The 72089-nt window shown below is 40.3% G+C and overlaps 3 protein-coding genes and 1 long non-coding RNA gene across 4 annotated transcripts; 1 reads left to right on the top strand and 3 right to left on the bottom strand.

Annotated features, from left to right (window-relative positions):
* Window positions 1–23779: 23779 nt before the first annotated feature.
* RRAGC (Ras related GTP binding C) lies at window positions 23780–39097 on the bottom strand. The gene is made up of 7 exons (XM_075047184.1): window positions 38812–39097; window positions 33110–33313; window positions 32180–32379; window positions 31188–31302; window positions 29512–29654; window positions 27974–28122; window positions 23780–26980 (listed from the first exon to the last, which is right to left on the bottom strand). Exons 1-7 carry the CDS (start codon window positions 39076–39078, stop codon window positions 26829–26831), a joined length of 1230 nt encoding a protein of 409 aa, XP_074903285.1. The 5' UTR covers window positions 39079–39097; the 3' UTR covers window positions 23780–26828.
* Window positions 39098–41222: 2125 nt separating this feature from the next.
* MYCBP (MYC binding protein) lies at window positions 41223–46780 on the bottom strand. The gene is made up of 5 exons (XM_075047185.1): window positions 46654–46780; window positions 46376–46448; window positions 44505–44553; window positions 43647–43776; window positions 41223–41316 (listed from the first exon to the last, which is right to left on the bottom strand). Exons 1-5 carry the CDS (start codon window positions 46666–46668, stop codon window positions 41272–41274), a joined length of 312 nt encoding a protein of 103 aa, XP_074903286.1. The 5' UTR covers window positions 46669–46780; the 3' UTR covers window positions 41223–41271.
* A 24-nt stretch (window positions 46781–46804) lies between these two features.
* On the top strand, window positions 46805–57390 carry LOC142040016 (uncharacterized). Its single transcript, XR_012653100.1, has 3 exons — window positions 46805–46941; window positions 54360–54499; window positions 57081–57390. It is a non-coding gene; the product is annotated as an uncharacterized LOC142040016 (long non-coding RNA).
* On the bottom strand, window positions 50078–51755 carry GJA9 (gap junction protein alpha 9). The gene has a single exon (XM_075047183.1). The coding sequence runs from the start codon at window positions 51753–51755 to the stop codon at window positions 50205–50207; it is 1551 nt and encodes a 516-aa protein (XP_074903284.1). The 3' UTR covers window positions 50078–50204.
* Window positions 57391–72089: the final 14699 nt, after the last annotated feature.

Genomic DNA, 72089 nt, shown 5'->3' with positions numbered 1-72089 from the left:
AAGCCAAACATCTAGACTAAGGAAGGAAAAAATGATCAAGTCAATTATAAACAAACCCAACTTGTTAACTATTTACCTGTGGAAGATGTGCCTGCTTAACATTCTGAAGACTTCATGTTACTGCATTACTCTAAAAACAAAAGCATTTGACTCTATCAGACATACCCAACAGGTTTAGATTTAGGTTGGAGCAGAGAAACAGCAAAGCAGCAAATCCCTTTGGGCTACAGACATAGTGCAAGAGTAAACACCTATGTGTCCTATAATTCTATATATTCCCAGCAAGCACCAAGATGAACATTTTGGACAATTTTACTCCAAATGATACCTAACTTTCCATTTTGTAAGTATGGCTTCCCTATTGCAACAGGTTAGAAAATTAAAAACCTAAATGATACTATTTTCAAAGATGGTGATAAATCTCACACAATTGTTAAAGTTAGTAAAAGAAAAAGATGGAACAAAATTTTTGAAAATAAATCAAAAATCAGATAAGAGGTAAACCAGAAGATTTTATTACAAAAAATTATAGAAGTCAGGCAAGTTATTTAGTTTGGCCTTTAATTCACTTGTATTTTAACTACAAAAGTAGTTTTGTTAGCTTTCTGTTGCCACAAACATAGCCCAAATAAGTATCATTGTATAAGAGATCACTTCCATAACTATGCACAAATGTCAAAGTTCGATTCTATCAAACCCTTTAATTTAAGCACATGGAACAATTCAAAAGTCATTTTAACTTGGCTTCTTTGAAAAATATACTTCAAAACCATGTCAAGCTAAGCTGCAACTTGACTGACTAACATTTGAACCCTCAAAAGCCTAACCTTACTTTTGAAGTGACAGAGTGCATGTCAAACATGAATTTCCTAAGTTTTAGCTTTAAAGAACCACTCAGTAAAAAGGTCAGTCCAGACTACAGTTCATTTTGTGAAGAGAAATCAGAACTGGAGAAACCAGTGATAGAAAACACTTTTTAGAGGGAAATTGCAACCAATAAAATCAGGTATAAGCAAAATGCCTTTTCTTGTTATAACTGGCATTTGACAATACAGTAACCATATTCAAACACATTAGTATCTCTACATGTATTTTGTTAGAAACTATTCTAAAATACAATTTGAAGATGCTTATATCTAGAGCAATCTAATATTCACCAAGGGAGAGCACAGTGATCTTGGAACCCTTTACCTTGAATTTTGCTGCATGGGGGCTCTTCTATATGGAACTGCTCCACCGAACCTTGTATGTATTTTTAGCACACGATGTACTTCCTTCCTGGCCTGACAGGAGCAGCACAGAGATTTTAGCACCACAATATAGCAAGAGAAGAGTAACAGAAAGATGGAAGCTAACCAGGCCTCTCTACAGACAAGCTTTCTATTATGACTGAATCCATTTAGATTTCTTCAGCTATCACAACACACAACCTGTGCATGAAGATTAGCTGATCGCTTAAAAACATCACACAAATTTATTAAATTAAAAAAAACCCAAACTCAAAATTTAAGCATTGTATCTACCACTACTGACCATAGTAAGGGTTATTATGAAAAGAAGCAAAGAGGAAGCCTCTTCCAGTATTTTGTTTGTTCTACATTTTATAGCTTTCTAGCTAACCAGGCAATCCAAAATGTACAGCTACAGAAAATTGTGAAGAGGGATTCAAAACGAGAAAGGAAACTGGAACAAAATTCAATGTAGATGTCCTCTACTTAGTATATAATATTTGATTAACAAGACAAGACCACACCTTAGAGCTTCACAAACCAGTGCAAAAACAACATCCTCGACGTAAGAGAAACATGCACCATAAAGAACTATTGGAACATCTGTGGGAATTTGTTGAGCAGGAACTCTATTCTTTTGTGGTCTCATATGCTAGAAGGAAGAAAGTAGGCAATTATGAATGGATCACAGAATTTATTTTTATATGTGTAGTAGGGTAAAACCAACTTCCTGATAAATGGAAACAGCTTGGTATCTAATGTTCAACAACTGCAATTTTATATAGGGTTTCGCTAAACATATTCTGGATATACTAATGTAACTTAAAGGAAAACAAAACAAAACAAACCTAAAAAGAATTATTATACTCTTAAATCTTCCCAAATATTGAAGACTGCTAGTATTATGCTAAGAAATGAGACCCACAAAAGTTTAATGCTGTTTGCACTTATTTCCATAGAACAAATAATCTATAATTAAAGTGATGAAATACATATGTTAAGCATGCTACAATACATTTTCTTACATGTTTCTACCTTACAGAATTCAGAGTAAATTTGAGTTGACTTTAGTGTTTAAGTACGTTTTTACATTACAAATCATAGTTATCAGTCTGCTGCGCGTGTTATTAAAATCTAGGAACTACAGATTATGATCTCTGTCAAAAACCACCTATATTTCTACTATAATACTGCAAATCTGAAAGGACAATACCACATGACTTAAGTTTAATTACAAAGTCTTTCCGAATATTTTTTCTGCATTTGGAAATACTAAAAATGTAATATTTTTTTACGTGAACATTCAAAATATCAATATACAGAGAAAGTAATGCAAGATTTCTTCTTTCCCAACAGACAGAAAGACAGATTAATTAGATACAGCTATGTCAGTATGCTGTTGTAGAGTATTTCATTCAGCCAAAGATAGCTGAAGTCATCTCACTGTATATGGATCTCTACACTACGACTGGAAAAAAAACCTGCAGTTAAGAAAACGGCTGGCTAGTAATATATTTAAAACCCCACCTGACATGATAAATGAAAGAGAATAAATGTATACAGCTAGTGAAACTTCCAGGGAACAGGGGGAGACTTCAACACTTTTGCTGACAGTGACTTTACTGTCAGTGGCCTGTCTCTCTCGGAGGCAGCTGTCAATCACAGACCATCTTTTTCTCCCAGAGGAGTTCATTGTGCCTGCAGACAGTTGTGGAATAACTGCTCCTAGGCGTCAGAGCGGCAGATGGAGTGTATCTGTCAATCATTGTCACTAATTATTAACTTCTGTCACTCAGAGCAAGGCAACATATCTCCGCCTGATCCTCTGTGATTTGATCTGCTACGCCACCTCAGAGACAGACAGTTCAACCTTTCATTATGTGTCACATACACAGCGCTCTGCTGGGTCAGCCCTCGTGACTCAGTGTTCCAGCAGAATTCTATTTTAGCCACTGAGCATTACAGGGAGAAGCTGGCACGAAGGACACGCTCTGCCTTCAAATGCAGCGGTCACTCATTTTCTGTAAACATTTTGAAGCTAGAGAAGCATGGAAATACCATTCTCCTAAGTTTTAAACGGGGGGTGGGGGGGGGGTGGGGGGGTGGGAGAATCTAAATATAAGCCAAGCAACTCAAATTTTCACATGATAAGCTACCCCTTGTAATTTACTAAGATGTTAATTATCTTATCTCAAAAGACTCACTCCGAAAAGAGGCAACTTCTAATGGCAATTACTTACAACAGTTAGTAAGGTTAAGGGGCACAGACTAGATAAGAAGGATCACCCCTTCCTTTTCCATTGGCCAGAAAAATGACTAGAAATTACCATCGGTGATTTCTGATTGATCTTATGTTTGCCTGCATTTTCTATCTTGGAATTATGGGTACTTCTATTAAAATTCCATGCAAAAACATTGGCCATGCTCACTAAAGGAAAAGGATCAATAACTGAAACATATTGCTGCAGGAAAAGCATATTCTCTCTCTATTTATATTTTCAAGTATACACTTGATATCCCTCTAGAAATTCCACTTAGCCAAACCCAATGCAGTATCCCAAGGTTGATCATTTATATACACAGTTTATGATATAAAAGAAATCATAATGCCTTCAGCACTTAAAATTCTATAAATCCAAGAGACTCCAGACACTTTTTATAAAACCAGAAAACGTCACAATTTTTCTTCAAGCATCTGTGCTTTGGGAGAAGTCTTATGCACAGACCTATTTAAACAAAAACACCCCTCTGCAGGCTTAAGTCCTCTCTCTCCTTCATTTTTAGTATTGGCAAATTCATTAACAATGATAAAGTTTGTTCAGGCTTAAAAAGCCGTGTGGATTTTTAACAAACTACTACCGCTACATTCTAATATATTGTATTCTACCATATTCTAACACAAGAAAATGCAAAATGTAGATATCAAAAAGGGATTCAAGCCACAGGTACAGATTAGGGGACAAGATCTTGGGAGAAGAAAGCTTCCAAGAAGGACTTAGGGAAGCACTCCAGTTTAAGCTTCCACTGTGGAGCTGTGGAAAAATGGATTAAAGCAGTAACTGGGTCCATGTAAGAGTAGAGAAGACAAGGGGAAGTTATTCCATTATTGCAGTATGCATCAATTAATCAAAGCAAGTGTAATGCAAGTTCTTCTGGTGTTCCCATTTAAAAGGGATAACAAAGACTTACAGAAAGAACCTCATCATTACAAGTGACCTGCAGAACTCAGTATTTTTTGTTTAAGAAAAGACTCTGAGAACTAACTTCATCATCATGTATAAGGATCATCATGGAAAGAAAATTATTAATATTTTGCAGGCTTTAGAATACTGGTCTGAAAAGAAAGAAAACAGAGCTAAACACATACAAATTAGACATTGGGGGAAAAAACCTTAACACCCCACATCACTTCTTAATAGTGGAGGTGATCCAGTTTAAATAGGGGATTGTCCATACTCTCTTGGTATTTTTGAACATTTTCCTCTCCAGACAACCCAATTTAGCTGAGTACAGTGCATTTTTAGAAAAGTTAATGGGTTCAGGAAGGCATTAATGGTTGAAATACAGTATTAGCCTGCCCCATTTCCATTGTTCTCCATCCTTAAGTTTCCTAAAAAGTTACTAAATTTCAAGTTTTTAAAATTTAAGCAGTTCAGAATTACTAAGACATTGTACTCATGTTACATTCTATTAACTCCTTTATCCAATACCACTTAGCCCTACTACAACATCTCAATAGCAAGCTACGCCACTTTATTTCCTTTGCTTCAATTAAAAAAAAAGTAACCTATAAGTTCAAACCATAAAGACTCATGCTAGACTTGAAAATTCTTATGAGTGCACTCATAAGTCTAAACAGCAGACTCTTCATTCATTATCTTCCCCTTTGAATACTAGATGACTTTTCCATACCAAAGCATACAGATCCCAACCTGGCCCAGGTTCAGTACTTCCCTCCCCCCAACAGAACAACAACAACTGGTAAACAACAAAAAATGAGATTTATTTAGGTATTTGTTTTTAAAAGCTCCTGACAATTTTGATAGGTCTATTCAAGATCCTTACCCACTTCTCTCTTTGAATACTTCCGACTCAAACACAAATCAAATTTCAAATTGATAAACAAAAGAAATAAAAGGAACACATAGCCAAAAAGAGGAAGCATCATTGGAAATTGCATAGCAAACTGATACTCCAAATCTTGGAAAATTTTCATTTATTTCCTCACACATGCTCATTTAAAAGAAGATACATTTCAGTGCCTCTAATTATAAGGACTTTTGTTAATGTACAGTTGTCTTTGGAAAACAGGAACAAAAAAAAGACCACGAGATTATTTCTATTTCCTCTGGTTTAGACCCTGACCATCTGCCATCATTACAGATCAAAGTACATTTAATTTTCTTTCATAACCTTTGGCAACAAGAATCACTAACAGTATTTTAGGTGAAGAAACTTTTATAAAATATTACAATCAAATCAATTGCATTAACACATTTGAACCTCTAAGTTCACCACAGTGGAAAACACAATACTTCTTTATTATATCAGCTGTCTGGTCATATATAAATCATCTATAACTAAAACCAAAAGTATTGAGAGTACTATTTATCCAGAGTTAGCAAAAGGAATTATCTGACAGCTGAAAATGAAAAACCACTAATGAGCATTACAGTGTATTGAAAAGTTTAAACAATGTGATTAAGGAAACTTTTGCAATAATAAGGAGTGTATATGATTCTATTTTACCTTGCTAACAAAATTCTTCTGGGATTTCTTATTCTGTTATACAATAACTAAACTGGAATATTATGTTAAACAAGTCTCACATTCTACCTGTATTCAGCATATATTTAAAATTAAGAGATAATGTTCTTTTCAGTGTATTGCACTCCACTAAAGCATTTGTATTTTCACTCCAATTATTTGCCCAAAGCAATAAAAAAAATAGAAGGAAAGTCAAAAACCCTAACTAATGCCTTGGCCATTTAGAGGCTTAAGAGATGCACTGTAAAGACATTTAAACCATCTTTCATAAAGTTTATTTTTAAGAGATGAAACAAGGAATTCTTTAGAAAGACTGAGTAGAAAACTCTGTGAAGGAGTACAGTGAAGAGATGGCAGAAAATAGTGCATTTACCATATCTCCTGCTGTAAGAAGCCAGTAACAAAGAAAAGCATGCAGTGTAATCCTTCAGGAAACAAACAACATTGAAAAGGAAAACTGCAGCACAGATAATAATTACGTTGCCTATACTGTTTGCTTAGTGATTACAGAATTAAAACCAAAACAAACAAACAAACAAAATCATTCAAGATGTGTCTGGAATAACGTGCAGATAAGAGTGAGCAGGATTTGTCACATATGTCATTTGCTGTGGTCAGCAGTGATTAGACCCTACCAAGTAACCAAAATATTATCAAGATACAAAAATTAGACCAGATGATTGTCACTGCAATGCAAGGTCTGACAGCAGCCCCACATATTTACCTAGAAAACACCACACTTAATAAATATCATATTCTCAAGTCATACAGAATTACAGTTTCTTTATATTTGCACTAAGCCTAGGTTTTAAACTTCACTTAAGTTCCTTATTTAATTTTACTTAGGGCACTATTTGCAAGTATTCAGTGATGAACAAAATGTTCCAATAACTGCCTTTGCCTGGTACTGCCAACATGCCTTTTGCACCATACCAACCAGCAGCTTCACTACATCTGAAGTAGAGACAATTACTTAATGTACTTAAAGCCAAAATCCTTGAATTTGAAGTTTTCCATAAATTTCTTCAGTATGTGTACAGCAATCTGCAAATCATTGGCAAGTATGCTGGCCATAGAGCTTGCAATTTACTATTTATCAGTCAATAAGCCCAGACATGCAAATACTTTCTAGCCGAGTATAATGCCCTGGTAAGCTACCATTCCAAAGCATGATGAAATTTTCAAACAAAACAAAGTACACACAGACAGAAATAGTATTTTCCAATCTCCAAACCATTAAAATTATTACCCAATACTACTTTAAATACTTAAGGTTCAGACTTGTATGCATCTGAATCGGTATATGCAGTCCATTTGCTTCCACAGAGTTATAATGCAATGACACAAATATATAAAAATGCATCCAAATCTAGGTCTTCATTTTGCTCAGATTTTAAACTGCATTTAGACCCAGCCACAAGGAGGGCAAATTCATAGTTCTGTATTAACTGCTGTTGATGTCAAGTAGGTTGTCACAGGAATGTATGAGGGTGTAAGTTTATCCTACATTTCAAATTCATTTCAGCTAGACAAGGCAAACTAAAGTCTCAGACACTCCCCCCTTTACACTATTTCTGGTTTAATCACATCTCGACCTACAGCGCTTTTCTTCAAACTATTCCTGGATTCAATACATTTCAAGTATAATCAATGGAGGAAATTAGATGAGAAAAGCATGTGTTGTGACCACTTGGTTTAGAAAACAATTTTCTGAATCTTGACAGTTCATGTTTCCAAGCAAGACAATTAAAAATCTCAAGAAGCCATAACTGTTGTTCCTAACATCATTGTGAGCACAACTAAGTTTTACTGGTTTGGTCATGTACATAGGCATAAAGAACCACACGTTCTCCACTTAGATGTTAAAAAAAAATGAACTATAAAACTCAGAAGAACCATTTAGCAATAAATTTACAAGTGGGACCTATGAGCTTAATTCCTAAATGCTCTACTTAGTTGCCAGTCAGCTCTGAAGGGTACCTGAATTCCCTGTGTATCTAAGTTTCCACAGGGCAAATTCCTAAGGCACTTGAATTCCAGCCTATCAATACTGCGTACAAGTGGACCTTCTCCTTGCTGTATTCTGTATGAAAAAAGACTAACCTGCCTTGGTTGTTTAACGAAGTCAGGCATCTGAATCCTTAACAAAGTGGAATCTTAAGCCCATTGTTTTCTTCGGCACTTTCTATTTGCTGGTTAAAGCAATTTGGTAAGCAGGCTACTGTGGATCCCAGTTTAGGGCACTGGGTATTTTTTCTATATGGTACAACGAAAATTGAGATGCTTAAGATTAGACTCCCCATGTCAAAATAAAGAAATGTGAGGTGACTGTTTCCAGCATCATCACTGGAAAAAGGACAGCATATTATGTTGTGCTTTAAGACGTAAGCGATGGGAACTATGATGCTGAAAGAACAGCCTACTGTGTAACCTAACCTAGCTCTTTTGACATCCTCAGGCTTTGGTCTTCCCTTCCCTGTAGGCCTCCCATGCTTCCGTTTAACATCAAATTTTGCTCTCTTTACGAACAGTTATAAATACAGGTATATAGCTAAGAACCCAAAACACGGTTAAGAACATAAAGAAACTTGAATGCTATTCAAACTTCAACAGGCTTTTAGATATTCTGATAAAAGAATCTGCAATGTTATGAGGTGACCAAGGATGAATAACTTTATCATTACAAAAGACGAGTTGTGTGGCAGTCACATTACGCAAAGACATTGAACCAATCAAGAATAGAAAATGAGCACAAGGTAGAAAATTTTTAGAATTAGGCTAATACTATAATTCCCGTGCTGTCACTATAATGATGGAGAGCAGCAGAAGAATATTCATTCTAGTAATGCCTTTCCTAGACTAATAGGAAAAAAAGTATTCTAATGTTGAAAATTAACATCCTGCCCTAGTGCAGTCAGAGAAATATTTTGCAAAACAAAATGTCAGAGTTGCAGCAGTTCCAGAAGGACATTTTCTTATTCCCCAGAGAATTGAGGCTGGTAATAATGATAATAATTTTTATTATCGTAACAACAACAACATTTCATACCGAATAAGCTGGGATGCTTTGTGCCCTCACAGAAACGCACGAAACCCCATAGTCTTAATGTTTGATTCTGAATATGTCTGTCAGGAAACAAGCGCAAGCCTTCAGCAGCCGCGGCTGCCTGATTAGTCTCACAGTCACTCCAAGGAGCTATCAGCTTCTCAGCGTGAAGTTCTCCTGCATCACTGCTCCAAGCCTTTAGGCAAAGGATTCTAATAATGAGTCACAGTGCCGTGACTGAGGCCACACTTCTGCTCTGGTGAGCTGCTTGCTGAGAGGGACTGCATGCTCCCTCATTATCATTTTACAGCTTTTTTTCTTTTTTTATTTGTTCTTTTGTATTCCTTTTCCTTCCTCCAAACGCTTGGTGCATTTCAGTGAGAGTACTTAGTGCTACCACCAGGACAGAAGCCATATGCTCATGTTTAATAACCTTCTGGTGTGAGGTAGTCATAAAACTTAAGATAAGGCAGAGTATTATGCAGAAGAGTAAGATAAGATACAGTCTTCTATCACATCCTAATAAACAGACGTAGACATCCTCTTTGCAACCAACAGAGGTTACAAAGGTAAAATATTTTACATATTTCTCTTTTATTAATGCTATTATGCAGAATTAAAAATAAACAAACAAAAAAGGTGACTCACTTATTTAGCTCCACCCTAGCAGCTAGGATAAAAAAAAGATTTTTTTTTATCCCCCTCCCTATATTCTTATGCACCATTGGGAAGGCCAATTCCTTTAGAATTTGATGAATGTTACTTAAGCCAAAATGTAGCTACATCAGTTACATCTTCCACACACACAAAGTGGTACTAATTTGCCATTTACTAATTGCCTGGCAACATCCAATTCAACAAACATACTGGATGAACTTGCCACCGGACTTAAAATTTTTCATGCTATTATGCCACTCCAATAAAATGCTCCACCATTTTGGGACATACCTAGATTACATGCAGTGCCACGTGGTGTTACTACAACTCTTTCTTGTTCATTCTTCGTGTAGCTACAAACTTTTTGTTATTTCAATGTTCTTTACATAAGGTGTAGATCTACCTGAGTGCTAGCAAACTTTATCATTACTTCTCTAGAGAGGAAGCATGATAGTAAAAAAAATGAAAGATTTCAAATATATGCACATACAGTTCTGCTCAACTGAATCCCCAAAAGACATAGGGAAATGTAGAAGTGACTCCAGAGCATATAGAAAACAGACAGCATGACTACTCTGTCATGTCAGGAATGCTGAAGTTGCCTTACAGATACTCTATCTATACGTTTAAAACTAAATGGAGAGAGGAGCTACAAACAACCCTCTACAGAGCTATGTACTTATATAAACACACACCTTATTATTACATTATGAGATACTAAAAAAGAAATCCAGTGAGAGTAAAAGATGGGAACTTCAATAAAATTGCGGTAATCATTTTCTATTTTATCAAGAGTTACATGCAGTAGCTTCTGTACAGGATTAGAATAACCTGAAAACCAAACTGACCGACTGACTGTATGCTCCGATCCGTTGCAGAGTCAAATATCCATGCAAAGTACACCACTAATCTGAAAAAAGGTCAGTGAAGCTCTCCAAGTTCACCTCCAGCTTTTACCTCATGACAAAATTTTCTGAAAACAATTTTTTTCAGAACCATACATGTGGAACTTTCACATACATGGTCTGTCTTTGATCATTCTTCTCTCTTTTTTGCATTTGTAATTTTTGGTGTCCTGGCAATGAGGCAAGAATAAGGCAAAAAACACTCAACTCCCTTACAATAATGGCAAAGGCTGCAAGTCTTTTCCTTGATTTGCCAGCTAAGCAGAAAAAAAAAAAAAAAATTAAAAGGAGGGCACACATTAGAATTTGCATATTTTCTCTTACATAGACCCTATCAGCACTGTTACTGGAAAGAATAAAAAAAAAAACAAAAACATGAGAGGAGAGTGTTAAAAATAAAAAAAGCTTAAGTTAGCGATGATCTCAAACGAGCAGTATTTTTGTGTAATCAAAGAACAGAAGCACTACAGAAACACTGAATATGACAGCACAACCTCACATCTCCCCTAATTTTACATGATTGGAAACCTCAGGTGTTTCAATCATGCATCTTTCCTTGGGACATAGATACCTTCAAATCAATCAAGCTTACTTAAGCTGACTTTTAACTGCATAGTTCGGATGGATCTTAGCATGTTCCAAATACATTAATATTTTCTCCACTTTTAACATACACTGTGACTCCACTCTGCTGTCACAATATTAGCAGCATCCCAGTGAACTAGTTTAAAGATAGCTCAGGTGTACCTACGTAAGCTGCAGTCACAGAAGCCATTAAACTGTAAATATGCTTGTACCCATGACATTTCCCTTTTTTCTTCACTTGGGTATCAAGCATACTTTCAAACTAGCAGCACATGGCAGTGGGCTAAAGGGAGTAAGCTTCACAGATAGAAAACATAAGAAAGCAAAATCAAATGCCTGTGGGGAAAAAGCCTTGAAACAATGAGGCTGTGAAAAAGTCAGTCAATGCCGAATGTGCCTGTGCTACACTGACAGTGCTACAACATTGGTATTTTCAGTATGACTTTTCTCACGTTATCTATATAGCATTAAAAGGAAGAAATATGGGGAAAATGTTAGCTGAAAAAGATGTGATGATCTTGGTAAGTCTTCCACCCCACATCCGTGAGAACATGTAGGTCTGCAAGGAGCACAGCTGGACCATGAAATTCAGAGCTTCATTTAAATTCACACTCTCTTTATGGTATTTTCAATTAAGTTTGAGAAAAGGATATGCTCTTACATGGCATTTTGACATTTCAAACAAGTATTATTTGAAAAAGCCACTATCAGAAAAATAGAAAGAATGCAACACAGAAGAAAAAAAGATTATCCAACTTTCTACTGAAGGACTCTGCTGCAGACATTGAAGTGAAACAATCACCTTTCTGTTGTCTTGAAAACAGGTTTTCCAAAGATAAGAACTCTCCCAACAACTCTTCCATTCATTTACTTTTCACAGATTTCAGGGATCCTCATCTCTCTTCAAACATGACTGCTTTCACTGTCACTACTCCTGGTGATGCATCATTCTCACATAAACATAGCTACACAGTAAATAAAGCTTAATCTTTCTCCTGCTCCTTGAGTTTTCTGATTTTTATTTTTTTTTTGTTAATAACAAATAGTTCAGGTGACAATGCATTTCTGAAAGTCAAAACAAATGCAGATTTTGAAGCTTTTTAAGAATGTTACCAAGCCATCTACTTGGTTGGAAATATATTCAAATTAGGTAGCATTGAAAATTCTATAAAAACAAGTAACTTAATAAAGTCAAATGTAAACCCTCATGATGGGTTTTTCTTAACCTCAAAAGACTCTTACTTGGTTTTTGATTTTTTTTTTAAGTGAACTGACCATTTATCCTCATCCTGAGAAGCTGTGTGACTTAATTGCAGTGGATTTCCTCTAAATTTATGTCCCTAAGAGAATTATGTGGTACAATTCTGTGTAAAATTACAGTTAACTTATTCACTAAAGGATTCTTGTATTCTTTAAGACTGATGTGCTGTGAGCCATTACAGGCTAAACTAAGTTGACAGACTCTATTAAAGCGCAGTACTGTCATGGAAATTGTGATCTTAACACAAGTGCATGTGACGGATACCAATTACTTTGCTCTTTTTCATAAAAAGTCTGCATGACATAGGAGTTATTATGAATGACTGATAAGATCACTGAATCCTTTACATCATGATTTTCAAACATGATTCATCCTTCATCACAGAGTAAGCACAACTTCTTATCTATCACATTATGACCTGTTGTATGCAGGAGAGGCAGATTAAGACAGTCATCTCCTAACCAAAGTTACTATGAGATTGTGCTAATTGTCACTTATGGAAACTGGCATCTTTCTTCATGACAGTAGAAGTATGCTTAATAATCTTAACATCTCCTGTTCAGAAGCATTAACTTATTAGATGAGAGTCTTTTCCAGAAAGCAATTATTTTAATCAATGCTAAATCATATAAGTTATCATCCCTTAATAATTGTCTTTAAAAGCAATTAACTAGACAGTTGTTTCTAAACACCCTAAGATCAGTGCTGCACTGAAAAGGAGGGTACTACTTGTTCAGTGTGCCACTTATTGAGAAAACTCCATTTTCAGTAGTTCAGAAGCAGGAAAAAATATATATGTAAACGCATTTAGAAACAAAGGAAACACTGTAAAAATTAAATGCCTTCATCACAATTCAGAAGACTGTAGAAGAGATTCTTCTGCTTCTCCGTACTTAAAACACAGCAAATACCAAGGTCATGTTCTAGGTTGATTTACTTACGAATAAAGATAAATGCCAACTGAATAGCAATCATGGGACTCACTCCTTCCTGAGTTAAGCAGCTGTTTAACTGTTGGCTGTTATCTAACAAAATAAATGAAGGACTTCAAGAAATTAAAATTTTAGTTTTGTTACCAATGAAGAACTGAAAACCTCAGGAAGTTTTCACTCCACGCTGCTGATGGGTGATTCCTGAAGATTTGGCTTCATTAAGCTGTTGTTTGGCAATTATTGTCTGATTTACAAGAAGTTATAAAGCCCAAAACATAGTTAAGTCTCTGACTTGTAAGGAATAACTTGGGTATTCAGAAAAATGCATTCGAGTAAGAATGCATAAGCTTGGTCATCCTCACAGCCCACAAAGTTAGATTCAGGAGTCACTATTTAGAATCTCGGCCATAAGCTACATCTGTAATTGCAAGAGGGCCCCAGCGCATACTTTAAAACGCATATGTGAAAAACCAAACAAATTGCAATTCTACCAAATTACATAAATTTACAATTATCCAATAAATCAAAGGTTTGAGCAATGAGAGTGGCATGGCACTCAACTATACGTATTGTCCTCCTATAAACACATATAAACGAAATGCTGACTCGAGTCATGAACATGCATTAATATCCATAAAGCACTTCTTATGTTTTAGAAATGATTAAACTAGCCAAAATGGTCATATGACATATGATCAGTGTTCATTTGAGGATTTTCAGGGGTTTCCTCTGGTGGGTTGTTTTTTGGGGTTTAGTTTAGGGTTTTCTGGGTTTTTTAAATGCTTACAAAATAAACAGATTTTTACATTGCTGGTTTTCCTTCACATATTACAAAACACTTATTAATCTTAAAAATGAATTCACAATAGTCCATTTAAAGATAATCCTCTACACAAGCTTCTTCTGAAGACTCAGTTCATCTAAATACAAATTTGCAAGATAAAGCCAGAAATCTTTTGAAAAAAAAAGAAAGAAAAAAAAAACAGAAAAAAACCCCACTCAGAAAACCTTCTTGTATGTCCTGTGCTCCAACGCGTTAGAAATACTGTAAGAACATTCCCTCAGTATCTTTACTGTGCTCCCCATGCACTTGTGGCTATAGTCAAAAGACTTAAAAGAAGTTTTTAAGAAAAACGAATTAACCAAATTTCCTATAGTATTAAGTAGATGGAAAAATAATACTACAGCTGTGCCTGTTAGAACCACAAGAGAATTTTTCTTCCCACGATAAATTAGCAGGTTTTTGGTACAATGAAAAATGTATTAGGAAATATTTTCAATTCTCTGAAACAAGTTAGTACTTACTCTCCTCCTGCCCAGTAGCAGAAAACGTATCAGCTCACAGTTGTTCACAGCAGGTTTTCAGTGGCACAGTCACATATCAACATTTTGCTCATAAACGCTTAAGTACATTGCAAATATGCAAACATTTAAAAACTGTGACTATTTAAATAAACTTTCTCCCTTGCAGGTCTACTAGACTCTCTGCGTGTAACAGATTCTTTAAAAGAGAACAAGACAGCCATCTAGAGGGCAAGAAGAATAAACGATCTTTAGATCACAAGGGAACACTAAATGACCAATTCACTCACTGTAAGCCAGAAAAAAACCCGGCCAAATAGATGTGAATCTAAGTAAAAAGGATCCACATTACTGTTACCCACCAGGGAGTTTATTTTTACTTGGTATTTCAACATAACTCACTTAATCAATAACCCTGAACCGCAACAGTGACAGTTTTCTCCTTTTAGGATGATAACTTATACAGAAAGTATGTATTTTTATACAAGCAAAATGTTTTTCACTGTATGGCACAGAAGTCTAAAAAATTAAAAGCACTGATCCATAATTAGGTGTAAGGATGTCAGTTATGTCTAGCTTCTTAACTACATTACTGTACTCATCATTTCCTTCTCCCATACTGACTGGCTCTGGTGTACAACACCACACAGCACAAAAAGGCAGGTAAACTAGCAGTGAGCCTCCTCACTACAGCATCATAAAACAGCATTTATGGCCATAACACCCATAGCAGTTCATAACTGATAAGTTGTAAACCTTCACAGTAAGGCATAGAAGCGGGAGTTCCAAATGGAGCATCTTTAGAAGTAGCTATTTCTTGGTACATCAGAGAATTGGATATATTTGGGAATTACAGTCCAGTAGGAAAGGATTCTGGCTAATTCTTACTGTTTACTCAGATCAATTCCTGGCAATGGGAAAGCTTAATGCAGTTCAATTAGTGTAGGTGTTTCAGAACAGATGTTACAGATGAAGAAAAATGTGCAGAAGAACTGAAGTATCATTTGAAGAAAGTACAGAGAAAAATCTAGTTTCTAGAGTTTTGATTCAGATTGGGCAGAGGGAAGATCGTGGGACAAAACAAATAATTAATCAGCAATGCTTTTTTCTCTCTCTGGACCGATCGATTTCCTTTTGGTAGTCTCATTTTCTACCCTACCAGAGATCTAACTGTTCTTAACGTAGCAAGTCCACTGTGACCACTGCAGGCCATCTCTTAAGCCTACTGTGGCTACCTGGCATATTTTTCATCGTATAGGGACAAATGCATACAAAATTCTCTCACATCTCTTGCCATTTCCACAATATGGAGTAAAGGTCTTGAGTTGTGAGTCAGGAATTGGGGGGTGCATGTGGTGTGGAGGAACATTTAATTCTACTGTATACTGATTTAGGAAAAAAGTCTACAGAATACTGGTCACACTGAAGTACCTCATCCCCTAGATTTCTGTATGACTCTGAGACATTTAACACCTTCCCTTTGTTTCATATCCGACATGAAGAGCAGATGGCCTGCTTACTGACACCAGCAAGATACAAACTTTTAACTAAATCCAAAAGTGTTCTTTAAAATATTCTTTACGCTGGTCTTCTAATGATGACCTCTTCCCTAGTTTTGCGATGGTTTCAACAGGATTTTCGATCACTGGTGTAGCTATAAAAAGCAAGACACCTCCTCCTAACCCCATTACGATGAAAGCTTTAAATTTTATTATTCATTTTTAATGGGAAGAAGTTAAACTCCCTCAGGAATCATAAAAGGTAGGTTTTTGATCTATCAGCTAATGGAAGGTTGCTACAGAGTCGTGCCTTCAGCAGACAGTCTGAAGAAGGGTATACCTTGTACTTGGATGACAAGAGAAAGACAGATGTTGCCCATTATTATTTTGAAAAAAATAAATTATTTCATTTTAAACAAGACTATTTTAGGGGTTCCTCTGTTGTTTGGTTTTTGGTGTTGGTTTGTTGGGTTTTTTTCTTAATATCTTCTCAGTCTTTAAATAGTATTTAAAAAATCATGTACCATCAACCAAAATTACAAGCTCAGACCAAGACACTGTCTTAAGATAATTGTCTGTTTAACATTTAGATCATCCCACACAAAGGTAACATTTCTGTTCATCACTCTGTAGTTAAAAATTGTAATATAACCCCTGCTCTACACAGTGTCATTTTCAAAAAGCCATTAACATCAGTATTTGCATCAAATACTATAAAGGTTATATAGATATATTAAAAAAAGGGGGAGGGAAGACTGCAAATCAGATCACCTTCCAGGTCAAAAAACTGTCTGGCCTAGCACCTGGTTGATCTTCAAATGAGATTTCAAAACCTGATGAGTGACTGCAACAGCTCAGAAGATGGCTCTGAACTATGAGTTCAGCCTAGGAGCATGTTTTTATCCCGGTGAGTTCCAGCTAACAGGTATGTGTTGGCGTGTGACAAAAGCTAGCCTTGAGACACTGGGGATTGGAAGTGTGACACATGGAGGCTCACAGAATTTTTGAAAAGTGAATGTGCTTACAGGGAAGTGAGATTTTTTTCAAAATTATCAGTCTCCCAAAACACAATTATATAGGCTTATAAATGCAAATATTTCCTTTTTGCTTTACTGTTACAGATTTCAGATAAAGAATAAGCAGCTGACAGCCTGAAAGACATTGGGGAGTGTGGGGGGTAGACACAACATCAACAATAAAAACTCTATTGCAAAAATCAAAGTGAGAAGCAAGATGTGGACAGACTGGAATAGTTTCACCTCTCAAGGTAGGAAAGAAAATGGAACATTAAAGAATCAACAGCTGTGAGACAGGGAGCCAAAGGAACCTTAGTAGATATAGAAGATATATGGATGTAGATAGGAACTGTTAATAATTATCTAGCTTATAATGAAGTTAAAGGAATTTCAATAGAGGTAGACATGGCCCAAGGAGATGAGAAGTGATGCTTAACATTTGCATTGTTGAGGCTGGCTGGGACAGGAGATAGTCCCTGATAAGAAGCAGCAGTCGACCCCAAGAACCAGCCAAGACTGGCCTTGTGATGTGGATAAATGCCAAGGAGCAACTGAGTCTGTGCAGTGACAGAAGGTTAAGAGTTCACCGTGAAGAAGACATACAGCCTTCATCTTCACAACCACCATAAGGACACACTGCACAAGCGCAGTTGAGAGGAGACTATGGAAATGGCTTCCTGGAGCTAATTTTAATCTGAAGCGGGGATAGGTAATGCCTATGTATAGGCGTATTGCGAAACTCTATGTATACGTGACATTTGACTGTATAAATTTAAAGCAAACTGCTGAGTCAGGCACGCACGACTTTGGTGGGACTATCCCCCGTGCTGCCCAGTGCTGAATGAACATACCTACTTTACAATCTCACTGATTGTGGAGTCTGTTTCCGCACGTCAGCTGCCTAATTTACAAATTTGCCACTTTTTAATCAAAGAAAGTCCTACCTTAGGATTGCAACAGACTTCAGAAGAAGAGTTAATTCACCTCCAGACAATTCCGTTATGAAAGTGAAGTGTGTAACTTCAGGTATTTGTACTTGCTAGAAATAAATATGAAAACCCTATTAAAAAGGGTGCATGAGTTCTAGGTCTATGTAAAAAAAAAAGTTTATCTCCTGAAGCTGAGCTCTGTTCCTGAACTTGGAATATTGTTTATTTTGCCATGAAAAGAAAACAGCTTCCAGAAAAGTCACAATTCAGATTCTTTAGTCTGGATCTTGCAAATACTTCACTCTTCAAAGGCCTCCGCTGTGCCTCCAGCATTTTCCTAACCTGCTGTTTAAACACAGATTTATTTTAATTGGTCCTTTACCTCCTGAATGGTCCCAGCTGCTTTTCTTCACTTGGCCTCACCAGGTGTCTGAGAGGTAAATAAGGGTAATTAGTTCTGAATTACCTAGCTGATTGCTGAAAAAAAGTGACATTATCTAAGGTAAAAAAGGAGGAAGGGAAGTTAGAATCTTCTAACATAACACACAAATAAAGGACAGAAAGGAAGAGGGCAGCTAGGACAGTCTTTTTTTCTTCATCAAGTCCACGAGGCTAGCAAATGTGGTCGTACTCCCTGCTACCAAGGACAAATTAGTTGCTCACAAACCTAGTTAGCAAGCCTAATTTTGTAACAATTAACTATCCAGTAGCACTCACTGACTGCAGCCTCAGTAATCTGAAGAACATAACCACCAGCAAAAGAGAGAAAGCAGCAAACTAGCCTTTAGGAGGTTTAATCAGCTCTGAACCTATTTTCTCTGTAACAAACTACAAAAACCTTTACAGATTTGGTCTGGCTTAGCTTGGACTGATTTATTAATGCTAGCTGTGAATGTACTTCTATAGAATTTTGTGTTTATGTTGTAAAAGTGTCTTAGCTAAGTAAATGGCAACAAAAAAAAGACAGAAAATGTATTCGCATACAGTCGGTACTGTTATAATCCAAGCTGGAACTTTTGAAGACCCAGTGTCACGTTTTGTATTTTATTGTATTTTGGTGGGTTTTATTGTTGCTGTGTGTATGTGTTGTATTTTCAACTACAACCCAGAACAAAGGTCTGTTTTAAAGAGTCTGCTTCTTATTTACTCAAATCAAATTTGTCATCCCAGAGCCCATGTGAACACATTTTCAGGATACCTCTTAGACTGGATGAAGAAATGATATACAATTAGTAACTGTAAGACAGTAACCAGGTTCTGAGGCTGCTGAGCAAATTGTTTTAAAGCCAAGTCTTTCTGTACTTGCACCAACCGTGATTACAGAGAAAGACTGCTGTGGCACAAGCCTAGTGACTATGCTACTTTTCCTAGTTGACATGAAGTATCCTACTCAGTAATTGCTTTTGATTGTATAGTATGTTACTCAATCATTCTGTGTATGTACAGACTGGGAATAATGAGCAATCTATTTGTCACCTGGGACAATACTGGGAAATTGTCAGCATTAATTACATTATCAAATTTAAAATGGTCTATTGTTTCAGTGACAAGTTCTATAAATAGAAATAGCATTTGTTTAAAGGGCATGGCTAGCAGCGTCAAACAGCAAGCACTCAATACTTTCTGTGTAGTTCAGTTCTGAAGAAACATACACCAGATAGACTATATTTCAGATTCTTTTCCTCCCCATCTGTTTTTTCCTCCATTCCATAGAACTTTTACAGTGGGAGTGGGGAGGAGGGACAAGTTAAGATCCTCAGCTGTGCTCAGTTAACACTGAAGACAAGTGAAAAATAACTACAAAAGGCTACACAAGTAATTCAATAACTGCAGAAGTAATCCCAATCCAGGCACACACAGTTTGGAATGCTGTCATAACACATGGAAGTCCTCCCCTAATACCTGGACCTAGGAACCGATCAAGATGGCATGTGTTCAAGAGTACCCAGAGGGAAATGTTTTCTAAATGATGCACAGAAATCTTTAGCCCAGTAAACAGTCAATATTCATGCCATGCAAAGGACTGAGGTGTTGTGGATATTTGTTCATTAAAGTGAAGGAAGTGCTTTGCAATTTGTATTATCACTAAATATTTAGCGTTTTGGTTGTGGGGGTTTGGGTGTTTGGGCTTTTTTCATTTGATACAGCTCAGATCTTCTTTCTGGGATCAATGCTGTCCCAGCAGCAATGAAAAATAAAACAGTAGTACCTTTATTTACATTTCTCAAATACCATGAAAACCGTTCCCAGGCAGGACCCAATCAATGTTAAAGACTCAAACTATGCCACTCTGCTTGAAGCTACAAAAGAATTTTTTTTAAGAAACCAAGAAATTAGTAGCGTAACAAAGTAGCTAAAAATGATGTTGCACCTTTTGATATATATGAATTGCATAGCTGTGGATGTACAGTAAGTGCCTAACATAATGACATAATGAGTCATGACTGGAGCTGGAAGGCTTATTTGCCCTTAAGTGACACAAAACCAGGGAATTAACATCAAAGTAGCTTACATCCAATATAAGATATCTTGCTTCACTTCACAGCAGGTTTTTAAACTCAACTGTTAAATGATGGAATATTGATCTATTCCTCTGTGAAATAATGAAACTTGAATTTTTCAAAAGCACATCTTATTTGCTGTTTCAGTGACATTTCTTTTCATGCTGAATATATTATATTGTTATAAATTCTTTAACTAATATTTCACCCCAAACACAACCATCTGGAAGGTGAATCACAGAAACAAAACATTAGCTGCTTATGCCCAGAAAAATTACAGTTCTCAAAACAAATATCAGAGCTGAGTGCAAAGGCGGAAAATATCCAAATTGCAAAGTAGCAACTTTGACTTCTATTTAGAACCACAAAAATGCTTGTATTTAAAAAAAACTCTTATACTCAAAAAACCAATCTACCTCCCAACTAAAATTGGAAAAAACTTACAAATTTAAACAAAATCATACCGAGACTATGCAATCTTCTCTGTGATATGGCTCACCTTCCTAGTTTTACAAGGTCTGCATTTTTATAATGGTGCCATTAATAAAGCTGTCCATCTGGAGATACACAGACACCTACTAGCACCGTCTGTACATGGATTTCAGACCATACCCAGAAAACAAGCTCGGGTTAATTAAAAACAAAGAAATTGACATTTCTTTCCTTCTCATGCTTAAGGGATACCTGTTTACACATTAAGACCAAACTGGGCAGCAACATAGAGCTTTGAAGCTCAGGAGCTGTGAAGAATGGCAAGTGATTCTTAGATCCAGGCAAAAATGGAGCTAGTATAGCCATATGGTAAAATAAGCTTAGCAGATTTGCTTGGTTCCCAGTAAAATTAGGCAATCTAACCTTTAAAACTACGAAGTTAGTTAAAACAGAGATATACACCTTATTTTGCCTTCAATTTAAAAACATTATATACACGTTTACACGAATATGAAGCTTTATTCTTAATGGTAATCAGGCATTTTGCTTACATACCTCACATTCCCTCAGAGAATAATACCAAACCGCTTACAGAGAGAAAAAAGCATTTTTCTCACTATTTTTAAACACATTTCACGCTACAGACCACACATCTCTGCCTGGTGGTCCTACCCCTATCTCTCTTCAGTGACATTGTATTTTGAACCTCATATATACTGCAAATTAGAAAATGTTTCATCTGTTGCTTATGCTCTTCAGCTAGCAGTTAGAAATATTTTGCAGCATCGCAGAGCTGCTGGATGTACGGAGCCCCTGAACGTCATCATGTCCAGTATTTTGCAGCATCACAGAGCTGTTGGATGTACAGAGCCCCTCAACGTCATCATGTCCAACCGCCCCCTCAAAGCCATCGCCAGCGCTAGATCAGGTCAGCCCTAGCTTTTTCTAGCTGAAGGTTGAAAACATCAGAGGATGGAGACCCATAACTCTCTGGGTAACCTGTTCCAAGTACTTGCATCACCTTCTCAGCGAAGACTTTTTTCCTTAGTATCTAATCTGATACTGAAACTTGATGTCACTCTCCCTTATCATACCATCAGCCACTATCAAGAGTACCTTGGCTCTGTCATCTCTGTACCTCCTCTTTGATAGTCCATTTACACACACGTGGTGAGAACAAATGCTGAAGTTAAAAAGGATATGCATAGTTGCAAAAACGAGGTGAATAGTCATATTGGAAATAAGGAAACATAGTAATAGTTCTAGATATGAAAAAATACTCTGTTCACAACACAAAGGAAAAAATCTAACGTGATGGATCTTGGGCAAAAAACATTTACTCTGCACTTGAACGAACCAACAGGAGGACAAAATCCTATTTATCCAGACAACATAAGAGAATTATACCAAATGTAAGTTGACTCAAAAAACACTCCAGCATTCAGAAAAGGCACCTCTAGAACTCCTTTTTAAAGGATACTTCTCTCCTGCTACCCATTTCCAACTCTCCGGGTAGAAACCAGTGCTGGGAAGGCAAAGCATAGTGCGAAAAGGAAAGGAAGGGAGAAGATGGCCACATACACAGTAGCAGGAGCCAGTGGAAACGTCAAGCAAGAAAAAAATAAAAGAAAATGCTTTACGTGGGATCCAACAACAGCATTTGACAAAACAGAAAAGTTTAAAGACAGTTTTTCCTCAGCTGCTCTTTTCTAAAAAGTTAAGTCAGCCTTCAGGGAAAAACTACAAACACCTCTGAACTCGTCCTGGTGTGCAGCAGCACGCGGATGTATGTCCGTCCCAAGTAAGACCTACCTGAGACATGAAGTGAAGAAATTGGCTTTGGGAAAGGCAACTTTTTTTTTTTTTTTTACATCTCGCAGACACGTTACAAGACTGCCATCTACCGCGAGCTGGTACTCAAAGCGAAAAAAAACCCCGCTCTTCCACACGAAAGGGAGCACAGAATCTTTCGTCAATGAGAAAAGAACCACACACGCACGCAGGTGTCAGGCGGTACGTACTCAGAACGACCGGCGGCTCCAAAGCCTGTCACCTCCCGTTTTCCTGTCACCTCCCGCACTGGGACGGCCGGACGGAACGCTGGCCGCCTTCGGCCACTCGGCGCGCGCTGACCCGCGACAGGCGCCGACGCGCAGCGATCCGGCGTTCGCCCGCTGCGGCAGCGAGGCGCCCCTCAGGCGAGGGAGGGCCCGCCAGGCCGCCCGCGCGCCGCGGAAAACAACGGCGGCGGGCGGGAGAGCGCCCGCTCCGCCCGAAGCTGAGCGACAGCTGCCTTCGCGCCACTTGGGCGCCCCCTGCTGCCTGGGGCAGCCAGCGGGACCCCGGCCCGGCTCGGCTCCCGCGCGGGGCCTCCGGCAGCACCCGCCGCCGGCGCCGCAGCGACTCTTCTCTCAGCGCGGCGAGTAGGTGCCTCGGAGGGAGGAGGGCCGCTCGCCGCAGGCCGCCAGGCGCCAGGAGCTCTCCCGCGCTTCCCTTCCCGCTGCCTGAAGGTAAGACCCCGTTCCGTGTAGCCCCATGCTTACAGCTGCTGTCCGTTAGATACGGAGTGGGTGATTCAGTCACGCGTGACTTTCGGGGAGGTCTGAGAGGAAGGGCGGGAAGACCGCTCGCTCCCCCAGCCGAACGATAGGCAGATTTAAACCTTCGGGACCGCAGACAGACACCCCTTTTTATTACCCTGCCCCCTCTTCCCAGGCCGGGCCTTTCCTTCCTTCCCCCTCCTGTGCTCCAGCTGGCACGATTGTCAATTGGAAACCTAGCCAGTGATGAGCAACCATTAGTCTGGTGCCAGACACCTCGAAGCTGACACGTATTTTGCGAGGGATTGCCTTAGTCTTCAACAGAAAGAGATTTTATTCCTCCTCCCTGCAGGCTCATCACCTTTTCCCCCTATGCCCTCCTGCATCTGCACCTTTTTTCTCCTTCAAAGCACACATCCTCCGTTGTTTGCGAAAAAGACTGCAGAGCAGCTGTACCACTACAGGTTCAGAGGGGAAAAAAAAGGCAGAAAGGTGAAGCACTAGTTGATGGTCTTCTTCACAGTTTCAGTCCTTTTATTGGAGAGACTGTGATACTGCCTTCCCTTATCTCTAATAGGATCTCTCCCTGCAACAGGTCAGTACAGGAAGGGGAGATAGGTCCCTACACAAGGGAGAAAAAGTGTAATTCCCATCCTTTCCCCTCCCTCCCTGGCAGCATAAAGATTTCAGCAGAAACCAAAAGCTGCCTTGCTAAAGCAGCAACAGGTTAAGGAACATGCTACTTGAATAGCAGCATCTGACTTAACATGAATCAATTTAGGAAGGCCGTTAAGACAGTAAACTGAAGAAATATCATGCTCCTTACTAGAGACAAATTTAACTTTTAAAGCTAATATTGTGCAGGTAGTAGTGAAAATAATCAGTATTCTGTTTTGAGGTGCTACCATTAACCTTCAGTAAATGCAATCATTCAAGAGTAAGGTAAAGCTGACAAAAAAACCCAAACCAAAACAAAAAAAAACACCAACAAAAACCCACCACAACATGCACACCAGAAGGCAGAATTTCAGAACGCAGCCTAAGGCTCACCATTAATCAAAAGAAAATAACAAGTCACTTCATCATTTATATGCCTTTAAAGTCTAGAGTCACCTCCTGAAAACTGAGTATTCAGTTTGGAGTCAGCTTTTAATGGAGAGGAAAGCTAAGGCCAACTGAAATTTTTAAAATTTCACATGGGAAGGTGGTATTTAACTTCTTTAAAAAATACTGTGAAGATAACACGGCTTTTTAAAATTTGCTTAACCATATAGGCCTTTATAGACTTTTGTTGAAGTGTCTCACCCTCTCACAGAAACAATAGTGTTACAGTTTGACCATTTTTCATTTTATTACATCATGTAGAGAGCAAAGACAGAGAGGAACATACATGGGTACTTAGAACATGGAAAACTCACTGCACAAATGGGAATGATTTCTTCCTTCCTGTGATCTTGCCAATTACTTTTCCTCTCACCTTGAGTACTAGAACACTGTGATAGAGCTTGCAAGCTACAAAACCCAATCTCACAAGCTTGCAGCACTTCCTTAAAAAAACCCTGCAGTTCCATTACCAAAAAGGGGCTCAGCCTAGGTTCAGAACTACAACCGCTATTAAGAGAACCGAACTAGAGCACTTGAATTCCCAAGTCTCGTGCTGACCGTGGTAACTTTTGGAGCAGATCCTTTATGTATTTAGTATCATACAACATCTTTAGAACAAAAGAAAAACATTTACACAGTATGTGCATACACCCTAATGTTAATGCATGAATATTCATTTTTACATAGTTCAATGAAAATCCATTCTAAAAGCACAGAAGCAATCCCGTGGTTATTTCTGACCACATAAATACATTGGTTGCAGAGATCGCTTACAGTTCCAGATCTTCTTGCAGAAACTTTTATAGTGGCACTTGTATAGTCAGTTGGTCCAGTGGCTTCGCAACACCTATATGCACATAGGGACAGGTAAAAAGAGGCAAGATCTTTACGGGCCAGCAGCTGAGCTTACTGCATAGCAAGGCTGATGTACACTATGACATCTGCAGTAATAATACCAATACCAATAAATTAGATTAAAACAATTCAGATATACTTCCCATAGTATGAAAGCCATCATTCACAAAATCAGAAAAAAACCACTATTCTATTCAGATTGCATGGCAACAAACAAGAAAGTGTTTGCCACAGTACAGAATCAACGCACTTTCAATGTCTGGTATTATTAGTAGGTTGTAGCACACTGATATATAATTGCCGTGCAAGGATAACACCCTAAGACATTTTTCTAGGAATTGGCTTGATTATCAGTCAGAGGGTAGAGACAGATTCACCATCAAAAGCCAGTAACTTTGTCATTTCTTCGCTTGGGAATAGCTGAAAGTGGTTGCTTTATTACAACAGGTGGCAGACATTTCAGTTTAGTTAGCCCTGCAGTTGTTTTGTGAATAGGATTAATCACACAGATTTGACATCCATGTTTTTGCAAAAGAGAGCAGGTAGTTTATTTCTGGTTTTAATACTTCCCTTCCATCAAAGGGGGCATACCAAGAAGTGTGGTCTGAAAGCAAAGTATCACGATCTCTTAAAATGAAGCTCCAGGTCAGCTCTCCAAACATAGAATCACTAGAACAGAGCTCTACCTTGCATCCACTTAACAAGTACAGAATTCACAAGAATACTCTGAGAATACCGACGAGAGCAAGAACTGCTTTATGGAATGATTTGTGAGACCAGCCTCACCAAACAAAAAGCCTGAGTTTCACAAGCCTAAATAATAACACCACCTTTTTTTTGTGTGTGACAAAAGGATAAACTTAAGCAAAAGAGGATATTCTACAGATTAATGAAAAAAAAAAAGAAGAAAGAAAAAAAAAAGTTGAGCAGGTGACTATTCAAGTGTTTCACACTAAACTCAACTCAATCATTTGTAAGCTTTGACCGGGCAATCAGTCAGAGACAGACTGTTAAAATAGGATTCCTAACTGAAAAACCACTGCACTTGCAATAAACCTGGTTTCAAACCAGCATTTCTAACTCCACTGGCCTCAAAGTATTTTTACAGTAGTTTCAGTTGTCCAACATGAGTTACAAGCTGCTGTTCCACAGTTAGTGCCACTCTTCTCCTGTGAAACATACTTCAGGCTTTCAGACTACCCTTCTCTTGTTCCACAAAACTTTGGAGTGAAGAGCTGACAAGTCTATCCAACGTCTTTAGTTTTCCTCTAGACTGCGTTCCTAGGTGTGCCATTGTGAGTCACTGCTTTCATATTTGAGGTGCTTGATTGATGGTTGCAGATTCTGTGGGAGGCAACACCTACTTCAAAGACTTCATGAATGGCTTTGCGGAAGCAATGAAAATTGTAGTCTATCAGACCTGTCAAGAAGGAGAAGGAGGGGAGAGGAAAAGCTGTGCTCAGCTTGGCACATTTATGTAATCAACAGAGCTTCTCAATATACAGCTTTTCATTTACCCAACAGCTATTTTGCTACTTATTTTAGTATGAATTTGGATTCAGAATACTTAAAGTTTTACTGATGCCAGTATTTATTTAGACTGTCTCAGTTTTTAGAAAAAAAGGTACTCATTTGGAATGCAAGGTGTGTATTCGTAATTAAACAGCAGGTGAGGGGACAACACAAGACTCTACCCCCCAAAAACATGGTCATACAGCACAACCATCACTTGAATGTTATCTTGCCCTTTATGTCATTGATATATATCCTAACTGCGGTGAGAAAAACTTTGAGATCAAATACAGTACAGTTATTAAAAGAACACATCTGCTTTTTCTCTTTCTAAAATGCCAAGGTAGGTACTGTCACCATTTAAGTCAAATACTTTGAAATTAGGGCCTACGCTGTCATTTCTACCCCATAACACATGCAAGACCATTCATACCATCATCTCCTACAGGTCCAAGCAACTATATAGCTGGTTAGACCTGCAATGTATTAAATACTTCGTTCTAAGTTCCTACCACATGCTGTACTAGCCTACCACTGTTGATTTCTTCAGTCATATGTTAAAAAAAATTTCATCAGTTCAACACGTGATAGAGAATATGGCTATTCACAACACAGGAGCTGTCAAGCAGAACGTAATAAGCATTACTCCATTCTACTGATTCCACTATAGGAGATGGTAGTGACACAGGCCACAACTACACAAGTCATTTCAGCAGGAGGACAGCAATTAAAGCGATGATTCACAAGAATAGAAATAAGACCTCTTTATACCTATCTCTGGGAAAGTAGAAAATTCCTCCCAGAAGAAATTAAACAAATTTAGTTACACAAAAATATAGTTGATAAAAAACATTAGATAAAAGCTGTTCATTGGGGGGTGGGGGTGGAGGGAAGTCCTTACCTTTGCGCTCAAAACTCTCTTCTCTAAGAATGCAAACTAATGCCAAAAACTTTGTTACTTCCTTTAGGTACAGGACCGTTGTGTTATTGAGCTTGATAATTGCCATTGACTCTTTATCATAAGCACTTCCAGTGCCATCTTCCTTTAACCTAAGAAAGAAGGAGTTAACCCAAGACATAATCTAGTAGGCATGCATATGTAACTTCAAGACAAATACCTGTTAAATGCAGTTAGAAGAGTATCACTCATACTGAACAGTGAGCAAGCAAAGAACCTGCAATGCAGGTCTTAATACTATTGTAAGACTGTTATCACACCTTAAGTTTCTCAGGAAAGCTAGACCTAAACAGAGTAGAGGACTTTACTAGATACTGTCTATCTCAGATAAGCAGTTAAGAGCAAGCTGTCAGCATGCATTCTTTTGATATCAAACTAAGAGCTATAGCTGTTCAGTCGATACCGTTTTCAGCTTACGTCTGAGCATTCTTAATGGAGGTATTGTAGTACATTAGTTACAGCATAGTTTACCTTCAAACCAAAGAGTCACTGCTACTCACTGTCTAACTGAGTTTACAGTGCCACAGTAAGGTATCAGGTGATTGGTTTCAAGATTCTAATGCAGGACTTCTATGCAGAAACATCAATGGAGTGACACCTCAGCAAAACTACTTTAGGTAAATTAATACAAAGGCTTCCTTAGTGAGGCCAGGGTGTGGGAGTGCAACAGGGAGCGGGACACTTTTTGTTCTTAAGCTAAACCAGCCTGCATTTACAAGAAAAGATTAGGATGCTGCTTTCTATCTGCAAGTTTTTAGTGTTAGTTAAATTACTGTAGAAGCAAAAGATGTATCGCGAGCTACTCCTGAAAAAAAAAAACAAAACCAAAAAACAAAAAAAACCCAGAACAGTTACACAACCCTGGGTTGACCCGTCAGCAGACAGACCATTAAACGTTGCAGTATTTCTTGGCAGCACTGTATTTTCCAGGCTACAACCACAGTTCTAAAATAAGTTACCAATCCTCCAGAGCTGCTTCAAAAATCCGTTGTGAAGTATAATTCAGCCGTAAATTGTGAGAAACAAGCAGTATATGCATCCCTCAGAGAAAGTCAGCAAGAGCCGAGTTGATCTCGCAAAAGCTATTCTGCTCAGATAGCGGCAAGTCTCAAAGCAATGTGACTGCAAGTTACACTTACGAGCTATGGCATGCTATGGACCCCAGTTATTTGCAGGTATTAACATACTCGCACCCACCATGCCAAAAGAGACAAAGCAGTATTCATATTTTACAGGAAACACCTGACTTTTACAAGTGTCAGATGGCTGTCTAAGGCCATGAGTGGAGGGAAACAGAGTACAAATGCTCAATCCAGCTGCCAAATCATTTGGCTTTATATTCTAATTACTTACAGAACCAATGTGCTCTACAGACCAATTGATAGCATCTGGCTGGATGACAAAGCCAGCACCACTTGCACAGTTTGCAACCTATTCTACAACTTTTAAGGACTTTTCTCCTAAGAGCGTTCATCACTTACCCATATATACAGGAAACATCTATCACTACATCAATCATGTCACAGCACAACTCATATGACTGCATGTCCACAGGGGAACTGTCTGTTGCGATGTAGATTTTGCTGACTACATCGAAGAGAAAAGCTTTTTCAATGCCTGAATTCTTCAGAAAGAGAAAGAATTTGGATGAATTTTTTAAATAACTACATTTTTTAAATCTCAAGTAGAATTCATATACTTTCACATTCTTAATAGCAGGAAATGGTTTAAACATAACCAATTTAGAGGCTTAAGACAGAATCAAGATTTAGAGCATATAGTTTATAAATACAATACCCTTGTTGCCATAGTACATATCAACAACACCTTCTAGTTGACAAAAATAAAGCTGAGGACTCAGAATTCTTTTCAGTTTATTATTTACCAGATCATAATTAACGTTACATTTTACTATGCTTCCAGAACCCAAATTCAGCAGTTTTCCTCTTCTGTGGTTCTATTAACTCCAGAAGAGCCACACATTCACATCCACCTGATGGACCAGGCTCAGAGACAAGTTACTTCACACTAGTGTGCTGACACTTATATTTTATGCTTGTGTAGTATCTTGGCAGTTCAGTTTCTGTGTGTGGCAGTTGCCACATAGTTTAACATGCAGAGCAAATAAAGTCAGCTTCTAAACTTATGACTCCGTGAAGACTATCACATTATGGCAGTTATGGGTATGGAAAAGCACCAAGCCAATTGTACCATCCCGTTTGTAACAGAGCACTTTGACAAAGCGCACGTGCTCATACTAAGTTCAGAAGCCTTCTGCTGTTAAGCAAGTTACCACGTATTCACTATGGATTTCTGGCAAAGCTAAATTTCTATTTAGGCACCGGAAACATTCCTTATCACTTTTTCCTAGCTAGTCTGAATACCCAAGGCAGTGTCCTGAGGACATCCAGATGATCCTTTTGGCATCAGGGCCACGTTCCATAGCCTCATGGCACTAAGCAGGGTGACCATTAACATGCCCTTCATCCACTGGGCCAGGTTATTACAGACAGTCATCTACTAACACAGCAAACAAGCATTATACAGTAGCATGGGGCGACACATCTGACCCACACAGCTCCTCTCAATCGCAACTGGCTTTTTTCATGTTGTCCACATGCCTGCAACAGCCTCACAGACATAACTTTAATGAGACAGGCTACTTCAGCCTTGTCTCTAGGGTGACATTTTATCTGATTTCAAGTACATAGCAGCAAATTTCTATGTCACAAATTCTGTAAGAAATGCAAACTCTGGAAGAGTAAGGGCAAAAGTCTCACAGGCCACATGAAATAGACAGTTTAGTTCAAGGCCAAGTTCATATTATGAAAAAAGTCTCTTGCCAGTACAGCTACATTAGACTAAGTGCCTTAGCAGACTAATCAGTATATCATGCTGGCAGAAAACTTCCGTATCAACAGTTATAACCAGCCAAACTATGCTTTGTCAGTATTTAGAGAAACCCACACAAAGCACACACCAGTACAATTTAGCTGTGGTAAAAAGCTTCTAATGCAGACAACCGGGCCAGCAGAATACACCAACAGGAGTGCCACCTGAATCTCCCAAGGGCAGATCTAGCCAGCATTCTCTAGCAGAAGGACTTGCTTTACCATTCCGCGTATTTCACTCAAAGTTCTGTTAGATTAACACTTACTGATATAAAGATATTTAGTAGATTTTCCAGCGTTGGCAGTTGCGGAATGAGCTTCTGTACCACTTTACTGAAGGCTTCAAATATTGAATGGTCATAGATACTGGTCAAATAAAAGCTGAGATGAGGAGGGAGGGAAAAGGAATAAAAAAAAGAACAAAGATTCAAGAGTATTTCAGAATTGCAATAGAAATAGTAAAGCTATGTTTTCTAACATTCAGGCCTGATGATTTAGCTGGGATGCCTTTATCACAATTATACCTGGCCACTACACCAAGAACCTAATTTCTGAGCGTCTGGAATAAACACAAAACAGACTTCCTCCATCCAGAGAGGTGGGAGAACAGAGAGGAAAATTTGAACATGCTTTCACAACACACTTAGCCTACAGAATGCTGATCACAAAGGCATTAAATACTTGACCAGATTTCTTCAAGTCTCATTCCTGGCCTTCCACTTTGTTCACACTAACACCAAGAGACACTGGCAATACTTAAAGGCTCTACAAGAATCAAAATAGCAGTAAAAACAGAGAAAAGATAGCTCATTTTAAAGGTGTCGGTAGAAGACACCTTAAAAGCGAGCCAAATACCAAGTAAGAGACTAAGCTTTTAAAGCAATCACACTGAAAAGTCAGTGCTAGCCAGGACTAGAAGGCAGGCAGCTTCCCCTCTCCTTATCCTGTCCCTCCAGGCCACGTGTACAAATTCGGCCTGCTATGCTGGATGAAAAGTATGCAAAAGAACCTTGAATTATCAGCAAGTTTATGAATAAATCTGTTGATTGAAATCCACTACAGTAGCCTGCCTTATTTTACTCAGCCTAACAGCTGAGGCTTGGCCATAAATTCAGTGGTGTGTTTTATAACAAGAGTTTGTGCAGTATTAAGAAACTCAAGGCCTTGCTCCGGTCCGTCCACTATTACATCTAAAACCCATTAGTCTGTATGAGTATCAGCAACAGTAGAATTACATATGCCAGAATCTTTAACTCACCTAAGGTGAAGTTTTTCAAGACCAGCATCCGTAAGGTCATCATTAGCCCTCTGATGAATATCCCTCTGAGTTTCTATTTTATGGTCATCCGATAAACCATCAACTTTATGAATAAAAACTTCAAAGTTCATTTCTGGGTTGACCTTGTAGGCTTTTGAAACTGTAATGTGGAGTCTTGTTAAAGCTTCCATGTAGTCATCCTGTAAATCAGTTTTGGCAGGAATGAATGACAATGCTTTATCTCTGATAACTATTCTGTTCTGCACGAGGACAAAATATTTCAGTGCAAGAACTTCACTTCACTTCTGTAACTAAACAGAAGTATAGGAGAAGAGAATACCTTGGAGTGTCAGAAATCCAAGTAGCTTAGATTCTGTTATGTAAATTAAGTTGCATTAGCCATACAAGGCTCAGCTACACAAAACTAAGCTTCAGAGCAAAAGGCAGGTTACACTTCAACTCCAGCAAAAGGCGGCAGCGATCTCCAATACAGTCCTAATGATCAGATAATCTCCCATGGTGCAATTCCTAAATTTATTAGAAGCTACCAGATACCCAATAGTACCAGTACTTGAAACTGAGGTCAGAGGTGTGCTGTTATTAAATCAATTCCGTAACAGTCAACAGCAGAGGGAAGGAATAATTTAGACCATCTAAGCACAGCAGATTCTCACTATTATTGTAGAAAAGGTAAGTTCTCAGGTAAGGGTACTCGCCCCTTTCCACTTTCTCCACCAGGAGCATGTGTTCCAGTCAATTCACAAAACTAAAACCCATACACCGAAAGTTAGATTGCCAACGCGTCCTTTCATACATAACAGATGTTTTACAAACTTATCTAAAAATATAAATTATTAGCTTCTTGATCATTCCTCTCACACACAAAGCAAAAAGAAAACTTCCTTGTGATTCTTAGTGATTTGTATTTACCTGGGCATCAATAACGTATATTAGAGCACCTGTTCCTCTGAAGATCATCTCATAATCAAATGTTGGATCAAAAAAGTCCATCTGTCCAGGAAAATCCCATATTTGGAAATTCACAAATGAACTGTTGGAAATATCATCTTTGTAGATCTTGTTGGTACTTTCCAAGAATAGAGTCTCATTGGGAGACATTTTGTGAAACACCACCTGTTAAAAGAACACAAATAATAGTCTCGACTTTATCTTATTAGAAGAGATTGGTAAACGTTCTGCCACTTGAATCTTACAAATAGGTTTATCCATTCTAAAGTGTACAGTTTCCTTCTGGTAAATAGACAGCTTCCTGCATCAGCTAAGGAAATAACCTACCCTTGACCAGAACCAAGGAACTGAATACAGTTAAACATTTTAACAAGTCTAAATAATACTACTGCCTAAAGACAAAGACATCCCAGTTACTCTTTCTTCGTTGCAAATCTGACAGTATTTTCAAATTCTGCTATATTAGCCAATTCAGATCTGGTACAAAGCCACTGTGTTAATGAAGCAACTGCAAGCTTTTAAGAACTGTTCCCTTCCACTCTTAGAAATTCCTAAAGTAAACTTTTTTTTTTAGTCTGGTGCCAAGCATTACAACACAATATAATCAGACTGTTCCTAAACTTCAATAAAAGTGTACAAAAATAACATCTCAGTTTTAGAGACCCAGATAGCTAGGTAGTTTGCCATCTACTAACAACTGAATTATGTTTGCTGACCCTCTCAAGTACCCTAAGGAAACGATGAAAGGTTCTATACCAGTTGGTAAACGGTTTAGCTGCAGTGATGAAAAACATACTCATTGCTAGTACTCAAAAAGTCCCACTGGGATTTTAACCCTTCCCTGAACAAATAGAACTAGCATGTAACCCCAGAGCAAACCAGCCTGTAGCAAAAGCAGTCAGTTTCAACAGTGAAGGTTGCACTAAAGCAACTCAAACACTACAAACATGAGGTGGTCAAATGCTAGAACTGCAAAGAGAAAGATGTTTCCTATATAGCACTTGGTAATTTTTTTTTTTTAATGTTTCACACAGTTACAGAAGTCATGCATTAAAGAGACTTACTGCAACAATCTCTGTCAGAAAAACTGCAAGACAAACAACTCCACACCCAGTATAGTTAATGGATTCTTTACTGAGGTTCAAAGTAGTATGTCAGCCTAGATTTTTAAGACCAAGGGAAAAAAATTGTTCCTCAAGGCAAACATTTGAGGAAGCCACGATCTAAATGAGGTTTTAAACAGCAGGACATTTGTATGGAAAAGTAAAAACAGTTCTATATATGTAGCAGCTGTATTGCAAGGACTAAAAATTCCTCAGGGTTTGCAGCACAGTTTTAAAGCATTCTGAAATCAATGTTCCTTCTATGGAACTCAGCGTCTCCCACAGGGAGCAGGATAGAATTAGTGAATCCAGTTTAATGCAGATGAGTCTCTGAGAAGCAATGCCATCATCCCCCTTTCCCCTCCTTCCCAAAGCAGTGTGTTACATCAGATTGATGTTCCCAATCTGTTTTTTTACACTAATAAGGGAACCAAGACACAGTTCTAATCAAATTCCATTTCTATCACCTAGCATCTACCCCTACTCTTACTTGCTTTACAGAGCTTTGATAAAGCAAATAAAAAGGCTGTGGGAGCATCCGATTGGAAGCATGCAGCTCACACTGATGCCAAGCAATTTTGACTGGGCATACGCAGGCAGAGCAGACAAAGCTAGTAAAATTCTAAGAATCTGCTGAGTTTCCTTGCTATGGCTTTTATCATTCCCAAGTGTTCCTTTTACACCTTCAACATCCAACAGTCTCATCAACTTCCTGGCAGACTTCCTGCTTTTACTGTATTTTAGGAACTTTTCACTGTCAGCTTGAGCACTCTTAGCAATACGCTCTTTCAGTTTGTTTTTTTTTTATCCCTCTGAATATCCCATTCACATCTGACCTGCCACAATCTCAGTTTTCAGGTTGTTTTTTTTTTTATTTCCTGACATGTCAATCTTATCTCTACAAGAACTTCTTTACAGCAGCACTTGGTTTTATTTTTGAACTGCAGCAGTTAAGCTGCACTCCTGATGCAGTGTTTCTGAACCACCCCCGTGTTTTTGGACTGCCCTTGTATTTTTTTTTTTTTTTAAACTCACAATTTCTGTCTCAATTTTCCCTTCCTTGGATCTGTGAGCTGAATTTGTCCGACATATTCGTTCCCACTACCTTAAACTTTGAATGGACTCCCCAGGGAAACATGTGCTTGGTTTTTGGTGTTTTTTTTATTTTACAAATCAGAGAACAACCATATTTGGAATTTCACTACCAGCTGAAATGTTGGCCTGATCCATGCAAAGAAAAAACATCCCAGACCACTAAACAATAATCCTATACATCAAGTGACAAACATGACTTCCATAACACCCCTACTAAGAGAGCTTATGATCAAATATAACCTGTCACCACAAGACACTTTATCGAGTACATTGTAGCAACACCTGTAAACTGCAAGAAGAATATCTAATGCAGGAATTGCAAGTTGCTGAGAAAGTAACAAATCTACTTTAGTTTCCCCTTTTTTTTTTATTTTTTTTTGACACTTTGTCTGGAAACCTGAATAACTGGTTTATATCTGAGAAATCTACATCCTTTTCCTCAAAAGGGAAATAACAACCAGAGCCAGAACTTTTCTAAGAATCTTCACAGTGCAAGTAACCCAAAGGGAAGAACCCTGCGCTGGGAGTTGTCCCAAGCCACCACGAAAAGCATGCCTCAATGAAGTCTGTAGAGCTGAAGCAGGCAATTTGCCCTTTATAATCAACCAGTCTCCCCACTGCAGCATAGGATCATTCTGCACATAAAAATAGGCACCTTTACCTATAAGTCCAAATGCAGAATGGGTTTTCAAACTCCTTTTTTTTTTTTTTTTTTCCAGTCATAGTAAACCCCTTTTTTTCTTGAGGTAATATTAGACTATTTCTATTGCCCTGATGTCCAGAAAGGAATTTGCACGGGCAGATGGAAGGAGATCCCTGAAAAGAGAGAGAAAAGGTATGGTATTGCAAGATGGTGTTGAGAATCTACTAACTGGAAGCGAACAGCTGCTTCACAGGTAACAATGAGAAGCGACTTCCAAAGGATTCCCTAACAGCATAAGACATACAACCATTTTGTCAATTTCATGCTTTCCAGAATCTTTGCTTTAATTTTATGGATTTCTTAAGCTGCTATAATGAATGAGATGGTCTCAGAAGTAGCAGCTGTCTTTTTTTCCAGAGGAGAGATTTGGGTAGTGTGGGGTAACAAAGGAAGAGGGTAAGTACAGTGAAAGGAAAACAAAACAGACAAAGTTTTTAAAGAAATTCACTAGTTATTAGGAGCACTACATTACATCTTGCTGTAAGATTTTTTAAGTATTAGAGCTTGCTACAGAAACATGACAGACAGCTGGTTCTGACTCCCTACTCCCCCAATTCAGTTCATTTAACACCTTTAAAGAAAAATGGGAGTAAATGAAAGGTTTACAGCAGCTCCAAACAAGCTGCTGCTTTAGGTTCTACCACACGCACAAATTCCTCCCCCAGTAATACATTTATGGTAATCTTGTGAAGGCAGAGCAGCAAGTGTGGTGACCACAACAAAAACACCCAAAACAAAACAAAAACCACACACACACACACACACACAAACCCCAAAATCAGGTACTCTGAATTCTTTTCAGGTTCCTATTACATAAGGACAGTGCAGTAAGTCCAGTTACGCAAGTCATAAGTCTGCACAAAAATTGGCACAGGTTATACCAGTATGGAAAATCCAGTTGTCCAAAGGAAAAAAGAGTTCCTCCTCAGCACCATCGTTTTTCTTTCTTTTGTGAGAGGCCTCCTGTTAATATTGCTCTCAGTAGAGGGCTCAAGTGGTTTAATAATTTATGTTTTTCACACAAATTTCTAGATTCCCACAAAGCCAATACTTTTCCTAATACAGTGTTCATCATGCACACCCCCACTCTCTGGCAAGGCGATCAACAACTAGTGCCCAGACAGAAGGGTCAGGTCTGATTATGACCATTTTTGGACTAGACAGGTCTAAGAGCAGGGACGCTGTTGAAACTTCTTGATACTCAAAGAGTATCTCAAATTATTGCCACAATTTGTTCACTCAGGCAGCAGCACAATCAGCTCCTAGGTAACAGAACCACAGCTTCTAATTCCCGAGCCGGATTGGCAACGGATCGGCAAAAGATAAATTCTATGTCCTCTTATTGCATACTCAACATCACACTGTTCCTTTCCTGTACAACTACTTGAACGGGTCCTCAGAGAACTGATGCTACCAACCTTGGTCATCACAAAAAAAAAAAAAAAAAAAAAAAAAGTCCAAAACCTACATCTATAAAGTGACTTGTAAAGTCTTAAAATCTAGCTGCAATTTGGAGTTAACTGCTTCCCTCTAGCTTTTAGGGTTCACTTTTTTCAGCTGCGGATAATAAAATAAGATCTCTAATGAGAGTCTACAAGGAGTGCCATTCACATGACTAAAGACAGAAAAAGACTTTCAGTACAATGACTGCCTTTGCACATACAGTGGGAGCATTAGGCCTAAATAATGGGGAATAACTGGAAAGACTGAAAAGCAATGACAGCCCAGTCTGCCACTGTATTTCAGAATAGCACAATGGAAAAAAAATTCTAACAGGTATGGTAACTTTTGCAAACCTTGTGTAAAGAAAGGCAAGCCTACAGCAAAAGATAGGAGTCTTCAGACTACAGTTTAGAACCCATTGGTCTAGTACAGCCTATGAATTGCCAAGTAGTCTGCATAAGTTGGCTAAAAGAAGCAGATTCATACCTCCTATGGCGCAATGTCCAAAAAAGGCTTCTCTGCATAAAACCTTTACAAAAATATCCGAAGGATTCCACACTTGCATTTGAAGTAAGTTTGAAGCCCCTAAGTCTAGAGCTTGAGAACCAAGGCATTTGACTAGTAACGCCTTCCCATAAAAGTATCACCTAAAAACTTCATAATAGGGACTGCAAATGCAAAACTTGCACTGAGGAACAAGGATCATTCTTAGCACCACACTTCTCTTAAGCAACGTGGCAAACAAAAATAGTCGGATTTGTCTTATTTTTATTAAGAAAAGCTAGCAACTTCACGAAGCTACCAGCAAACCTAAGGCACCGAAACTGTTTTATTTCCTCTTCGACCAGCGACTCGTTTGCTTGGTCTAGCGGACTAAAAGAAACCAGAGGCTGTCTTTCTGCTCATACAGAAGCAGAAGTCTCTTTCAAAGGATCAAAAGGCAGAACGAGAGCTCAAGTCGTCTTCTGACCGGAAGCGCGAGCTAAACACCACACCTGTACCGCTCCCAGTGCTTTCACATCCGTAAGAAAGCACTTCACGGTAAATTTTACACCAGTATCTTCACTTTTCATTTCTGAAGCATTCAAGCGAAGAACTACAAAGGCTACAACCTATGCTACACAACCTTCCTCTCTCAGAGAGTCCGTTCTGCGAAGTAAGCATCCTTAAGCAGGAGCCTCCCTTCGCTTCAACTTCGCCACACACGCCCGCATTAAAAAGCAGAAATTGCCGAAAGAGCACCACAGAAATGAGAAAGAGCTCGGCGCCGGAGAGGCAGCGCGGCAGGCGGGGGCGTTGAGCCGCCGGCTGCCCCTCACCTTCTGGATGGAGGACTTCCCGCTGCGCCGCAGCCCCATAAGCAGGATCCGCGGCTTGGAGTCCGCCCCGCCCGCGCCGCCGCCGGGCCCGCCCGCGCCGCCGCCGGGCCCGCCGGGCCCCGGGCCTCCCTCCAGCTCCGCCTCCTCCTCCTCCTCCCCGTAGCCGAAGTCCTTGGGGAACGAGTCCGCAGCCCCGAAGCTACCCCCCACCAACGCCGGCTCCTCAGCCGTGCCCGCCGCGCCCGCCCCGCCGAACTGCAGCGCCATGTCCGCCCGAGCCCGCCGCCCTCCAGCCACCAGCGCCCGTCCCAGGCCCTCCTTCTGCTCGACCAACCCAACCGGACACCCCACAGCCTGCCGCGGATTGGCTGGCGTCAAGCTCCCTGGCGCCGATTGGCTCGGGACGGCAGCGAGGTAGGATGGCTCCGGTCAGACGACCCGAGTCACCTGACGGCGCTACCGCACGTGAGCGGCAGGGGCGGGGCGAGCAGCGGCCGGGCGGCCCTGGGCGCCGCCGGCGGGGAGGGGCCCGCCGCCCTCCCGCGGGAGCCCGCGCGCGGCACCCCCGGCCCCCGCTGCGGAGACCGGCCGCGGGCACCGGCCCGGCGGGCGCGAAAAGAAACGAGAGCTGAGGCGGGGGAAGCTGTCGCTGAAGAGGCCGTCCCCCTACCTTTCCCAGCCAACGTTATCTGCGAAGCGAGGTTCCTCGCGTTCACCAAATAGGAATTTTCTGCTGGCATCGCTCATGCGGCTTAGCCAGTAGCGGTTATTTCCTTACAGTTCTCCTTTAAGGCTCACAAGACCGAACTCTTTTTAGAGGGAAGCAAATACAGTTACGAAAAGCATAAGCGCGGACCACTGCCCTCACAGCCGATGTCTCGGCCAAGGAATCCTTTGTGCCCCGGGACGACCTCGACAAAACACCTTACCTGCCTGCCGCTTCTTTGGCGAGATGTGCCTCAAACAGCATTTATTTCTGTCTTCCTCCAGTCACATTACTTGCAGCACATGTTCAGCTGTATGATGCATTTTCTACAGCATTATCCTCTCCCTATTTCCACCTGCTGCAAATTGGTGCTAGGTGTATGTCCTAACTCACAAGTGAGCTTTCTTCTCTCCCACGTTGCAGAAGGTGGGGCATTTTTTCTGTTTGGGTTTTTTTCAGGGTTTTGTTTGCTTGTTCAGGGTGGGGTTTTTTGTTGTTGTTTTACTGATTTAACACGGTATTTTCCCCTCATTTACCTCTCTTCTGGTCTCTTTAGATCAATAATAGGTACAGTAGTGAGGTAAGCAACTATTACATTTGTTAGCCCTTGATTTCAGTTTGTACATTGCCTTTAGCAAAAGTTGTGATCCATCCTACAGCACCCATAAGACAAGCTGCAAAACCCATCCTAGAAACAGAGAAGTTAAAACTAATAGCCAGTAGATCTAATACATAAGACAGCTACTGCACTTTTTCCCTCCCCTTCCTTTGTTTTTCCTGTCATCAGCTGCCTTTAAACTACCTGGTTTTAGGATAGGAGACAGATGCAGCTCTTTAAAACTTTTTTTTTTTTAGAAGGCCAATTCTGCATTCCAGAAGAATTGTGAAGCCAACTCAGGGAAACAGGGGCCATAGAACATAGAGGTGAAATTAGAAATCACAAGTCACACACCCACCCCTCTTGTATTTTCTGCCCTGCCTAAATTTTCTTTTCCCAGTTAGATGAATCAGAAAGCAGAGCCCTCTGCATTGTACTCTTACATGTGCCACTCTAACTACCCAGAACATCCATTACAAGTAAGAATTTTGTACTCTGTTCAGAACTGCCCAGGCAGTATCTGGATCAACTCTCCAAGGCCCGGTTTCTGAAACAGGATCGGAGACATGAACTGCATGGAAATAGGTACACCTCATGCAAATTAAAAGGTGTAAGTTCAGTTTGCATCTCCAACATTGTGCTATGTCCATCACTTAACATAACTATACTCACCCCTTTTGTGTCCCTCTGAGTAGACAGTTACCCTATCAGCTTCAGTAGAAGCCTAACCTCAGTTCTGAGCACCAACTTGGAACATACCTTGGAGGTCCTGCTTTAGTTTACAGTGGTCCATCTGTGTCATGTCACCCCCACCAGTTAAAAGAAAACCAAGAGAGAGATCAGCAGCTTAACAGGACCATTGACCACAATATGAAATTTACACAGAGTTGGCAGGCACAGTTATTTACAAGTTAATCACAACTATCAGCTTTTCTTAAATACAGAAACCAAGGAAGTTGGTCAGTATGCTTAAACTCTTCAGCTGCTGCTGCAGCTGCACAAGAATAGCTGTACACTCATACTGCATTTTTTTCTTTCTTTAAGATCATAAGGTAACAAAGTAGACATGCAGAGTTCACACACACACAAAAAAAAAAAGGACTACAGTTCTCAGGAAGCCCTTTATTAAGTCAAGGCATTAAAGGAGAAACTACTGTTATTCACCATGCTTCTCATCTTGAGGTGGTTCATACTGAGCCAGCTGTGGATTTAAAGAGAGGAATTTAGTTAGCTGCAACATTCAGAGACACTTTCTACATTAAGAAATGTAGGAAAACGTTTGGTCTTGAGGTGTTCCATTTACTTTGTGCATTTTAATCCATCACTGATATTTATGCAGGTCCATTTTCGAGTCAGGCAACAAAGTAACCCTTCCCTCAAAACATCAATTTGTCACATTGTATAATCATGCAGCTATGACAAGGGAGCTTTCTAAACACACTTTCAAGCATATAGATCTTGCCCTTAATTTTTGCCTGTTTCTTGTTCTAGGTCTCATTAAGTACTCTTCATCTCAAATAGCAACTGATAATGATCAGTGCCTTATAAGCTTTGATTTCACTGAAATATGATTAAATGAAACATTCTCATAGCAACAGTACCCAAACTAATGTTCCCTGTAATCATTCTAGCTTTCATTATTCTTTGTGGAGAGTATGGCCTAAGCAACTATGCGCTAAAGTATGACCTTTACGTGTAAAGTTATTTCCAAAGAAACATATGAAGGTGTTTACTTGACCTCAGTTACATTAAAGGTAAGCTCAAGCTTCAAAACAGTTCAAGCATTAGGACTGAGTCTCTGAAATACGCCAGTTTAGTTTCCTCAGTTAAGATTCTTCCCCTCTCCCGCAAATTGCAGAGTAGGTTGAAAATAAGCAAAGTACATAAAGTTAATACCCATGTGTTCCTCATAGCAACACTAAGTTACAGCAATCACTATGCCACTAACAAGAACCACTGTTCTTGTAGATTTTACCACAGAAGATGGCCAGTATACAATCCAAAGTCAGGGTTTTTTTTTTCCACAGCGGGCCTAACTACTGACTTCCTGTCCCCCGCCCCACCCAAATACCTGACATTCTGACCAATAAATGTAAGGAAAAGAACAGATCTTCACAGATGAATGCAAGGGAAGACCACCATCTATTTGAACATGATTCAAGTTACCAATAAATGCACAGTTAAAGACATGTATTTTATGCTACTGGACCGAAAAAAAAAAAGCACTACATGTTCTCCCTGCATTCTGTCTGTGTGAACTTCTACAGCGTCAGAATGACAGGCAGAAGATGGTAGGGAAAAGAAAGGGAAAAAGCAAAAACATTAATACTGGAAAACACACAAAGTAAGAGTTATAATTTGAAGGCTGAAGAAGGTGAAAGCACAAATAAACCCATGGTTATGGAAAGGCTTACTTTCCTGGAACAAGTTTTGACTTCTTTAAAAGAGTTCTTTAAACAAAGACCCAGGTTACTCTGCTTTCATGTGTCTACTTACTATCAGTTGCATTTTTAAGTCGGCTACACCAAGTGAACTGCTGGTCTATTGCTACTCCCCCTAAAATTCTGCTCTTTGCCATATTTCCTAGTAAGAAATAACAAATGTAGCTGTAAGGACTCACAGTGGCTAACAGAGGAGGAGGACAATTACTAGGACAGCAAGAGGGCACTCCAGACAAGAAATACAAAGGTGTAACACCCAAGAATCCCTTCTCCCAGGACTAAGGTGAGGTGGTTGTCTCCCGGTAAAAAAAAACCACATAGGGATATTCACATATAACAACAGCCATCCTCTTCCACCAGACACATAGAAACCTGTAGCGGCACATAAGCTACTAGCTTATTAAGGTTTCCTTCAGCGTTGTTAGGTTTACAGTGCTCTCTCATAAGGGGAAGTTGTTCACATCTCAGAGCTGTTTCAGACAGTCTGCAGACCCATTAAAGAATGGCTCTGCCTTAGCCAGCACATCAGATCCACTGTTGTTGCAGGTAAAGGAATACCAGGGTTGTTTTTGCCCAAAAGTGCAAATTACTGTTGCACATAGACACGAGTGCCTCCATTGGTAACATCCTGCCACGTGCAAGTCTGTGCCAGGTCACACAAACTAATATATAATATTCCTCCTTCAGTTTGCCTTTTGAAAGCCTTTATAATAGATACATGAGCTTTTTTCTTTTTCAAAACTCTTGTGGAAGCATGAGCTACATAATATCAGACAACTTAAACACATCCAGACAGGACTGAATGAAGACATGGGATTAGCCTCAATAACGTACACATTCACTAAATAAATAAATAAAATCCCTAGTTTAGCAACACTATTCTATGTTACAGAACACAATAAGTGTCCCATCAAAAAAAAAAAAAATCTTTACCATGATGAATTCCATTAGCATTCCTCAGCCATGAGGCTAAACAATGCAACAACATTTATCAGTTACTCTAATGGAAGAAAGTTAGCTGTATTCTAAGTATTAAAGTATTCTTCTTGTGTAATATGGAACTACTGAGGAACACTAAGTAGACTTTTACCTTGGTTTTCAGTTTTTTATTTTCTTCCAACACAGCTTCATATTTTTCTTTCATCTCTGCCACTTCCAAGCGAAGTGCCTCTATTTCTGGATTCTCAGGAGCTGAAGCTCCCAGATGATGCTTCAGAAAGCTGATATTTAGATGTTAAGTATTTCTTCAGTTAGACAGCATAACCACACTTTAGTTTTAACACTTATGATGAAGTTAGTGCTGCAATACACGTGACCAAAATTGCATTAAACCACTTAAGATTACTAGAGTGTTTTCTATCCTACAGCATGAAGATACAAAAATAACAAAGCTTTTCAAGTTCATTGGTATATTAAAAAAACCCCAAAACAAGACATCAGTACACACAGGACTAATTCACATGTTTTACTACACCCTCCTCTTCTTTTCCTCTCTTAAACGCAGAAGTTTTGAAGAGTTAAAAGGAATAACCAAAAAAAATAGAAGCAATAGCCAAAAAGGCTACTTAAAACCAGCAAGAAACAAAAGACGTTAATTTTATTCCCCTCTCATATTATTGGGGGGGAGGGGGGGGGGAAGCATGAAGAAGCTGACTTCAGAAGCCACAGATATTATAAGTACTCAAATCTAATGCTGCAGGTCTATGACATTCTGTAATGCCCTATAACTTAACTTCAGAATTGCTGGCATACTGATACGCACAGTTCTCTTTCATCCTACCAGACTTTGTTAGTTTGTAAGAATGCAATTATTACCTAAATTGCATCCTTAAAAGTCATGTTCTCAACGCAAGTCTTCTAAATGAGCCTCTCCACCTACAAGTCAGAAGCACTACTGCTGTTTCACATGAAGTCTCTGCAAACAATTCACAGAAGAGAAAAAGGATACTCCAGTGCACTATTTGGTTTCTCTGGCTCTTCATATAAGGCTACCAACACTGCAAATAGAAAATATTCAACAATTGCAAGAAGTTCATGCAACTCTAAGTTTTTAAAACATGTACCAACAGTAAGAAGGCATACAAGTTGCATGCTGCATTTGTAGCGCATTTTTCTGCTTAACAAGATTTTCACCCATATACTTTGGTGTAAAGAATAGGTCTGCTGTACAGGCGGGAACAGAGCATCCCACCCAGTTACAGCTAGACAGAAGTTTTGTTTATCCCTTAACCATAGTCTTTGGCTATTCTAGCACAGAACACAAAACAGCCTAGACAAGTTTTACATATTCCACACACAATCCTAATATTGGCTTTCATCAGCAAAATTGAAATTCTAACTATTTTGAGACTCTCCCTTCATAAACCATTACTTCCACTTAAGCTACATCTTTGAACCGCAGGACACCATCAGCACTTCCATAACTTTCAATACAAAAGCAAGTCTCCATTAAACACCTGCAGTTGCAAAAATAAATGGCTACCGTCAGAGTAGGTGACACTGATAATCTTTACAGATGAGGGCTCTAGCAGCCAAAAGAGTGCCAGGGAGGTCAGGCACAAGCAGCAGTACCCCGACAGCTTAAATAAAACTAGCCATACACATACCAACTCCATATCTGGAGAACTCAGTCACACAGATACTCGGGAAGTTCCCAAACATAACCACTCGCCCCTCACCCCAGGGGCACATACGTGGCTATAGCAGATGTCTGCTTGCATAAATACTTTTAAGCCCTTCTCCCAGTTTCAGATGTCCAAACTGCACAGCCAAATTGGTTTTAAGCTAAGCACCTAAATTAAAAACAAAATTAGGATGCCATGCTGCTTGGAAGACTTGTTTTGCCATCCAATAGGACGCTTCATATTACAATAGAAAGAATACAAGTGGTACCCACACACCAGGCCAAGAGTCTTAGTGCAACACCTATTCACTTGACATCCTAGATCTGCTGCTCCCTCTTCAAACAGCATGTTTTTCAAGCAGTAACATTAAAAGGCTTTCTCCACATACTATTGGAAGGCTCTCAAAAAGACTTCAGAAGGATTTAAGAGACGCCAAGCCATACAGAAAGCCAAAGTATGCAAGTTCAGCATCATCATCTTCCCCATTCTGATACAGATAGTCACTCTCCCAAAACTTACAGGTTCATTAGTTTGAGAAGCACCAAGCTCTACTCAAGAAAGGGTCTTTTTAAATAGACTGTTTTTAAGAGCACATTTACTGTTATTTTGTCTCACGCATTTGCTTTCTCTGGACAGCTCTGGCAGAGTAACAGCCCTCAAGAAGTTCAGCTGTTTCCAAAAGCAAGCATAGAGAAAAGCACTTTGGCCGAGTAAGAGAGGTCTCGCACACCACGGAAGGGGAGAGGAACCGCCTTCCTGCCCCTTACGTGTCTCTACCACTCCTGTTCCACACACGCCTCTAGCAATCGACCCACGCGCAACGAACGCGCGAACTGCCAGCAAGGAGTGAACTGCACGGTGGTTCACAGGCCACGCTTCCAGAGAGGCCCCCTGCCCCCCCCTAGCGCGCACCGCCTCGCCGCCCGGCTCCGACTCCATTTCCACTGCCGCACCAAGTCGGCCGGGCGAGTTCCGCTGCCGGCCGCCACGCAGACTGAGGAGAAAGAGCGACCGGCTCGCCGAGCCGGCGACCGGCGCAGAGCGCCGAGGCAGCCCGAGGGGCGGCCGCACCACAGCCGTGCCAGGGCGGCAGCTGCGCCGCGGGAGCGGGACGCCCCGAGGGGAACGGCCCCCGCCCGCAGAGAAGCGCCCGAAGAGCCGCCCGCGGGCGGCACGACGCGGGCCGGAGACTTACCCTTGGTGAGCGTGTCCAGCACCCCCGACTTCTCCAGGTACCGGCGGAACTGCTCCCGCTTGGAGTCCGCGGCCTGAGGGAGGACGCCCACACGGTCAGATCGGCGGCGACCCCCCCCCCCCCAGCTACGGCGGCGGCTCGTGGGGGCGGGCCGGCCCCCCTCTCCGCCGCGGAGGCGGCACGAAGGGCCGAGCCGGTACCAGTCCACGGCCTGCCCCTCCGCGCAGACGGCACGGTAAGCCGCACCAACCCCGCGCCGCCGGCTCGCTCCCTCCTACCTTGTAATGCGCCATCTAACCCTCAGCGCGCCTGCACCCGGCCGCGCGCCTGCGCCCTACTCTTTTACGGCGCGAGGGCTTCCCAGCGGTTACCACAGCGACGGGACAGCAGCAACGCCCTCGGCCTCGCCCCGCGCGGGCGGCCGTCTGCCGCCGTCGCAGCAGCCCTCGCCGCGCTCCTTCTCTTGAGGGGGTCCGCGCCGCCCAAAGACAGGCCGAAGCCGGCGCTGCGGCCCCTGCCTCAGCAGCTCTGGCCGTTGTCCCGCCCCGCCCTGCGCTCTTCACCAGGTACGGAAGTGCGTTTCGGACTCGGCGGGTCCGGGGCTCGCCGCCGCCGGCCGGGCCGCGCCGCCGGCCGGCCGGGGGGCGGCTGCGACGGTCGGCCCCCGGGTCCCCCCGGTGAGAGGGCGCGCTGCCGCAGCGGGAGTCACCCGGAGGGCCAGCGTCCTGTCGTGAGGGTCGTCTGGCGTTCACTGTGCCTGCGGGCGGCGAGGTGCCGCTGCGCCTGGCGGCGCGGCTTTCTGTCAGATCGGGTAACTGTGGTGCTGGTGGCCTGAGCGGGAACGGGAGCGGACTGAAAAGTCGCGGGAGGAGAAAGTTGCAGCAAGCTGCAGCTGCAGAGCTGCCAACCCAGGGGGCTCCGAGGGGTTACATGCGGTGAAACCTTCGCGTCGAAAAGAAAGTCTTTTGCCTTAGCCTGGTTTAAAAAACGGAAGCCGTTATACCGGCTTATTTTTGTGAAATGCTGCGGTACCTGCTGACCGATAAAATCTGTTGATTATAAAAATAAATAAAAGAAACAACCGAATAATCTTGCACCTGCAATGTTAGGGTCTTTCCACACTTTTTCTGCACGCTCTTCCGCAACATCTTCAATTTTCACTGGAATTAAGTTAAGCTTTTCTGTTGGCAAGGTGCTGTGATGAAATAGAATGCTTGACCCATGTCCACACAACAAAAGTTAATAAAAATCCTCGGTCAGCAGCAGAAAAACAAATTATCTTGTGTTTTGTGTAAAATCAGCTGTGATTTTATGTTACCTTGTCTTGAACCAACAGAAGTGCAAATGTCATATCCCATATGTGAGCATCTAAATGCTAATTTTCTATTATTTAGACAGTGGGAGCGGAGTGCATTAAATACTAGGCTTTCTATTACAGAGACATTAAATGTAAAGCATGCATTAGCACAGTTATCACCCACAGAAACTTACGCATCAAGAAATGCAAGAATTAAAGCCACAGTAGCAGCATTAACTCAGCTAAATCACACTAGACATTTATATACATTCCTGTATATTACACAGTGTTAAAATTTACAGTGTAAGCAGAATTACATAGGGCTGTATTTATGTATACTAGACGTGAGAAGAATAGCTGCTGGAGAGAAATCTACAGTGAACAGTTTTAATAGTATTAATGCGTATTTCTTATGTGGACAAATTAATGCTGCTGCTGCAAGCAGAAGAGCCTTTAAGGTTTTCTGGCTCCTTTTTTTCCTAACATTGTACAGCCTTCAGCCAATCTGAAATATGGCTGGCTTGTAAGCATAATGATAATGCCCATTAAGAATTTAATGATGCCGTAACATTGTGACGCTACATCTCACAGATTATTTTCCAGTATGCATACAGTAAGTCAAATCCACTAGTAAAAAATATACATGTATACACTAATGCATCCCAGATGTGACCACCTCACTAAGTATTTGCAGCCTGTCAGTGCTGTGCAACTCAAGTGAACGTATTTCATTCATAGAAGTCTCGATTACAAATGTAACATAGTATTTTGTTCATCTTTGCCTCCTTTATTACTTAAAGATGTTTCATGGAACTCGCCTTACACTATATGGACTGGAGCAGCAAGTGGATGAATGTCCTTTATTTATTACCCCCATAAAAAGCATAAATGGAAATGCTCCTTCTAAACAATTATAAGCATTCTATGATTTAAAAGTCTGTCAGAATTCGGGGGACAGATGGACCCTGCAGCATTCAGAAAAGGAGCAGTTTTACAGTTTGGTAAACCTTTTACATATTTTTTGACATTGTAACTGAAAGTAGGAAGGTACTACCATTTTTTTCTTTTTTTTTACCATAGTAAGCCTTCTGGTTTGTGAAATCCAAAATTTCTGATTAATAAATTTCAGTAACTTGTTTTCTGATTAAAAAAAAAAATAAATGCTAGTTTATTAGTGTTATGAGGTTGTGGTTTAACCCCAGCCAGCAACTAAGCACCATGCAGCCACTCACTCACTCACCCCCCACCCAGTGGGATGGGGGAGAGAATCAGGGGGTGGGGGGAGTGGGGGGGAGTAAAACTGGTGGCTTGAGGTAAGAACAGTTTAATAGTACAGAAAGAAAGAAAATAGTAAGGATAATAACAATAATAAAATTATAATAATAATAATAAAAGGATTGGAATACACAAAACAAGTGATGCACAATGCAATTGCTCACCGCTTGCTGACCGATACCCAGTTAGCTCCCCGGCAGCAATCCACTCCCCAGGCCAACTCCCCCCAGTTTATATACTGGGCATGACATCATATGGTATGGAATATTCCTTTGGCCAGTTTGGGTCAGCTGTGCTGGTTGTGTCCCCTCCCAAATTCTTGTGCCGCTCCAGCCTTCTCGCTGGCTGGGCATGAGAAGCTGAAAAATCCTTGACTTGGTCTAAACACTACTTAGCAACAACTGAAAACATCAGTGCATTATCATCATTCTTCTCATACTGAATCCAAGATATAACACTGTACCAGCTACTAGAATGAAAATTAACTTTATCCCAGGTGAAACCAGGACATGTGCAAAATTTCAAAATTAAAGCTCACAACTCATTTGTAATTCATGATGCTTTAAAAATGTAGTAGTGTATTTAATGGTAATAGTATACGATAAGAGATTCACTCTGTTCTGCTGAGGAAGTCAGTGGTGATACACTGAAAAAAAAAAAGCAGAAGGTGGAGTCAAAGAATTAGTGATACATGTATCAAATGTTTTGTTCTTTTTGTATTTAACAGTTCAAACAGCAGAATATGTTTGACATTCTGCTTTCAGACAGCTATCAAATGTCTGTTTGAATTCTCAGAGAGATTAAGCAGAAACATATTTACTGATAATTAATTTCTCCTGAGAGTGCCAGTGCCATCTTTAGCCTAATGTCATTTACTGTTCTTCGTAAAATAGAATTAGACTGTAAATTTTGTCTTCTACCTTTATTCAGTTTAAATAGTACCAGCTGTGATTTTATGCCTGACTTTTCCTAATATGTGGACTTACACAATGTATGTTTTCCTTCTTAGCTGGAAGGGTAGTGTAGAAGTTTATATGCTGAGGTCTAAGCCATCCTTTCGTTACAAAGGAAGTAACGAGACTTTAAAAGTTACTTAGCTAATATTCAAAGGGCTTTGAATATTTCACTTTTCTATCTATGTGAAACAGCTGGTTAAAGTTGAACAATTTAGCTACTATTATAGATAGGTCTTGCTTATGTTGCAATGTCCAATAATTATCCCAGCATTGACTAGTGCGATTGACAGACTAACTCACACTATATTTGAAGATCAGTGGGGGCACGCCTGCTGCTGGCATTACTTGACAGCGACAGTCGCCTAGACAGAGAGAAAGGCTTAGGACTATCGCAGTTTCTACTTTGCTTAGATTCTGAGCTCACCTCCTCTGTAGAGTCAGGAGTGTCTGCTCGGCTAGAATTTTCATAAGGAAGTTGGGCTTTGTTTGCACTGAAACTGCTTTGTCTTCTGTTGCTGTTCTTTGGAAGAGAATTTGTTGAAGCTCCTGCACTCTCAACCATTGCTGAGCAGTTCCAAGATGAACCAATTCCATGTTGTCTTCTGATACCAGTAATAGGAAAAGTGGTATTGGGTCGCAGTGAAGTTTGAGATGGCATTTCAGCAAAGCTTCTCAAGCACGTGCTCAAAGCTATATCTGCATTCTGAGTAACAACAAGGAAATGTTTCTTTTCAGCCTCTTTTTGCACATCATGCGCTTCAGTCCCAAGTTTGCCAAGCAAGCCTTCATTATTATTTGTGCTAGTATTTCGAGTCTGATTGTCTGAAGCATTTGTAGCTGGCCTCCTCTTTGGTGATTTATTTTCCTGATTGCGATGGGTGTAATTGCTGCTGCTTTCTGTACAGTTATTTTGCACCGACTGAAACATGGGAGGAGAATTTAGAACCGGGTAGACAGCAGTGTCAGTTTGCTTTTCCATTAAAAAGGTATAACCGCTAAGTGCAGAAGGAAGAGTTTTTTGAGGGGTGGTGGATACTCCCAAAGAAGAGTGCGGTATCCCAGAGTATTTCTTAGATTTGTTTACATAGAAATTGTCAGGGTCGTCCTTGTTTTTATTCTGCCCACAGAGTCCCATTTTAATTTTTCGGAATCCTAGGTGGATAATTTCTAGGATATTTAAAAGCAATGATACAGTTGCTATTGATTGCATGAATAATATGAACACTGTCTTTTCTGTTGGTCTAGATACAAAGCAGTCGACTGTGTTTGGACATGGATCTCTCTGACATTTATAAAGGGGATCTAGATGAAAGCCATAAAGAAGATACTGCCCAATCATAAAACCGACTTCCACTGCAGATCTTGTGAAAATATGTATCACATAAGTGCAGAGCAAAGAGCCTCTCAGAGGTGCTTTGTTTAGCTTTCTTTGATCCAATTGCCGGAGTTCTCTCTCCAGTCTTTTCCGATTTTCAGTCATTTCTAATTCAGTGCTTTCAAGTTCCACTCTTACCTGAGCTTTCTTTTTTTGCCTCTCTTTTTCCAAGGCTCTTAGTCTGTATAAGGCATGACCCATATACACCAAGGAAGGGGAAGACACAAATATAACTTGCAAGACCCAGTATCTTATGAGAGAGATGGGAAAGGCCTCATCATAGCACACGTTTCTGCAACCAGGTTGCTCGGTGTTGCATATAAATTCTGATTGTTCATCGTTCCAAACATCCTCAGTTGCCACTCCGAGGACAAGCATTCGAAATATGAAGAGGATTGTTAGCCAGATCTTTCCAATAATAGTGGAATGAATGTGGACCTCTTCTAAAATGCCTCCAAGGAAATTCCAGTCTCCCATGGTTAGTCTGCCATCTTAACACTAAAATGTATGGGAGAAAAAAGGTATCAAACATTGTAAAAGCTGCAGTCCTCCCTTAATGCATTACAAAAAAAATGACACTGGGAAAACCCATCGTATCTCACATTGTGACCATGGCAACATGACCCACTGCTCATTGATAATCTGGGTATTATTCTCTCTCATCTACAAGATGGAGAAGTGCATCATCCACCCATGTCTAATTTATCAGCAAAAGACATCCTGATAAGCATATCACTATGAGGTACTAAGCACCCTCAGGTGGCATCAACTCAGTGGAAACTAAGGTGCCTGACTTGTAGGATTTTAAGACCATTATGCAGTTTGGTTTAACCATCACCTGACAGCAGTGTGAGAGCGGTACATTTATATTTAGGACACTTATGAAGATAGAAGAATATTTCCCTGTCCTCCTTTTCAGATGTTCCGAGCCCCACGTCGCAGTGGAAGTTATGGTAATGTCCAGTTACTGTTTTGCAGCAAAAATTGGTTATACAAAGGAACTCGAGAGGGAATAAGACATCTTGCCAAAATTGCATTGTTAAATTAAAAAATATGTTTAAGCATTTAATTTGGAGCAGGCAATTGCTTTTTGTTTGCGGATGTCAATGATAAACAAATAAAATCACCATAATTGGTCCAGAGTGCCAAGTGTCAAGTGTTGCTATCTTTGGCTCTGACTCTGTGAAAAATAAATGATTTATGCAAAAATTCTCTATCAGCATTTTCCTAAATGATTATCATCTTGAGTACAGATAAACTGGTAATACATGTGTATAATTGCATATCTCACCTTTCTTTCCTGTGTTTGTTTCTTTCTCCGTTACAGGATACTACATCGTGGACAAGATTTTAATTCCTTTTCAGTGTTTATATTATTGTATAGACTAACAAAAAACTTTTTCTTTTTTATGCACAAGGATAACCAGTATGTCTGTAGATTTACCTTTTCATTGTACATACGGTACCATTCAATAGAATTTAGTCATATTAAAACCAGAATAATCTGGGTTTTTTTAGGATAAAGGTGGTTTATCGCAGTGTTTTCTGTTCAAATGGGATTCATTTTCACCCTGTAAAACAGGAGTGTTAAGAAATCAAATAGAAGTTGCAGTCTTATAGCCGCAATACCAATGACTATAAAGGAAACTTTATGTTAAGGTAGCCTACTAAACATGAAAATACTCTTGCAAATCAGTGTACAAACAGGCAAGCTAGACATTTTTTTAAAGATGAAAAAAATAAAAATAAACAGCAAATTAAAAATAAAACATACCTTTCTTCACAAAAATGTGTAAAATTAAACATCTGCAGCGTCCGATAAAAAGTTACAGCCCCTGCCATCTTCTGTCCGTGTGAGTAAATTTCACATTTTAAGCAGATTATCTCACTACGGGAGCAAGTAATGGAGTGCAAGCTTTGCACATTGAATTTATATTTGCTAGGGATGGAGGGAGGAGAAAATCAATCTGTTGTTCAGTCTGATACTGCTCCGAGGATAATTTAGCTATGACCGGTGAAAGAATCTCATTAAAAAATCTAGAAATGAAAAATCTGCAGCTCTAAATTCCTTCAGATTATCTTGCCCTTTACCTCCCCAGCACCTTCCAAGTTTTAGGAACGATCTCAGCCTCAGACAAACAGGATAAAAGAAAACTTTCAGATTAAGTTTTAGTTTACATATCTCAGTAGCAGCAAACACTCAGCTTGCCTGTGCAAAAGTGAAGAAGGTAAATCCTCCCAAATACTGTAATTGTAAATTTCTGCAGTCTGTTCTCCTGGAACAGTTTAGCAGCACGCTCCTGATGTAAAAACCCAATGGTAGTACTTTTGGCCCCTGCAGACTCACTCCCTTTTCATAGACATCGTCTGTCTTTATATTCTATGATTCTGCACCTCTCATTTATTCTCTTTAGGCCATTTTACTTATCATACTGACTTCTTTAAAACAGCCCAGAATGTGGCAACTGTTTTACATCATTTTCCCCATTCATATAATTCAGTATTTCTTTTTAGGAGCAAGTCATTAGCATTCCAGTCTAAGTGTCGGACATACTAAAGGTGTCAGTCATTCTTCTTGCTAGTGATACTTAACGTATAGCCTGTAGAAACAGACCAGGTGACACAAGTCCCCTTTTTATCCCAGGCCTTCAGCTACCCCTTCACATTAACTCAGCAGGAAGAACACTGAGAACAGGCTGAAATATTTTCCAGTATAAAAGAGCACACAAACTGCCTAGTCTCAAAGAACAGGGATTTTCTATGTGTTTAGGAAGGCAAGGGCCACATATATTAATTGATATAATTGTTCATGGGTTACAACCTACTGTTATTAACTTTTTCTTTTAAATTCCTCCCTTTCCTATTCCTTTCTTCGCATTAGATGGATCGTTGCAGCAGTCGCCCTGCGACTCGGGTGAATAAATGGGTTTCTTCTACTGAAGAACCCGCTCACTTATGGTAAAAGATTCGATGAAGCTATACACTATACATCCTCCCCATGTCAGCATGTGGCAGAATTAGAAACGGAACCCACAGTTGCACCTTTACTCCACAAACTTACCATTCTTTGTGTCTCCCTAGAGGAGAAGAAAGGTGGAGGCACTGGAACAGAATGAATACTCCCTAGCCTAAATTACCCTTCACTGAGTTTAAAAAAAGAAAAGATTAATGTGAAGAAGGAGGAAGTGAAAGAATGGCAGCGAAAGTTCTACAGGCTAAAGGTACATAGAATCATACAATGGTTTGGGTTGGAAGGGACTGTAAAATACCGCCTAGTCCAAACCCCCTGCCATGGGCAGGGACATCTTTCGCTAGACTGGGTTGCTGAAAGCCCCATCCAACCTGTGTTTGAACACTTCCACTGATGGGGCATTCACAGCTGCCCTGGCAACCTGTTCCAGAGTGTCACCACCCTCATCATAAATAATTTCTTCCTTTGCTTACATAAAAATTCTAAGAGTAAATGCTATCTTTAAAAAGTCCGCCTGGCACTGAGGGATACATGGCAGCTTGTAAGCTGAGCTGACGCACACAAAAATTATTTAAGAGACCTTAAAATCTACCTGAATTTTTTTTTTGAGCCAGTCAGACAGCTACAGTGTATTATGGGGACCGATGGTGGGCTGGAGAATACCCTTTCAAACACTCTAAACTTCAGGAAATGTCAGCAAAAGACATTGGGGAGAGGAGAGGGAGAGAGACCTCATTTTAGAAAAGGAAAGACTGGCAAAGAAATATGCTTGTTTTGTGTACAAAGATTGTCCTGGAGCCAGCATTATCAGCCCAATGGCCAAGGATACGGCCTTGTTAGGCATGCCTGGTATTAATGTGTAACTCCACTGCCAAGATCAATATGACTTTAGAAGTATATCTAGCACCATAATGCTCTTTTAGATGACTCTCCTCAGCACCGTGCAGAAGTGTATCGCTGATCCAGGTGTCCTGTATAGGATAAATAAACTTCCTCTGCTGAGAACTCTAAAAAGCTAATCGTTATCTTTTAATTTTGGTGCTGAGGATCAGTCAATAGGTCACGTCCGATTTCATAGTTAAATGACAGCTTGCCTGGAAGTATTCGATCATTTTGGCAAGCTATAAGTCTACAGCCAGCCATTTCTATTAAGTACTTAAAGCAGGTTTCTAAACATGTCTCCTCTATCGAGTACTTAAAGTATGTTTCTAAAAGTTTTTCTGCTATTGGTGAAAAAAATTCAATGTCCATTGAAGTGGTCCACAGACCCCTCCAACACACCTCCCGCAAAGATGTTGAAGCTTTGTTTGAAAATCCTAAGTGTTTGGTAAGACTGAACTACGGTGGCTGGGATCTACTTGTTCTGTAAAAGATAAATGTTAAGATGAACATTTAACGATCTGCACATAATGTTCTGGGATGCATTATCTCATGTAAAATGGTATTTCAGTCAAATGACAATTTGACAAGGCAGGAGAGAAAATGAATTCAAGCAGCAATGACAATTTTATAGCGCCAATGCTGCTCTTTACCTTAGTCCAGACATTTTGCAGATGTGACTATTTACACAAACTGTCATACCAACGTTCAGTGTTTAGTAACAAAATACTTATGTAAGGAGAGAATAGTAATTTTTTTTCCAGGTCTAGAAGCTACTTCACTGGCTTTTCATCAGTGGTGGGTTTCCTGCAAAACATTGCCCAAACTTTAACAACTATATTATATTTTCTTAGCTCGGGGTCAAACACCACAGAAATCATTCAATCATGGAAATATTCTCTGAAGATCAAGACCTTTTCATTCCTACTCATCAATAATGTGCACTTTATGTGTACAATTGATTTTTATTTTCTACTGTATTTGTCTGACCCACAATGGCCAGCTAGATAACTAGAGGCACAAAAATCAGTGATGTGTCCTACAGGCTTTCTGGGTAAAGTGGACTCACTCCCATAGTTTTCTTACAGAGTGAAGTTAGGATCACAAATGATAAACTGCAACAATGAGAAATCTGGACAACTGTACTACTCAGTATTGTCTTTAGGACCACCAAATCCAGTGGTACTGTGTTTGAAGGCAGACCAGAGAATACCATATAAATACTGAGGCACACACTCTTCACCTTTGTCCGTTTTCTGTGCTGGCTTGTAGATTCACTTTGGATTGCTAAGATATACATGCAAATCAGTAGGTGCAGATTTGTGGTTTTGCTTTCACAAGCAAAATTTCTGAAGATGCCCTGGCATTTATCCAAAAGGTCTAAGGTGTTTTTTTGGTCTTTAAACTTAGATGGCATGCCGTGTTTCCACTTAGGACTTCCCTTTTCCCGCACAAGTTCTTCACTATGTTGAAGAGAGCCTCTTGTAAAGTAAGCAGGATGCTTGTAATCCCCAAACTCTCCATTCTAAGATGTTTACAGAACACTTGGAAAACAGTTTCTTGCTCTTTAAGACCTGACTGTGTAGAAATTTTGTAGATCTGAGGTGGACACTTTTAAATTGCATCCTTACAGCCGAGAAACATCCAACTGGATGAGCCTCAGCATATTAAAAAAAAGGTAGTTGCTTTTCCTTGAAGAGAATTTGAGTGATATGCCAATTGGTTAGGTAGCTTGGACTGCACATGTTCATTATGTGGATAATAGGCTAAAAATCATAAAAAATATTTCCTCAGTTGAAATGTTTTACCCTTTTCCTGGCCACTCAGTAAGGAATTTTCTGGTTAGTGTTTAGGGTGAGATTTACCGACCTGAGGAAACAGGTTTTGAGGTGCTGTTAGTGACCACAGGAGGAGCATTCCCATTTGTCATAAATGCTTTTTTCTCTTTTCAGCAGGTACCAGTTTCCTTAAGAAAAGGATTGTTGGTTGTAACAAGTGTCACTGGCTCTGGATGTTTGCCCGTTGATCTGCAAGGACTAAAAATATCAAGTTATTGTCCCTAATGTGGATGAACTGGTTCTTGTGGGGTTGCGGGTAGATTGGGTGGAAGTGTATTTTAGTTCAATAATTGGGATTGATTCATGCTTACGGTCATGTTAGTACGGTGGCTAAAACCAAGCTTATAAAAAGCAACTGTAATGTGTTCCTGGTGTCCGTCTGCATGTTCTGCTGAGATTCCTATCGAGGGGCAAAACATTTTGAGCTGCGAGCAAAAATTCCACAGCTTATCTGTTTCCTGCTTATATGCGCGTGGGCGTTTATTGTTTAACATGGAGGGTTCAGAGTTTTTAATTTACCTTTTTTTTTTTTCAGAGGTTGCTGTTGAGGGTTTCTCACTGAGGGCCCTGTGGTTCATTACTTTATTTTGTGGGGCTTGGTATTTATCAATCAGTGTTTCCAGTTCAGTCATCTACCGATCATGGCACAGGATTTAAAAATCTAACCTTATCCAAAATTTTTAAACACCCAACAATGATTTGTGTTCCAAGATTTGCAGTTTATCACTTCTGGATTCAGCATTTAGAGTTTAAAGATTTTGACCTTTCTACTGAACAGGTGACTATAAGCTGTAAGCCCTGAAACCCACACAGTAGGCTGCGAACCCTTCTTTGCGGTTTGTAACTGTAATGCACTGGGGCTAGTATTTGTTACAATCCCAGTACGAAATGCACTCGGACTCCATATTGGTTAAATTTCCATTTATTGACATTAACTGTTGTGGTTTAAGCCCAGACGGCAACAAATCACCATGAGGCCGTTTGCTCACTCCTCCCTCCTGGTGGCATGGGGAGGAGAAAATATAATTAAAAGTTCATGGGTCAATACAAGGACGGAGGGATCACTCACCACTTATGGTCACAGGCAAAAAAACACACTCAACTTGGGGAAAAAAAAAAAATCAATTTAATTTGTTCCCAGTCAAATCAAAATAAGGATAATGACAAGTAAAACCAAATCTCAAAACACCTTCCCCCTGCCCCTCCCTCCTTCCTGGGCTCAAGTCCTCTCCTGATTTTCTCTCCCTCCTCCACCTCAGCGGCACAGGGGGACGGGGAATGGGGGTTGGGGTCCGCTCATCCCACCTTGTCTCCGCCACTCCTTCCTCCTCAGGGGAAGGACTTCTCACTCTTCCCCTGCTCCACCGTGGGGTCCCTCCCATGGGAGACAGTCCTGCACGAACTTCTCCAATGTCAGTCCTTCCCACAGGGTGCAGTTCTTCACGAACTGCTCTAGCGTGCGTCCCTTCCATGGGCTGCAGTCCTTCAGTCACAGACTGCTCCAGCACAGGCTTTCCCATGGAGTCACAGCCATCTTTGGGCGCAGCCACCTGCTCTGGCGTGGGCTCCTCCATGGGCTGCAGGTGGGCATTTGCTCCCCCACTCCCCTCCATGGGCTGCAGGGGGACAGCCTGCCATCTTGTCTCACCATGGGCTGTAGGGGCATCCCCTCCTCCGGCACACCTCCTCCCCCTCCTTCCTCACTGACCTCGGTATGTGTATAGGTGTTTCTGTCACATTCGACTCTCCTCTCCGCTGCAGGTTTTCCCTTCTTTAATATGTTATCACTGAGGTGCTACCACCATCGCAGATGGGCTCAGCCTGGGCCAGAGCTGGGTCTGACTTGGAGCCGGAGAAGCTTCTAGCAGCTTCTCACAGGAGCCACCCCTGCAGACCAGCTGCCACTACCAAACCCCCACCACACAAACCCAATACACTAATGCTAGAAGGAAAAAGAGCATAGTGTGGATAATCATACATCCCCTCAGATGCTGGGAACCCAGATGTGCAGAATCGGAGGAACCTTTTATTACGACACAGCATGCAGTCCAGATCCTGTCCCTGGGGAGGATCCACTGACATCTCAGTCTTTAGAGCTCTTACAGTGCTTTTCTAAAAAGAAAATAGTTCTGTTAGTCATTTCTACCATCAATCACACAGATGTTTGCATGAGACTCAGCCGCTTCACTTTTAGTCAAGGACTCGTGGCTGGTGTTAATTGCCAGTGCCAAGTGGGAGCTACCTGCAGGCTCTTTCGTTACCGTTAGCCAGCTAAGTTTATGCTGAGACCTAGGGATATGTGCGGCACAAAGGAGGCCTGACAGCTAAGCCATACAGGCAGCATAACGCAGGCCTGCACCTTCTCACATTAACTGTTACATGGATCACTAACTCCTCGAAGTACAATACTCTTCCAGTTAGGATCACTACAGTAACCTTTCCTTGTGCTGCCCAGCATTCAGCTCTGATCTGTATCTGCGGTTTGATACAGTGCAGGCATGACACGCTCAGGCTGCCAAGGCCGCAGTCGAGCGGAAAGTGGTGAAAATTTCATGCAGGGCTCTAGTCTAGGGCTAGGGCAGAAGTGCAGACAGATGAGATCATGAGTTTTCCTGTCAGATATTGGAACTGAATTCTACCTCTCAAGGAAAAAGCAGGGAGAAGGCTAACAGCTACTCCCTGACTTGACATATCGAGGGCAGCAGCAGGAGCTGACCTTCCTCACTGGCCTGCCAAATGCTGGGCCAGTAATGCCTTTTCAGGTGTCACAGAGGAATGGGACATGTACAAGCTCTGAGCCCCTCAGCAGGCTCAGGCCAGGTGTTGTTTACATGGATTAATTACTAAACTGGACTCTGTAATTGTCTGTGACAGTGCCCAAGGGAAGGAGGTTATTCTTTGTGCCTGAGGGAGCAAGGGTTGGTCCCAAGGTTTCTCAGACCCCCTTTTCATCCCTGGGCGTTCCTGGAGAACCTCTGTGCTGTCAGCAGGGCTTCAGGGAATTTCCCTTCCATTGTCATGGACGTTCAGGATGGCATTTCCTATCATCCCAGGGACAGCCAGAGCCCATCCAGGCTGTACAAGCATACCAGGCTGCTCCTGCGTTTGCTCGCAGCACTCTGAAATGGGCCCACTGTGGCTGGGGCAGCAGGTCCGGGTCTCTGTGGCTGGTGCTGAGGGAGTTTTCACAGAGAAGGCGGACGCCTGCAGGTGATTTCCTGTCGGCCGCACTGAGCTCTGCAGCACGTCTCCGGGACTCTCCCTTCAAGCTTTCAGAAAGCATAGCTCTGCTGCTCTGGCAGGCTCTAGTGGGGCCGACGGTCTTGGCCCTCCTTGTTCTCAACGAACCACAGCTGTTGACCACGCAGCAGGTGGGACGGGGCTGCCACTACGGGGCAGGTGCCGCGCACAGAATTGGCTGGCTGGGGGCAGCTACTTGGAGGGGGGAGAGAGGGAGGGGCCTGCTCCGCACGGTGCCATGACACGCGGCGGCGGTCTGGGACAACGGAGACGCCAGGCATCGCCCGCTGGGACCGGAGCAGGAGCTGCAACCGCAGAGAAGGTGGGCTAGGACGAGGGGTTCACGTTCGGGGCTGCAGGTCCGGCATAAGCTGCGGATCCACCCCTGGCAACGCGACACAAGCGGTGGGGATGAGAGAGGGCTCTGGTGGCACACGGGCCCGGGCCCGAGGAGAACCACTCTGGTGCCGCTGCGGGGGGCGAAGTGGCACACCACGGCGGAGGGGGTGCTCACTGGGCCAGGCAGGCACCGAGTGGGGGAAGCCCCGGGGAGCGTCCCGGAGAAGAGGGGACTGAGGCGGCTCGGGGCCGCGCGAGCGACAGGCGTAGGGTGATGCTGAAGAGCAGGGGGAGGAGGAGAGCTGGGACAGTATCGCAGCTGAATAGGCCGGTCCTGGGAATTCCGGGGCTGCGCTCTGGTCTCCGCGGAGCTTCCAGGTCTCGCGGGGACGGAGAGGGAGAGGGAGGAGGAATGCAGACGGCATCACCAAAGGATTAAAAACTTACAGAAGGCAGAGGCGCGCTGCATAGTCTTCCGGCACTGGAGTTCCGGGCTGCCATCTTGCGCCTCGTGGCATGCCGGAAGACTACGTCTCCCGGCACTGCACTGCCGGGCGGCCATTTTGTGCCGTGCAGCATGCCGGGTGGTGTAGTTTTCTGGCGCTGGTGTTCCACTGGCCGGTTTTGTTTTGCTCAGTAGGTGAGACGCGAAGTCTGCCAGTACTGTTGTCGCGAAAGTGGCGTCCTTTACCCGGTGTGCGAAACGCCAATATACACACATGACGTGCGGAAAACAGACTCCACAATCGGTGAGATTGTAAAGTAGGTATGTTCATTCAGCGCTGGGCAGCACGGAGGGTAGTCCCACCAAAGTCATGCGCACCTGACTTGGCAGTTCGCTTTAAATTTATACAGTCAAATGTCACATATACATAGAGTTTCGCAATACGCCTATACATAGGCATTACCTATCCCCGCTTCAGATTAAAATTAGCTCCAGGAAGCCATTTCCATAGTCTCCTCTCAACTGCGCTTGCGCAGCGCCTCCTTATGGTGGTCGTCTGGTGGTCATGAAGATGAAGGCTGTATGTCTTCTTCACGGTGAGCTCTTAATTTTCTGTCCCTGTGCAGACTCAGTTGTCCCTTGGCATGTGTCCAAATCCCAAGGCCGGTCTTGGCTGGTTGTTGGAGTCAGCTGCTGCTTCTTACCAGGGACTATCTCCTGTCCCAGCCAGCCTCAACAATGCAAACACTAAACATCACTTCTCATCCCCTTGGGCCATGTCTACCTCTATTGAAACTTCTTTAACTTCATTATAAGCTAGATAATTATTAAACAATTCCTATCTACATTCATATATCTACTATATCTCCTAAGGTTCCTTTGGTTCCCCGTCTCACACAAAGCAGAGGTATTTTATTCCAATTCAGGTTTGCGCAAAGACGGGGGCTAGGTGGTAATCCACAAAGCTAGCACACCTCATGCCTAAATGGGCAAGCAGTTTATACAGTTCAGTTATACATATTCAATTTCCAAAGCTTTTCCCCAAAACTATTACTGGTAGTTGCTTACTTACCACAGTTTGTATTGGGCTAAAGTTTCCCAGCTTCGAATTAAAGGCACAGTGCTCTCTTATTTCTACAGCGCATGCTCAAGGAGGGGGGAGTAAGTCTTTTTGGTCTTGAATTGAGTCGGTGGTCATGATCTGCTCCTGCCACCTTTACCTTTCCTCCAGTTATCAAAGATTTTTGCTGACTTCATGCCTATTAGCAATTACTCAACTTTGCGGCGCCTCCTGGGGTAGGATGTTCCCTTCTTATCAGTCTTCTAGTTCTTCAGAGGCACAGTCATTAGCAAGGCATCCCTTGTTTATACAAAGGGTATCTTGTTTCACAAGACCTTTGTGGTCTTCTTAGGGTGGCTTAAGTACATCATTTCTTAAGTACATCAGCACTACACTGCAGGACACCCATTTTGTTCTATGAGTTACTGAAATCCGGAATAAAACTCCTTAACAGCAATGAGAAGTTAAGAAGCAGGCACTCCTTTATTGCAGCGCTGGGCACACGGGGGATCGCTCCACCTATCATGTGCACCTGTCTAGTCTAACTGTGCAGGTTAAAAACCACACCTGTTATACATATTCACTAAATTTCTAGAAAATGTTATACATAATCATTAACTTTCCGATAAATCATTAGCATATGTAAATGTCTCTTCACGCAGGCGCAGTGAAGCATTCTTAAATGTAACCTTTCTAATAATTGGTCCTTCAGTCACACCATCTTATTCTTATGTTAAAACAATCATTGGTTAATCTCACTTAACTCTACTGATTAGAATCCTCGGTAATTAGATTGAGGTGGGAAGGGTAAGGGGTTTCCAAGCAGCAAACTAGTGTCCATAACGATTTCCTTAGTTTCCTAAAACAAAACACTACAAATCAATAAATCTTTGTCCAAGTTTCTGTGGCTAACTGATTTTAGACAATACTTGAATTCTTATGGTTACGCATAATACATTTTCTAAAGTTCCTAAGTTCCTATGACTACATTTCAAACTCAACACTCCCATACCTATGCTTCACAATTTTCTACTTCTTAATCAAACCAAACTCTTTTATGTGATTAAATTTTTATTTCTTTACCAGAATATTTGCAACATTTCCCGCCTTTGAAAGTTTTGAAAATCATCTCAATACTTTAATCTTTTCTGTTTGAGACTACTAATTTTTAGTAGTCTCACTTGAATAGGGATTATGTCACAGTTCGTTTAAAACAGCCAAAAGTGACACAGATTGTAACAATGATAATAACTATCAGAATTATATTTTATAAAAGCTCGGTCAACCATCCAGTCAGAGAAAATCTAAAGTTTTAAAATATTTTGTTTAGTTAAAAATTTTCTATGTTTGATCTTAATTCTCTACTGTTTTGAGCTACATGTTTTATTCTATCTATCTGATGATTTAGATCATCTGTCACATTTGGTATGTAGATATAACATAAATAATTTAAAAGTCCAATGTAACTACATACTCCATGTTATTTAATAATAATTTAATAATAAGTCTAAAGTTAATCAATTTTGTAATGTCATTTTACTAATAGGTTATATTTATACATTGAATTTATTCAACCCACGTTAAATAACATTAGCTAATGTTTTTACTTGGAATAAAAGATTGTGAAGAGTCATCTTATTTTGAAGAGTTGTTAACTGTGGTAAAAATACAGATTTTAATACCCATCCTATTTTAGTTCTAATACTTGGCAACTGCCAGGTATCATCTTTTCGATTTACCCAATTCCACCATCGAGGCCACAGGGGAGATTTCTTCCAAAGAGAGGATAGAGTTATTAAATCTAAAGTCCATTATTTGTTTTTGTCCTTCATGAAAAAGTGAGTGGATCATATATCATCACTATTCACCCAAACAGTTAACTTTAAACTTTTCACCTGTCCTTTAATACAGTCAATTCCAAGGTAATTTTTTTCCATTATTAAGAGGGGACCAAAGATCATTTAAAATATTATTATACTTTCTACAAATACATCTCCATCTTAGAGCTTTAGCTACTAGAGAAAGTCTTTGGAGTTTTGGATTACAGAAGAGTTACATACTCATGAAAGTATAAACTTTCATACAGTTGTATTTAGGATATGTGATTTTTTTTCTGTTTGTTTAAATCAATCTAAATTTCCATAGATGGTCCTGACTCTGGGTGGATCTAACAAGGATCCTGGAACTCCAGTAAATTCTAAACATCATTTTATATTTTAAATATGATCCCAAGCTCCTTTTTGCACTTGTCTCTACGGTTTTGGCAACTGACAGCCCCAAGGGGTGCTTGTACAAGTTTCTCCCGAAGGGCGATAAATTAATTAATTCTTTTGTCCATGAGGTGGATGGTTTGGTAATGTTATAATTCACAACGCTATAATTCCTTCTTTCAAATTTTAAAAAAATAATTGCCTTTTAAATCCATCCCATTTAATTTGCTAAAATGATTCTCATTGTTCTACCTCTTTTCTCAAGTTTTGGTTAAACTCAATGTCAATATTCTCCATGGAACTAGATTTTCATCTGACTTTGGAATCGGAAGACAGGCTGTTACTGAGGTTAAATTTTGTGTCTTTACAAAACTTTGAATCAATTACAAAACTAGATTATTTTTTTTAATCCAAATTACAAAAATGGTTAATATAACGCTCTAACAATAATTGTTTAATTTTTTTTAATCTCATGTTTAGATACCCTCAAAAAAATACATAAACCCTATAAACACACAAAAAGATTATTGCCCTCGACAATATTCCTAATAGCAACCCCAATATTATAAACTTTACACAACTGTTTTCCCAAATAGGTAACGTGAAACTTATTTATAGATTTTCAGTTTTAAAGGGCCAGTTTCTTTAGACTTCTAATTTCCTGTTGGTACGTCTTTATTCTTGAATAATGAAGCCAAGGTTCTTTTCCCAGACCTTTATTGTTATAAATGTTGTTAAAATGACTTGATATGGTCCTTTCCACTTCTCGGTGATTTTATATACATTCAGTCTCCTGGTCAGAAGGGATGCGCTGCTATGTCCAATTGTAAGGGTCCAGCTGTGGAGACACACTGACAAAGTTCTTAAAAAGAATTTCTTGAAGAAATCATAACACCTTTTAAAAACATATCTCCAAAGACACTCAAAATACTCAAAACATAGGACTCTTGATATGGTCTTTGATATAACATTTCATAATGACTTAAATGTTCTTTCTCTTCTGGCTATACTCTGATTCTTAATAGAGCCATGGGTAATGCTTTAACCCATATGAGTGAGGTTTCCTGACATTTTGCTCAACTGTTGCTTAAGGGTATAGTTCATTCTTTCTTTTTTTTTTTTTCCTTCACTTGCTTGTGGTCTATATGGGGTGTGATAGTCTCAGTCTATAGATAATACTTTGCTCAACTTGTCTCATAATCTTTGCTATAAAATGAGGGCCATTGTCAGATGACATTCTTACAGGCACCCTGTATTTTGGTATTATCTCTTTGAGCAAGACTTTGACTACTTCTCTTGCTTTGTTGGTGCGACAAGGGAAAGCCTCAGGCCACCCAATAAAAATATCAACTAAAACTAGCATATATCCTTCTTTTCAAGGCAATTCTATAAAATCAATTTGCTAATATTATCTTAAAAAAATTTCCTTATTTAATAATTCCAAAGATAATCTTATTACTGATTTGGAGATAATTTTATATATAAATTTCACAGCCACTTATAATTGTTTAAACAATCTTTGTCATATTTCACTTTCTGTTCCCCAATATACTTTGTTATGTTCAGCTCAGGCAATTTCTCTCATTGTTGTGGGTGGGACTATTATTTGACCTATCGGTGTTATGGCCTATCCTGTTTCGTTGCGTTAGCATGTAATTTAATAATTAATTCTTCATCTTTTTCATTATAATTTGGAGTTTCTTTAGGCAATTTTATACTTTTCTCTGAAACTAGTGTTAGGATGCCTTTTTCTGCAGCCTCTTCAGCAGCTTTATTAGCCAATCAGTTACGTCTTTCAGGAACAGTCTTACTTAACTGATGTGTTTTACAGTACATTATCGTGACTGTTATTGGTTTTTGGATGGCTCCTAACAATTTCAGTGTTTGTTCTGCATGTTGAATGGTGGCTCCTTGTGCAGATAACAGTCCTCTTCCTCGCCATATTGCTCCATGTGTATGTGTTACTCCAAAAGCACTTAGAGTCTGTCCAAATGTTGACTTGTTTTTCTTGACTTAGCTCTTGCTCGAGCACTGAATCTATCAATTCAGTCTTTTGGGCAGATATTCAAAGGCAAAGCTCATGATTCAATTACATCCTCAGTAGTTGTTATTGCATATCTTGATAAACGCTTTCCTTCATGGATGAAACTGCTTCCATCGGTATATAGTTCCCAATCTGTTTCTTTCAGTGGTGCATCTCAGAGATCTGGTTGGCTGGAGTAAACTCCTTCGATCGTCTACAAGCAGTCATGTTCCAGTTCTCCTTTAACTTAATCAGTTGTTGAAAACGCAACAGGGTTAACAATGGTGGTAGTTTTTAGGTAAACATCTTGTTCCAGCAACACCACTTGGTATTTCAGCATTCTGCTAGGGGATAACCAATGCCCCCCTTTCTGTTTTAGCACAACAGTTATCATATGGGAAATGTACAGTAATCCTTTGTCCTCAGGTGAACTTACGAGCTTCCTGGATCAGTAGCACAGTTGCAGCGACGGCTCTTGGACGACCAGAGCATCCCAGACTCACATTATCTAATCGCTTCGAGAAGTAGGCCACAGCTCGCCCAGTCGGCCCTAAATATTGGGCCAGGATACCCAAAGCTATACCTCTTCTTTCACGAGCAAAAAGTTCAAATGTCTTTGTGAGATCTGGCAGGCCTAGGGCTGGCACCCCTATTACAGCCTGTTTCAATTCTTGGAAAGTAGCTTTCTCAGCATCGGTCCAATCCATTGTTTGAGGTTTTGAGCTGCTCGTATAAAAGTCAGACCAGCAAGCCACAATTTATTATTTACAGGTGACACCACTCAACCATTCCCAGAAATGCTCATAATTAATTTTTTGAGTCTTAGGTTTGGGGAGACGACAAATTGTCTCTTTTCTCTCAGTTCTTAATTGTCTCTGTCCTGTTAGGATTTCAAAACTGAAATAAGTTTTTTCTTTGTGGGTTATTTGGGTTTTCTCTTTTGACACTCAATATCCACTGATCCCCAAAAGTTCAAAAAGTTAATAGTTAACTTTGTGCATTGTTCTTCCATCTCAGCTGCAATTAACAGATCATCCATATATTTCAACAAAATTTATTGATTATTTTCTTTCTTCCAAATCTCTAATTCTCGTGCCAATTGATTTCCAAAAATGGTAAGACTATTCTTAAAGCCTTGAGGCAAGACTGTCCATGTATATTGTGTTTTTCTCCCAGTCTCAGGATTTTCCCATTCCAAAGCAAAAACCTCTTGACTATTGGGATCCAAGGGAATACAGAAAAAGGCATCTTTTCAGTCTAACACTGTGAACCATTCTTGTTTCTCTGTTAGGGTTGTTAACAAAGTATAAAGATTTGCTATTACCGGATGAATATCTTGTACTATTTGATTTATTGCTCTGAGGTTTTAAACTAACCTGTAATCTTTTTCATTAGTCTTTTAACAAACAAGATTGGGGTGCTATATTTGGATTCACATTCTATCAACAATTTATATCTTAGAAATTTTTATATTATCGATACTAACCCTTTCTGACTTTCCAGTTTTACGGGGTATTGTTTAATTCTTACCAGATTCAATCCTGGCTTTAAATCAATTCTCACAGGTTCTGCTTTTTGGATTTACCAGGAACTTCCCAGTCCAGATGATTGGAATTACAGTATTATTTACTTTGACTGGTATAATCTTCTGCTTTCAGTAACTGTCCTGTAACAACAAAGCCACTGCTTCGATATGTTTAGTTTCTAGAATTAAAATTTTAATCTCTCCATTTTTTAAATTTAATTTCTGCCTCTAAATTCTCAAATAAATCTCTCCTTAACAGGAGTTTAAGAGAATTTGGCACATTCAAAAACTGCTGAGTGACCCATTGCTTTCCTAATTTCATTGTTAAAGGTTTAAAGAAGGGTCTAGTTTCTCGTTCACTTGTTGCACCAACACCACCAATTTCTTCAAAATTTAACTTTCCCTCTAAGGTATTTAAAACTGAAATGGTGACTCTAGTGTCAATTCAAATTCAATTTTCTGTTCTCCCAGTTTAGCTGTAACCAGAGGTTCTACTGGGAGACTCCCCTCCGGTCCTCATCAGATACTTTAACTTAAAAGAAACAAATCCACATATGGCACTTTATTCCATTTACTCTCTCTCCTACAAAACAACAGTAATTGCAATATAGTATTGTAACTCAAAGTTCTGTTTGCTTACCATTTTTCCTGCAATTCACCCCAATGTGCCAATAAACATCCCAACTATGATGTTTTTTATATCTTTTCATCAGCAGTTCTATTTCCTGCACTCATATTCTTAAACAGTTTTTCTAATGCCATTATACTTAAATACATTTAAATATCAAATACCAAATATCAGATACCAAATAAATGCAAATGACAATTGTCCCAAATACACAAATGTCCAATCCAGCAATAGCTTTCGCTTATGAGTTACGGGCAGATGCCTAGGCTTCCAGTGCAAACGGGTACCCTCTGAGCCCCAACCCTGCGAAGCTTTTGCCGCGCCTTACGGGCAGGCTATCCAAACAAATTCCAAAGAAGTGCCTCACCATTTTTCCAGGGAACGTTGCAAGGACCTTTGCGATTTGAGGGTGATGGCTCTCCCTGAGAATACCTCAGTGCCGGCTGGAGTTCGATCAACACTCAGTCTCATCCAGTCTCACTCACAAGGTCCCATCTCTGTCACCAAAACTGTTACCAAAATCTGGAATAAAACTCCTTAACAGCAATGAGAAGTTAAGCACCAGGCACTCCTTTATTGCAGTGCTAGGCACACAGGGGGATCGCTCCACCTATTGTGTGCACCTGTCTAAGTCTAACTGTGCAGGTTAAATACAAACCTGTTATACATATTCACTAAATTTCTAGAAATTGTTATACATAATCATTAACTTTCCGATAAATCATTAGTATATGTAAATGTCTCTTCACGCAGGCGCAGTGAAGGTCTCTGGTGGTCTTCAGAAGCCCTCTGGTGGTCTTCCATAGTCTTCCTCGCTTGTCCGCTTCTTGACCTCTCTTAGGTCATTCTGTGCAGTACGATTCTCACCATCATCTGTATTAATTTACATAAAAATGCATACTATGTCTATTCTTAAATGTAACCTTTCTAATAATTGGTCCTTCAGTCACACCATCTTATTAATATTCTTATGTTAAAACAATCATTGGTTAATCCTATGACTACATTTCAAACTTAACACTCCCATACATATGCTTCACAATTTTCTACTTCTTAATCAAACCAAACTCTTTTATGTGATTAAATTTTTATTTCTTTACCAGAATATTTGCAACATATGCACCATGCAAGGAGATGTAGTCTTCCATCTCTATACTTCAGGGGTGCCATAGAACTTTGCACTTCATGCTGGGAAGAGCAGCTTTTGGTATAGCCCCCTTTAAACTGTTCTTGTTGTCTCACATCTACTCCTGAGGCCGTTCTGTTTTCTCTGAGCCTTCTTTTGTTCCTCTGCCCTGCTCAGGATCTCCCTCGTCCTGTTGATACTGAAAAGCCAGTCGAAGAAACTCGCTAAGACTCGTTTTGGAGTTTTAGAAAGCAGGCATTCTTTATTGTGGCACTGGATGTACAGGGGATAGTTCCACCTAGCATGCATGCCACAGCTTTAGCGCTAACAGGTTATATAGAATAACTAATTGCGTATTAATCAGATTAGTATACATATACATAAAAATGATTATAACTGATTATCCTAGTACTGCCTACATCCGATCACGCGCAATGAAGGATCCCTTTGAGGCAAAGGGCTGCTTTTGCGACCACCGACCCATTTGAAGTTCTTGCTGGCTCTCCTTGAAGTCTTTATTCTTGTCCTTGTTCTTTGATCTTGAAGCTTAACGCAGTTTCAATCACATGTGGTCAGTTTCAGCATTGTTCTCATCTAGCATACAGGAACATCTAGTCATAAGACCAAAGAACTGCAAAACTTATGAATAATTACTAGTTAATCACTTGACTACACTTTTGTAATTATCTCCCTGGCTACCCTTTGTCTATTGTTTCAACCATAATGTTAATGTATGATCATTTATCAAATCTCACTTATACAGTTATCTAGCAAACCAGTTTTCACAGAAGGTACAAAATATTAAAACCGTAAAAATTTGAACAAACCACTTGAAGTGTATGGACATATGCTATCAGTTCCCCCTTTTCTGTTTGAGGCTACTAATTCTTTTAGTAGTCTCACCTGAATACAGATCGTGTCACCGCTCGTTTAAGACAGCTAAAGGCGACACAGATTATAACAATGATGATAACAATCACAATTACATTTTGCAAAAGCCCAGCTAACCATCCAGTCAGAGAAAATCCAAAGTTTTGAAATATTTTGTTTAGCCAAAAACTTTCTATGTTTTATCTCAATTCTCTACTACTTTGAGCTACATGTCTTATCCTGTCTATCTGATGGTTTAAATCATCTGTCACATTTGGTATGTGGATACAACACAAACCATTTGAAAATCCAATGTACCCACATACTCCATGTTCTTTTAGTAGTAGTAAGTCTAAAGCTAACTGATTTTGCAATGCCATTTTACTAGTAGCCTGTACTTGTACATTGAGTTTACTTAGCCCACTTTGAGTAGCTTTAGCTAATGTTTCCAGCTGGAGTGAGAGATTGTGGAGAGTAATTTTATTAGAAGAGTTGTTAACTGTGGTAAGAATATAGATTCCAATACCCATCCTATTTTGGTTCCAGTACTTGGTGATTGCCAGGAATCATCTTCTCATTTTACCCGATTCCACCGTCAAGGCTGCAAGGGAGATTTCTTCCAGAGAGGGCATAAATTTAATAAGCCTGTAAGTCTATTGTCTACTTTTGTCCTTCACGGGAAGGTGAGTGGACCACGTACCATCACTACTCACCCAGACAGTTAATCCTAAACTTTCAACCTGTCCTTTGATACAGTCAATTCCAGGCCAAACTTTCCTTCCATTATTAAGAGGGGACCAAGTATCATTTAAAACATTACTATAATTTCTACAAGCACATCCCCATCTTAGAGCTTTAGCTACTGGATAAAGTCTTTGAACTTCTGGGTCAGAGGAATTACAAGTATAGACTTTCGTACAGTTCCATTTAGGATGTGTGATTTTCTCTGTTTGTCTAGTCCAATCTAAATTTCCATTGATAGTTCTGGCTCTGGGTGGATCTAACAAGGGCCCTCTAACTCCAGTAAATTCCAAACACCATTCTATATTTTGAATATGATCCCAAGTTCCTTTTTGCACTTGTCTCCATGGTTTTGGCAACTGGCAGCCCCAAGGGGCTGTGTGGATTTTTTCTGTGGTCTCTCCCTGATGTTATTTTTTTCCTCCTCCCTACCTGTCTTGTAGCCCATTAGTGTTTTTTTCCCCCTTCTTTCTCCATGTCTCTCTGTCGGGATCCCAGTCGCTGTTCTTTAATTCCTCCCTCTTCTCTGTAGCCCACCACTGTTTTTTTCCATTCTGCATCGCGTTCTGTCTGGTCTCATGTTCCTGCTTACCAATTCCTCTCTCTCTGCCCTGTGGCCAGTTGCTTCTCCCCATTTTACTTCTGCCTCTCTCTCTGTCCGGATCCCTGCCCCTGGTTTTTGAGTTCCCCTCTCTCTGTCCTGTTGTCTGTGCCATCTTTTGCCTTTCTCCGTCTCTCTCTAGCCAGCTCTCTGTCCCTGTTCATTAATTCCTCCCTCCTGCCCTGTGGCCTGTGTCAGAGTCGGTCAGAAAATCAGCATTGTCTCAACATTGTCATCAGGAACATGAACAGTACGCTACCTGACAATGGCCTGTTTGTAGCGCAGCGGCTGGTCCCAAGGATGGAATGTGTGGTA

The sequence above is a fragment of the Buteo buteo genome, chromosome 16 (genome assembly GCF_964188355.1).
Source record: "Buteo buteo chromosome 16, bButBut1.hap1.1, whole genome shotgun sequence".
Lineage (NCBI taxonomy): Eukaryota > Metazoa > Chordata > Aves > Accipitriformes > Accipitridae > Buteo > Buteo buteo.
Note: the sequence above shows the minus strand (reverse complement) of the source record. Positions and strands in the feature narration are given on the sequence as shown.

Bases quoted from the DNA above. Each gene is read 5' to 3' on its own strand.
- RRAGC (XM_075047184.1), bottom strand. From the start codon at position 39,078: ATGGCGCTGCAGTTCGGCGGGGCGGGCGCGGCGGGCACGGCTGAGGAG. The intron at 33,314-38,811 runs GTGAGGGGCAGC...TTCTTTTAACAG, and splicing joins GGAAGTCCTCCATCCAGAAG to GTGGTGTTTCACAAAATGTC. The intron at 28,123-29,511 runs GTAAGTGATGAA...CTTCTTTCTTAG, and splicing joins GATGTTTCCTGTATATATGG to GTTAAAGGAAGATGGCACTG.
- MYCBP (XM_075047185.1), bottom strand. The intron at 43,777-44,504 runs GTATCCTTTTTC...TCTAAATATCAG, and splicing joins AAACCAAATAGTGCACTGGA to CTTTCTGAAGCATCATCTGG. The intron at 41,317-43,646 runs GTAAAAGTCTAC...TTAAATCCACAG, and splicing joins ATAAAAAACTGAAAACCAAG to CTGGCTCAGTATGAACCACC.
- GJA9 (XM_075047183.1), bottom strand. From the start codon at position 51,755: ATGGGAGACTGGAATTTCCTTGGAGGCATTTTAGAAGAGGTCCACATT.